Source organism: Moschus berezovskii, chromosome 25, assembly GCF_049115385.1.
Source record: "Moschus berezovskii isolate FMDL1 chromosome 25, NW_MosBer_1.0, whole genome shotgun sequence".
NCBI classification, from domain to species: Eukaryota; Metazoa; Chordata; class Mammalia; order Artiodactyla; family Moschidae; genus Moschus; species Moschus berezovskii.
The window spans coordinates 11,286,182-11,357,612 of record NC_142484.1 but is presented as its reverse complement, the minus strand read 5'-3'; the positions used below and the strand labels follow the sequence as shown (position 1 = coordinate 11,357,612).

General features: G+C 44.9%; 2 protein-coding genes and 1 pseudogene across 2 annotated transcripts; all 3 read right to left on the bottom strand.

Annotated features, from left to right (window-relative positions):
• Positions 1–1,148: 1,148 nt before the first annotated feature.
• Positions 1,149–10,037, bottom strand: LOC129548903 (pregnancy-associated glycoprotein 1-like). Its single transcript, XM_088832095.1, has 9 exons — positions 9,938–10,037; positions 8,711–8,861; positions 7,478–7,595; positions 7,261–7,379; positions 5,873–6,066; positions 4,831–4,947; positions 3,171–3,312; positions 2,985–3,083; positions 1,149–1,298 (listed from the first exon to the last, which is right to left on the bottom strand). Exons 1-9 carry the CDS (start codon positions 9,988–9,990, stop codon positions 1,149–1,151), a joined length of 1,143 nt encoding a protein of 380 aa, XP_088688221.1. The 5' UTR covers positions 9,991–10,037.
• An 18,481-nt stretch (positions 10,038–28,518) lies between these two features.
• On the bottom strand, positions 28,519–45,960 carry LOC148773860 (pregnancy-associated glycoprotein 1-like; annotated as a pseudogene).
• Positions 45,961–46,155: 195 nt separating this feature from the next.
• On the bottom strand, positions 46,156–56,056 carry LOC129548905 (pregnancy-associated glycoprotein 2-like). The gene is made up of 9 exons (XM_055415823.2): positions 55,962–56,056; positions 54,693–54,843; positions 53,639–53,756; positions 53,438–53,556; positions 52,007–52,200; positions 50,995–51,111; positions 48,792–48,933; positions 48,607–48,705; positions 46,156–46,293 (listed from the first exon to the last, which is right to left on the bottom strand). Exons 1-9 carry the CDS (start codon positions 56,012–56,014, stop codon positions 46,156–46,158), a joined length of 1,131 nt encoding a protein of 376 aa, XP_055271798.2. The 5' UTR covers positions 56,015–56,056.
• Positions 56,057–71,431: the final 15,375 nt, after the last annotated feature.

Genomic DNA, 71,431 nt, shown 5'->3' with positions numbered 1-71,431 from the left:
AGATACTCAACATTCATGGCATCCAGTCCCACCACTTCATGGCATATAGATGAGGGAAAAGCGGAAACAATGGCAGATTCTATTTTCTTGGGCTCCAAAATCACTATGGACCTTGACTGCAGCCAAAAAATTAAAAGATACTTGCTCCTTGGAAGGAATAAAAGCTATGAAAAACCTGGACAGTGTATTAAAAAGCAGAGACTCACTTTGCTACAGAGGGCTGTAGTGTCAAAGCTATGATTTTTTCAGTAATCATGTACAGATGTGCAATCTGGACCATAAGAAAGGGTGAATGGCAAAAAATTGAGCTTTTGAACTGTGGTGCTTGAGAATATTTTTGAGAGTCCCTTATACAACAAGGAGATCAAACCAGTCCATCTGAAAGGAAATCAACCTCTGACCCCTGCTGTCTCAGCTGAGGCATCTATTGAGGGCCTCCAGGTGAAAAGAATTGATGCTTCCACTGCAAAAGTGGAAATTGACAATCATGTGTGCTGCTGGGGCAGGGCCACAAGACCATGTAAAGCCAATCATAGCACCCCATGGCCCTGCAGGATGACTGATCTGGGGCTGTACATGTGATGTGAGGTGGGTCATTCAGAGTACACCCTTGAACTCTGATGTCTGCAATCTTTCCTTTCCTTATTGGAGATGACCTCAGGATATAAAACCCTAGGGCAAGCAGCTTGGATTCCCTCTCTCGGTGTAGAAGCCTTAAGGAAGAAAGTTGTCAGGCTAAGACCATCAAAGAAGAGCAAAGGGAATGAGCGAGGGTGAGAGAGAATTAATGACTTCTGATTTCTTGGGTCGTCACTGAGATCTTTGTATTTGCTCTGAGTCTTGTGTCATGGATTCCCACAATCATTTCAATGAGTTTCCCTATTCCTTGAAGCAAGTTGGAGTTGCCTCCTCTCAACTCAGATTCAGACTTTGTTCTAGATCCTTGCTGATCTTGTATACCTCCCAGACACAAACAGAGGCACCCATTTGTTTCAGCACCATTACAAGTGAAACGTTTTATTCTTTACTGAGAATAGGGTGTGCAGACCACCAAATACAGTTCACCAGCATCCTGGGCAGGAGTGCCCTCAGTGTGAGGTAGTGTTTGCTCAGAGCGGCCTTACTGATTCCTGAGCCACTTCAAGCATTTACACTGCCCGTGCCAGGCCAATCCTGTCATTTCCTTGATCAAAGACTGAGAAATACAGCCTCAGGAAGACGTCACCCAGGATCCAGGTCTCTGTAAGTGTCCTCAGTCTGTTCTCTTTAAAGGTGGTACAGCAGTGGCCTCTAGAATCCTGTGGGAGTCAGAGACACACACCAGTCAGCATGAGCCCTTACCTGCAACTCCCACTGATATCCAGATCCAGCACAATTCTTGGTTTTATTTCCCTCTTTTGGTAAGTATCAAGGGATTTTCTCATTAGCAGGGGATGTGAGAGTTCATCCACAACCAAAAAGGGCTGGCCATGAGGAAGGGTGTGGGGGAGGGGAGGACTGGGAGCTGGGGAAGCAGAGGAATGAAAAACAACAAAGCCCTACTGTAGAGCGTAAGGAACTATATTCAACATCCAGAGATCAACCGCATGGAAAAGAATAAGAAAAAGAATATACATTTCTGTATGTGTATGACTGAGTCACGTTGCTCTGCAGCTAAACTTTATGCAACACTGAACATTAGCCACACGTCAATAAAACTTTTAGAAAAGAACAAGAGTGTCCAAGTTCTCCTCAGTCCCTGTTTCTTTCCTTCTGACTCCAGCTCCTTGTTTTCTCTGCAGAGAATGCCGGTTCTCCTCCTGTGTCCCCACAATCCGTACTTTATTAAAAAAACTTTATTTTGTATTGGAGTATAGCTGATTAACAATATTCTGAATTTCAGGTGGACAGTAAACGGGGTCAACCATATGTATCTATGTATCCTGGCCCCAAAGGTACCCCTCTCCTCCTGGCTGTCATATAACTGAGCGGAGTTCCCTGTGCTACACAGTAACTCATTGTGGGTTATCCATCTTAAATAGAGCAGTGCCCACAACACGTTCTTGAAGACTTAACTCAGGAACTCTGGGAAGCCTCCTTCAGCCCACACTCACCCTCTTTGGCCACTCCAGGCTTGTTCGGTAACATACTCTGGTTCCCCATCCCCGCCGGTCAGTCCGTAGGCCTCATCACCCCTAGTAAGTCCCCAGTGCCCAGTGCAGAGCACCTTGGGATGCCATTTGCATGGAATCCAGGGCAGTTTTGCCTAGAACCAAGCAACCCTGCATATGACTTCATGAGTTTGTGGTTTAGAATTCCTGAAATTCCCTCTCTTCCTCAAAGTCTTCTTTGAGCCCATCAGCCTGTTCTGAACTCCTTCAGGGAGCTGACATGACGCCTCTACCCTGTGCCGGGGCTGAGCAGTCACTGCACACACTGTAGTCACCTTAGCATCCAACCTCCCCACAGAGGGATCAGGTGCCTCAACTCACAAAGGGGGCACCTGGCCAGAGCAAGGGGAAGATGCAGCCGAGAACGAGGGTGACCTTGTAATTTATCATCCAAACCAGGAAAACTGCTTGAAGGGAAGGGAGACTGTTAATCCCTATGGTGAGACAGCACACTGGGACTCTCCCCAGCCATTCTCCTTGTAACATGGCCTATTTCAGGGACTGCTAGAGCCGACTATCCGTGTTCATCCATCTGAGAGTTCGGGCTGAATTGAAGCTCTTTGAACACTGAGGACCTCAGTGTTCCCCTCTCCTGTGACTCCCTCCATGCCAGTATGGTGTGGCGTCTCCACTTTTATTTCAGGACGATCAGTGTCCCAGACGGCCCTTTACTCTCAAGTGGTTGGTTTGTGTGAGGCTCTGGCCCAGCCACAGGGATCAGCAGCATCTGCAATAGTGCGAGATGGCCTGCAGAGGGCGCGCTCCTCCAAGCAGCAGCCCAAGGGTTACTGCAAGTTCCTATTTGAGAACCACCCCGCAGGGTTCTCCCCTCACCTTGCGGATGTAGGCTTGACCTGGCACTGGATGGTTGATGCCGTTGATGATGAAGATAATAGAGGGCAGGGTACTGACCGCAAAACATGAAACGTAGTGCTGTTAGAGAGAGAGGGAGAGAAGTTGGCCCTGGAGATGCTTCTTGTGTGTGGAGACTGGGAGTGACCCTGGGGCATGACCCTTCACCTTGGAACCCCGTGGCGTGGCGCCAATGAGCTTCTGGATGTTATTGACCAGTCTTGTTGGGCCAAGGATCAGTGATGTCCCGGTGTCCACAATGGCCTCGCAGCCGCCAGAACAAGCAATAACCTTTCTTTTCATGGAGATGCTTATGGACAGTGGAAAAAGTAGGCATCAAGGTCACTCTGAGTCTCCCCAGAGCTTCCCCCTTCCTGACTGTCCCCTAAACAGCCCTTTGTCTCTTGCCCTCTTTCCTTTGCTCTTGACACGGCACCTTCCATAACATCCTTGAATGCAGTACTTGAATACACCAGGCTCTTTTGCACCTTGACACAAGCTGGTCTTCCTTCCCAGAGGAGCCCCCTCCCCTTTGACTAGCTAATTTCTTCTCATCTTCCAGATTCCAGCTTAATTGTCACGGATTCAGGGGAATCTTTTCCCCGGTGTTTGTCGGTCTCCTATCTTGACACACTCTGTAGACCCTTCCTAATATCTAGCATGTACCACAGTCACAATTCACTATGTGTGTGTATCATTTCTTATGTATCTGCCTTCTTAGATGTGAGGGCGAGTTTTATTCTTGTTGCCTCCCTAAAGTGCCTGGCACACAGTGGATGCACAGTGCTTGTCTGTTTAGTGAGTGAATGAAGACTGTGAAAATAATGAGAAACATCAGAGAGCTGTATCTGGGGGAACAAATAACGGGTCACACACAGAGCGAAGATGGAGACTCACAGGGGCAGCAGATCCTCATAGTGGTGGGAGAGAGGGGCTCCTCTGGAGAGGGTGTCTCCCAGCACTGCTCCTACAACCAGCTCAGACCCTCAGTCCCTGGCCAGGAAATACATGACTAGCCCACGGAAACTCCAAAGCACAGGTCAGCTTTTGTCTGAGCGTATCACACAGAATCCTATCAATTATGCCTCTGGTCCTCAGGTCCCTCCTGGATCCCACCTTCCGGATTCTCTGTTATAGCCCCTGCCCCACTGTGTGCCCAGGTACATGGGGTGTCTTTTTCATTAGTTGCTTTCACGTCTTAAGACTGCAGCCAACCTCTCTCCACTGCTGGGTAACTTCTCCCTGAGGAGAACAGTTTTCCCCATTTTCTCAAGACTGTCCCTCTTTGTAAACAGACATTTATCTGTACTGAGAACTTCCTTGGTCCCAGGGAGCCCTGGAGAGCTAGTCATCTTATCACAACTCTGTTAGGCTGGAGAAATCCTCCCTGAGCCTCTGTTCACCACGCTGAAGAGACCTCTAACCATGCTCCCGCCTCACAGGGCAGTGGGTGCAGCCCTCTCCCAGGGGCACAGACCTCCCTGGACCCTTTCAGGACCCTGGTCAGAGCCCTGGTCAGGAGGCCTGGGGATTAGGAACCCATGGGTTATTTGCATATCTATGTGCTTGTGTGTTTCTGTATGTGTGTTTTTTTGTGTCTCTGTGTGTGTGCTTGTGTGTCTGTGACTAGCTGTGCATGTTTATATGTGTCTCTGTTTATATGTCTGCTTGTGTGCTTTCTTGTGTCTATGTGTCCATCTGTGTCGTTGTGGGTGGTGTATATGTCTGTGTGACTATATTTCTGAGAATGCATTTGTGTGTGTCTGCCTGTGTCCATGTACAGTAGCGGGAGCATCACCTGGGCTGACGCTCAGAGGGAGAAGCTTACCAGTCCATGTGTACACTCCAGTCACCCGCTTGGATCAATGGCACCCAGTTGAGCGCTCCCTGGTAGTAGGATTTATCCACCCCACCAAACATCACCACACTGCCCTCCCACTTGTTTCTGTAGAGAGAGGAGAGGGGGACCCTTGAGGACAGTAACAGTAGCACTGTCAGAGAGCCGTGCTCTTCCACCCCTTAGGCCCTAATAAGGTCCCCATGTACAGATGCAGAAATCGAGGCTAGGAGCGACTGACATCCAGACTGAGGTCGGTTACTGGCTAATGAGTGGCACAGAGGAGGTTAGAAGCTGAGTCACCTGGCTGGGCTCCACCCACTATGTCTTCTGAAAGCGCCCTGGACCTCCTACGACCTGAGTGCTCAGACACCCTCAGAGGACAGGGTGTAGAAGTATTTTGCCTTTCTCCTTGTCCAACTTCTCATTTTTCAGGAAAATCAAGGCCTGGGAGTTCCTAGGGTGTGGGTTCAGTTCACCCAGAGCTGGCTCCACTGGCCTGTGATATCTACTGTCCAATGGGCCCCATACTCAAAAGGGACTGCACCTCTGCTCTCCCTGTCTTGAAATGACTAATATTTCTTGAACAAGGGGTCCCACACATTTGTTTTGTGTCCCACACTTTCATTTTTCACTGGCTCCTGCAAATTTGGTAGCTGGTCCTGGGCTCCCAGTGGAATGCTAATGAGGAAGGAAAGCTATCCACCATCCTTCTCCTTCCTTCCTTATCAAATTTATAAGCAAACCCTTTTGCCTTTTCCTCCAACTTGTTTCCTGGTGCCTTCCATTTGTCTTCCTCCTCACTCATCCCCCGAGACCAAGTTACTGACTTGAGCCCAGGAGCAGGGTTGTGTTCCAATAAAATGTTATTTAGAAAAGCTGGTAGTGAAACCAGGTAGGGCCCTGGGGCTGTATTTATCCTGGGTTAGATTATCTCTCAGGATTCTTCTTTACTAAGTGTTCTATAATTTTCGTGCAGCTGAAAGCATCTTACAGCTAATTTGGAGAAAGGGATTGTCAATCTCAGACTTACTTGCTCAAGTAGAAGGCAAAAACAGGCTCAGAAATAGCACTTTGATTCTTCAGGTTGTCAAAGACGGGGATACCTCCAAAGACGGATATGTTGGGGTAGTTCAAGCCCAAGATGCCTTCAAAAGGTGCACCCTCACACCCATATTCTGCAATGCTTAGACCGAACAGCTGGTCAGTACTTACAAGGTCCCCAATCTGTGGGAGAGAATAGTGTTGCCACTTACAGATACGTGAAGTGGGGCTAGGACTGGGCTGGGGTGCATTGCCATTAGATCCTCAGAGAAGAATTGAGGCTGGGCTGTGTCCTTGGTGGACCTCAGACGGTTAGACCAAGCTGGGAGGGGAATTTGGGTTCTATTTGTGAGAGGCTGTGAATTTTAAAACATCTGCCCCTTTGAAAAACACCACCTGAGGGAGTCAAATTGGCCTCCTGGCTTCTGTACAGGTGGGGCAAGCCAGAGTCAGGCCAGGTCCCATTGGTGCCCCCTTGTGGACAAAAGGATCTAGAGCAAGATAGCCTTCCCTGGCATCTCTATCACCTAATGATAGGAATGGGCTGCATTCTCTGTAAGGTACTCTGCATTCTGCATCTGTCCAGGAAGACAGAGGCTGAAAACACAATCTTGCTTGCAGGTATCTATGAATTTGCTGCCTGGGAAATTCACTTTTGGGGATATGTGTGTATTTGTGTGAGTGTGTATGAGAGAGAAAGAGAGAGAGAGGGAACTACTCAAGTGCTTTGGGGAGGCAGGCCATAGGTTTATTAGACTCTCAAGGGTCCTCTAGGGTGAGAACTCATTTATCAGGCCCCCTGACATCTCTGGCTTCCAGTTTTCCACTCTGGACACCTGAAGCTATTGACGGCCCCCAGGGTCCCCAGATCAGTTTTATCCTGTCCCAAAGCACCCCACAGCAACTTCAGTCCTGAAAATCCAGTCTAACTCCACCGCTTACCACATGTGAGACCTCAGCAAGGCCCTTGCGGTCTGCACCTCAGTTTCCTCATATGGCTCATGAGCTAATCAGAGTAACTGCTGTGTGAGGTTGTTGCAGAATTAAACCAGTTATCACCTGAAAGTGCCTGGAACAGTCTGAGAATATAAAGTGGGTGCTTTTTACCCCTCTTCTACTCCCAGCAAATGAACCTTGAACTGCTCATGGGAAGAGGAGCTGCAAGTCCACACCTCAAGCCTCTCTCTGGGTTAGCTAATCTGTTTGCTTGTGTGTCACCATGGGCACCTCCTTCCCAGGGTCAGGATCCTGTGGATAAGATGGCTGATATCTATGGGAGTCAGGCTAGGAAGGGTCCTGCCAGGTGGTCCTGCATCTGTTTTGCAAGCAGTGGTCACTCCTTAGCCAGTCTTGACTCAGTTTCTGTTTACACGTTACCCGAATGGTGTCATAAGCAAGAAATCCCTTCATGCTCCCAGATCCATAGGCGATGCTGAAGGTCTTTTGGGTAGGCCGGAAGGTGGAAGACTCGAGATGTCTGAACCTAACTTGTGTAGCTGCAGATACAAGAGATGAGTGTCATCAGGTGCCAAGGGTGGAAACAGAGCAGCAGGGCAAGTGAAAGATGGTCCAGAAACTGGGTGTCTATACTCACAACAGGCTGGGCTGTTGCAAAAGAGGGAGGGCACCCACAAGTCAGATGAGCCTGTGTCAAAGACAACCTGGAATTCCTGAGGGGGTGTTCCAATGGTGATGTTACCCACATAGAGCATCTACAGGGGAAGAGGGAGTGGGTTAGTGCAGAACTGGCTATCCTCTATTCCCACACTGCTGCCTCCCTCTGGCGTCACATATCTGTTGAGAATACGTTCCAACCACTGTGTAGCTCACAGCCTTTGATCACAGAGGTGCTTGCATTTGATTTTTTTTTCCTGTGCTACATGGTATAGAAGGATATTGACTCTATGACCAGGCATTGAAGTGTTACCTCTTGCATTGGAAGGGCAGAAGCATAGCCACTGGACCTCCAGGACCGCTGGACACCCAGGGAAGTCCTGGTGCCTTCATTTGAGAAGCTCTGTAGTCTCTTCAAACCCAGCTTCAGCACCCCCTACTCCAGGAGGTCCATCTTGATCAACTCCAGCCACTCCTTCTAAACTCAGACCACATCCAATCAACACCACACAGGTGATCCTTTCATTTGACATGCATTTACTCTTTGCCTATCTCTCAGGCTGGCATGGTCATTCTTGAAGACAAAATAAGCCCTTTTTCTAATCTAAAAACAGTAACCACTGTGTTAGATTCTTATGGCCTTACACAGAATACAGGTTCAGTAACTTTTTATTGCTGTGGATCTTGCATCTGTGGAAACTGAATTCCTCTGCCTGGTGATTCACAATTGCTTTGCAGTTGATTCTACGTTCTGATCAGAGATGGTTCACTCATCATCTGTAGCTGAGTGACTCCTTTATTTCGGAAGGAAGTGCTGCTGCTGCTAAGTCGCTTCAGTCGTGTCCGATTCTGTGCAACCCCGTAGACAGCAGCCCACCAGGCTCCTTCGTCCCTGAGATTCTCCAGGTAAGAACACTGGAGTGGGCTCCCATTTCCTTCTCCTCAGCAGAAACAATCACCCTCAAACTAATGACACATCTTTGACACAGAAATGGATGTTTACCTGCCGCCTGGTAATTTCTGGGCCCAGTCAGCAAGACAAGAGTTGAGGATGATATGCCTTCTCCTCTGGGTAGGGCCCCTTTTGCCCAGGGTTTCTGCCTTCTGCAGGAGCCCCAACCCCAACATCCCACCTGGCACCTCCAGATGAGCCCCAGTGCTAGGCTAGAGCACCAGGGGGCGCTGTGGAGCACCATGCTCCAAAAACACTCACATCCATGATGTTCCTCAGGGGATGAATAGTTAGATTTGAGGCACGAGAAGAAATCCAGGACAGTCTGTAAGCATGTTCCTTCAGGAAATTGTTCAGTGTGTTCTTTTCACTGAGGGCATTTCTCATGGTCTTCACTTTCGTTAGAGGTATTCTTTCACCGAGCATTTGACAAAGAAAACAAAGAAGCTACAATTAGCTGTTAGTGTTAAGGTATAGCTGTCATTGTAATGGCACTGTGTATTTCCCAATCATTTTTATGAGTCACCTTGTTATCAGAATTTTAAGCATATTCCATAAAGACATAGGTTTGAATAAAGATTCTGTTCTGTAATATTGGGTAAGCCATATGACCATGTGAGGTCTCAGACTCCCCTCGGTAAAATGGTGGAATGTAATAATTCCCACCCTCCAAATAGAATATTTTGGGGATAGGTGAAGTGATGGATATAAGGTACCTGATAAACAGGAAGACTCAACAATGACAACCATTAGCACTGCTGTTGCCATCCCACTGTATTCTTCTAATAGAAGGTCAGGGAAGGAGGTAGAAGGGGGATTCCTATCCTCTTTTACAAGGGAGGAATTTGAAATGCAAGAGGTTTGTGAAATGGCTGTGGTCACACTGCTTGTCAGATATAAAACAGTGTATAAGTAGCTCTCCCAATCTTTCTCCAAATTGAAAGACAGCAGAGAGTTGAAAGAAGAATACAGGAGATAGGGAACAAGTTAAGGAAATGTAGAGGCTCGAGAAGGAAGGATGAGTCAAATAAAAAATAAGAAAACAGCACAGAGAGAAATACACTCACAGAGACTTCCAAAAAGATGGAGAGACAAATGACAGCGATACTGAGATGCAGACATAGACATATACACACGGAAGCAGAGCGGGAACAGAGAGGACCTGGTGAATAAAAGGTAGGAAAGCGCTATTCCACAGGACCACACCTGAATCTGCACAGACTGTGCACTGAACAGTTGCAAGGAGTTCCAATTTCAATTGGTCATGACATGACAGGACCCCAAAACGTGTGCAATTATGCAAATCTACACCAAGACTTTGGGATCCGCAATTCCTATAGCAAGGTACTTATCAATAAGTAAGGGCTGAACTTTAAGATGGTCAGGGAAATATTCCATTCCCTTCTAAACCTGATGAGTAGAAGAATAATCAGATGAAAAGAAAAATCACAGAAGGAAGATGATGCGGCTTACAGTCTCCATACTTACTTGACTATGCAATCTGAGAAGGCCACCAGGCCAAGGATCACAAGCCACTTCATGCTTCTTTTTGGCTCCAAGTACTCAGGGAAGTTCAGGTTCTGAGCATGTAGTAGTAATCAGGAGCCCCTAGGTATACATGCTCTGACATGCCCTAGTATAACCCTTTAGGCCACTAATAGGTCTAAAAAAAAACGCAAAGTCCTCAATAAAATCTTTACCGTCATCAGTGTCCTTGGCGAGTGGACTTTGAAGCTTCTCAGAATACAGAGAATTGAACTGTAATCGCTTCCTTGAAGCTTGGTTGGAAAATCAAACTGATCTGCATGGACATCTAAGAAGATGGAGAACCTTGCCTATTTGGAGAAAAAAACTGCTAAGAACATCATGAAAATGGATACTAAGGGTCATGCACAATATTCGTGGTTTCTTGTCATCTTCCTAGCCACTTCATGAGATATGCATTGCTATCTTCGTTGGAGAGGAGATTTCTAGGAGAATAAGTTGTCAAATGGCGAAGTGAAGACTTCAGGGACAGCCCAGGGACATACAACTGGCTTTAGGTAGTGGACTAATGGCAGACATCAGGGGCACCTATGATGCCAGTCTGCATCAAAGATTTAGGGCAGAGCAGTACTCCATTGCATGGTTTCAGTACTGGAAGAAATGTCATATGCATCCACAAGATATTTTATATCTTCCAACAAACGTACAAGGAAGAACTATGTGCTGGGTTCTGGGTTAAAGGCTTCAAAGTCAAAGTTGATCAAGACAAAAGTAGTCTTTATCTTAGGAGAGCTAGCAGTCTAGTTCTCACAAACTCATGGCCCCAGGAGGCAAGAGAAATGATACCAGGACTAGGTGGCCATGTTGAACCCTGGGCAGCACAGGCCTTACCATTGGGAGCAGCCTGTCCTCCACTTCAACCATGCTGGAAAGCAGTCCAGTTGGCCATGTTTTCAAGAGAATCAGAAGTTTGGATATCTATGTACATTCTACTCTTTTTAATGTTAGCAACTAATTTTTTTCCGGAGAAAACAGTGGGAACGAAATCTCCACAGCAATGTGCTGGAAGCAGCCTTCACTCTGCAGGTTTTTATTTCTGGCCTAGAGTTGGGAGTGAAGTGCAGACAGAGAGGAATTTAATTCATGTTGGTTGATTTAAAAAGAGACTGAATGCATACTGAACATGTATGTTTCCTTTCTATTTATAAAGAAAGTTCATCACATACATACAAACCAACAAAATTTAACTGCTGAAGATAAATGGATATATTTCCAATATAATTTCCCCATAGGTTCTATGTCATGAAAAATTTTCTCTGCCAAACCAAACATACAAAAAAATAATTTTGAAATGTCTTCCCAATCAAAGAAGATGAAGCAGCTATGGCAGCCAATGTAAAGACCATAGTGTTTAATGACTCGTCCAGGACTCCCAGGGCCTATTCCTGCATAAGATCTATCCATGCCTGTCCCTTGAATAGAACAGGAGCCTCTCCTGTTACCAGGTGTGTTTAGATGGGGCACTGTGACTTAATCCTCATTTTTGCTTGTTGTTTAAATTCAGTTCTAGTGGTTAAATCCCAATAGGGGGAATGTGACATCACTGAAAAATGACACACATTTATGCCCTTTGAAATATGGTGTTTGAGAAGACTCTTGAGAGTCCCTTGGACTGCAATGAGATCAAACCAGTCCATCCTAAAAAAATATCAGTCCTGAATATTCACTGGAAGGACTGATGCTGAAGTTGAAGCTCCAATTATTTGCTCACCTGATGGGAAGAACTGACTCATTGGAAAAGACCCTGATGTTAGGAAAGACTGAAGGCAGGAAGAGAAGGGGAAGACAGGATGAGATGTTTGGATGGCATCACCAAGTTGATGGACATGAGCATGAACAAACTCTGGGAGTTGGTGATGGATAGGGAAGCCTGGCATGCTGCAGTCCACGGCATTGCAAAGAGACGGACACGACTGAAGGACTGAACAGCACTGAACAAATTGAGAACAAAGACTGATAAATCTAATTGCATCAAGTTGGTGACTAGCTGCCCATAACAACACATTACTTAAATGGCTTTAAAATTCAGAAGTATGACTACATTCAGTGTGGAATACTTTCTAAGAAAAAACAAAAATACTGCCCATCTGAAAAAAAAAAAAAACAAAGAAAATCAAAGGAAAAACAGGAAAGAAATCTGAAACTATATTCAACAACTTATTGTCCGTCATATTGTTTTGTTATTGTGACAGAATCATTTTTTTGTTAACAGGTAAGATCAAGACAATAATTAAAACTAATGTTCTGAAGTAAGCCATTCAGTGGCTAGAAAAAGAGGTTCACTCATAACATAAAGAAGTTTAATTAAAACCCTGCTGTCTAAAATCTTGAACTGAAAGCATAAGTTTGTACCAACTAATTATATTCCTTTTTATTTTATTTTTTAAGAAAAATGTGTACTTCCTACTCTGACCAATGTAAAGCCTACAAGCTATGACAACTTGATAACAGTGACTATTCTGAGATCTAACATGTAGTTTCTAAATACATTTCCCATCAGACCATCCAGGGACTCTTAAAGAGATGGTTGATTTCAGGACTGGATAAAGAAATGCACAAAATAATCTTGGGAATCGTGAAGGACCAGAAAGCTAAGGGACTTCAAAGACCAATAGGGACTGGACAGAAAGTTTAGGAATCCAAATGAAAAGGCCAAACATCTACCAGTTTGTTGGGCAGAATGATGTTTCTGCTTCTCAACACACTGTTTATGTTTGTCGTAGCTTTCCTGCCAAGAAGCAAACGCCTTCTGATTTCATGGCACCATCCACAGTGGTTTTAGAGGCTAAGATGAAGAAATCTGTCAATGCTTCCACCTTTTCTCCTTCTGTTTGCCATGAAAGATGGGGCTGGATCCCATGATCTTAGTTTTTTCATATATAATTTCAAGCTGGCCGAAAGTGTCCAAATATTAATAGGCAACATCTAATTTGTCACTGTGATAGATTGCTAGGGCACCAACTCACCATTCCAAGCACTGAGAAAGGAAAATAAGCATCAACATTTATGCTATTTTTGATTATATTAAGCATGTGTTAAGTAACTACAAACAGTTCCAGGAAAACAAGCTAGACTGTCCCCTCTGGAGGTGATGAGAGAGTGATGCGGAACAGCTATAATACAGATGAAGCCTCATTCACTGGTCTGCAGCTCACCTCCTGCTGTGGAGGTCGGGTTCCTAATAGACCAAGGACTGGTACTGGTCCTGGCCCACTGTGCTGGTATTGTGGACTCCTGCTCTAAACCCAATAGTGGGACATTCTGTAAGACAAACCACCCTGCTTCCTCCCAGTTTATAAATGGCTTTAAAATTGGGAGAGGAACAGTTATTTCATCTTCAAGGAGAACAACCAAGTGCAACATGTGAGAACATTCTCTCCATAAACTGTGGAAAGACAGCTGCTTCTTGAGAATCAGAGAAATTTGCACATGGACTGGATATGAGATTGGTAACAAAATCTATTCTATTGGACTTTCTATTCTATTGGAACAAAATCTATTTTATTGGGATCAAAAGGGCATCTTTTTCATATCCTATCATTTTACCCCTAATACTCATTATGTACATTTTGTGAAATGCTCATCTTGTCCCTAAAACACTTCAGGAAAAATGAATAAGGAGTAAAAGAGAACATGAAATGAGGGTCTGTCTTGATTTTAAAACAGATCTGATAGCTGCTATGGATTGAATTGTGTCCACCCTTGACTCCCAAAGTGATGGTAGTAGGAAGTAGGGCCTTTGGGAAGTACGCAAGTTGACATGGGGTTTAGATGGTGGTCCCTCTTGATGGGATTAGCCTCTCCCTCTTTTTCTCTTATTCTCCCTCTTCCTCCTTCCCTTCCCCCACCACATGTGAGAACATAGCAAGAGAAAGACCTGACGCAAGTCAAGAATGTCTTCACCGGGAACTCATTGTCCACCACCTTGACGTTGCAGAGGCTCCAGTCTATGACACCCTGTGGGACTAAGAGGTTAGTTTTGTAGCTATTGATGCTGAATGATGAAATATAGGGTTCATGACACTCTTCCTGCTTATATTTCTTATGTTTGAAATCGTTTTGTAGTAAGAAGATTATAGAATGAAGTTCTGTCTTAGTGATACCCTGAGGGGCCCACGATAGCAGCTTCAGGCAGGTCCCTGATGAGTGAGTGGTTGGAGGACCACATGCTCCTTACTCCAACTCTTCGTTTGTCATCTGAAAAGCATCCACCCCCGCATACCAGGCATCCTTACCTCCAACCCTATTTGTGTCTCCACTCCCTTGCTAAGCTACTGAGTCATCGAGCTGGAGATCTTGATGATTCAGGACAGGGTCTGGAAGGAGAAGGAATGCAGACATTTTTAGAAAGAATGAACTGGGCAAACCCTCCTTCGTTTTCCCTACTTCAGTGCCATCTGCAGGTGAGGGAGGGTCTGCAGAGGGAGGGAGCCACAAGTGGAACTGCGTAGATATCTGCAAGAGAAGGGAGGAGGAATTCAGAACCCAGGAACCAGGAGGTGGGGAGCTTGCACAGGACCCAGGGGGGAAGGAAGGAGCACTGGGAAAAGAATAGTGCCTACTTGAGGGCCAGACCTACCTGAGTCTTCCAGTTAAAATTGGAGGTCACGTCCTTCCTGCTGGAATTTCTGATCCAGACATGGTAGGGACAGAGCTGTACTCACTGATAATGAGTCACGGGGAGAGGGACAGTCTCCCTCAGAGGCCCTTTGATTCCACTCTAACTTTGGGTATCATCCCAGGCCAGAGAGCAAATGGCAGGTCATCCAAAAGATGACCTACTTTAAATAATATTTAAAATACTACAAAATGTGTCTAAAAGTCCTGGCATTATCTTATTCCCAGAGTATTTTAGGAGATATAATTCGTTAGCCTTATTTGGGTTCTGCTGAGGAATCAACAAGCTTCCCCACTGATAACTTCTGACTTACAACTACCTGATCTCATCCCACAGAACCCAAATGATGGTAAGTCCCAGTGGGCGAGGCTTCTAAGGTCTTGGTGTCACAGCAGCTGTGTGCCAACTTGTCTACCACTCCCAGTCCTGAGCCCAGGACCCATGAACATCACCAGACAGTTACAGCCGCCTGCCCACCAGAGGCAGCCTCAGTAGCCTCAGTAACACGCACCTCTGATCCACTTGTCCACTGATTGGCCCTGAGCTTCAGGCTGGAACAAGTGTTCTGGAACAAGTCCAGTCTCCCTCATCCAAGAGATGGGAAACTGAACCCTGGGGTCTATGACTCACCTTAAGTCTGCAGGTCAGCTAGTGAAGACTTGGGACCCAGGAACTCTGGTTCTCAGGCTAGGAGACTTCCAGGAAGGGAAAGATGAGAGAAAGCTCAATTACATCAGAAAGCTCTGAGATGTCTGCAAGCAGCAGAGTGGTAGTTCCTTTCCCTTTGCCCCTCAAGTCTGGTTCCGATTTTATCAGCAGACCTGCCTCCATGTAGCAGCAGGAAATCAATATTCAGGGCTGCTTATTCTGGCTTCCAGGCACAGTGGGGTAGCCCCAGCTGTAGTGACCCCAGCAGGCAGTCATGCAGGTGGTGACTAACTCACTCCCAACTCAGAATCCAAAGAACTCCCGCTCCTCATTCACACAACACAGACCCTTGGCTGACTGGGTAACATGTCCCCACATTCAAGCGAGAAGCATTCTCTTCTCAGCCTTCTGGCAACTTAGATAAGTGTCTTATATTTCCTGAGGGAACCCCTGGCTGAGCGAGGATGAGGTCTGAGACCAGCCTGGATGAAGGGGATATGTTCCCTCTTTGATACTCAAAATAGACCTTGGAGCTTCAGAATAAACAATCTCACTTATATTTTCTAGGGCCTTTGCTTTATGAATCTGGTTGGAGAAAAAGGACAGAAACACAGGACAAAGCTGGACATCTCTGGGTCCCAACTGATTGTGAGTTGAGTTCCAGCCACCTGGCTTCACTTTCAGGTGCTGATGTTATTCACAAGCCACCTTTGAAGAAGGAATAGAGGAAAGAGTTTTTGGGCAGAGAGCATTGTGGTCAGAGGGCCATGGGATCACACAGGGCAACATGAAACAAGAGTCATTACTGGTTTCTTTGCTCTGGCAGTTCTTTGGAGTTTCTACTCCTAAAAACAAGTACATGGAGATAGTCAGAGGCACTGGAGGTCCCCTGGCACCTGATGCTCCTGGTGATAACCAGATTGTGTACACATCCCTGAGTCCAGAGCATATTCAGCCCTGTGATAGCCCCAGGTTTTCCCTTCTTGGGAAGGCTGAGATGCCTCATTGCCTGTAACCTACAACCAAAGCATGGGATGAGGTCATGGTGGTTGACCTGTAAGCCAGGTTAAAAGCATGGAAGGAAGATTGGCAGTGGAAGAGTAGCCATTTGTTAAGCTTGGATACCTTGGTCCTTAGCAGTGACTACTTCCCACATCTAGAATGTTTTTCTCCCAGCTTTTTGCATGGCCGGGTCCTTCTCAACATTTAGCATCATCTCAAATGAGTCTCTCTCAGGGTTACTTTCCCTGGACACTCCACTCTCACAAGCACAAATGCTGATCCAAAAAGTGCCTAGACACTTCCCTCCATCAAAACTACAATTATAGTTACCAAAGTGGAAAGGTGGGAGAGGGATAAATTGAGAGTTTGAGATTAGTATCTGTATACTACCTTATTTAGTAGAAAATCAACAAAGACCTAATGTACAGCACAGGAATTCTGCTCAATAGTCTGTAATAACCTGTATAGGAAAAGAACCTAAGAAATAATGGACACATGTGCATGTATAAGGCAATTAATTTCCCATACAAGTAATATTAATACAATACTGTAAATTAACTTTACTCCTATATATATTAAAAGCTGAATTTTGAAAAATGCTTATGTCTACAGACCCATGGAGTTCTTTAGATTGCAGGATTCCAGATATGATGCTGGAGATGGCAGAGTGGGTGCAGAAATCTAGACATTACCTGAGGTCGCATTTTCCTGAGGTTTGGTGTCCTTTTGCTTCTAGTGTCACCTTTGATTTGTCTTTGGAGGATCTAATACAAAGGCTTGGAGACACCAGTTTGGTGTTAGTTGAAGGATCAGAAGGAAGTTCTTGTGGGAGAGTGAAATCCCAGCTCCCTAGCCTTGGGTTGGAGCACATTTGAGGCACAACTTATGTCCCAATTCCTTATGAAAATAGTCTGTAGCTTCCCTCTCCACGACTTGCATCAAATCAGACCCAGACTGGCTTCATCCTTTTTCAGGTACTGCTTCCCCTGAGGCCTCACTGATTTCTCTGGGAGAATTTTTTTAATATAAATTTATTTATTTTAATTGAAGGCTAATTACTTTACAATATAGTAGTGGTTTGCCATACATTGACATGAGTCTGCCACAGGTGTATTGTGTTTCCCATCCTTAACCCCCGTCCCACCTCCCTCCCCATCCCATCTGTCTGGGTCATCCCAGAACACCATCCCCAAGCACCCTGTCTCATTCATCAAACCTGGACTGGCGATCCGTTTCACATACGGTAATATACATGTTTCAATACCATTCTCCCAAATCATCCCACCCTCGCCCTCTCCCACAGAGTCCAAAAGACTGTTCTATACATTTGTGTCTCTTTTGCTGTCTCGCATATAGGGTTATTGTTACCATCTTTCTAAATTCCATATATATGTGTTAGTATACTGTATTGGTGTTTTTCTTTCTGGCTTACTTCACTCTGTATAATAGGCTCCAGTTTCATCCACCTCATTAGAACTAATTCAAGTGTATTCTTTTTAACAGCTGAGTAATACTCCATTGTGTATATGTACCACAGCTTTCTTATCCATTCGTCTGCAGATGGACATCTAGGTTGCTTCCATGTCCTGGCTATTATAAACAGTGCTGAGATGAACATTGGAGTACATGTGTCTCTTTCTATTCTGGTTTCCTCTGTGTATGCCCAGAATTGGGATTGCTGGGCCATATGGCAGTTTTCTTTTACAGTTTTTTAAGGAATCTCCACACTGCTCTCCATAATGGCTGTACTAGTTTGCATTCCCACCAATGTGTAAGAGGGTTCCCTTTTCTCCACACCTTCTCCAGCATTTATTGTTTTTAGACTTTTTGACAGCAGCCATTCTGACTGGTGTGAAATGGTACCTATTATGGTTTTGATTTGCATTTCTCTGATAATGAATGATGCTGAGCATCTTTTCATGTGCTTGTTAGCCTTCTGTATGTCTTCTTTGGAGAAATGTCTGTTAAGTTGTTTGGCCCATTTTTTGATTGGGTCGTTTATTTTTCTGGAATTGAGCTGCAGGAGTTGCTTGTATATTTTTGAGATTAATTCTTTGTCAGTTGCTTCATTTGCTATTATTTTCTCCCAATCTGAAGGCTGTCTTTTCACCTTTCTTATAGTTTCCTTTGTTGTGAAAAAGCTTTTAAGCTTAATTAGGTCCCACTTGTTTATTTTTGCTTTTATTTCCAATACTCTGGGAGTTGGGTCATAGAGGATCCTGCTGTGATTTATGTCTGTAAGTGTTTTGCCTATGTTCTCCTCTAGGAGTTTTATAGTTTCTGGTCTTACATTTATATCTTTAATCCATTTTGAGTTTAGTTTTGTATATGGTGTTAGGGAGTGTTCTAGTTTCATTCTTTTACAAGTGGTTGACCAGTTTTCCCAGCACCACTTGTTAAAGAGATTGTCTTTTCTCCATTGTATATTCTTGGCTCCTTTGTCAAAGATAAGGTGTCCATAGGTGCCTGGATTTATATCTGGGCTTTCTATTTTGTTTCACTGATCTATATTTCTGCCTTTGTGCCAGTACCATACTGTCTTGATGACTGTGACTTTGTAGTAGAGCCTGAAGTTTGGCAGGTTGATTCCTCCAGTTCCATTCTTCTTTCTCAAGATTGCTTTGGCTATTCAAGGTTTTCTGTATTTCCATACAAATTGCCAAATTATTTGTTCTAATTCTGTGAAAAATCCCGTTGGTAGCTTGATAGGGATTGCATTGAATCTATAGATTGCTTTGGGTAGTATACTCATTTTAACTATTTTGATTCTTCTGATCCATGAACACAGTATATTTCTCCACCTATTGGTGTCCTCTTTGAAAGAGATGGGAATACCAGACCACCTGACCTTCCTCTTGAGAAACCTGTATGCAGGTCAGGAAGCAACAGTCAGAACTGGACATGGAACAACAGACTGGTTCCAAATAGGAAAAGGAGTACGTCAAGGTTGTATAATGTCACCCTGCTTATTTAACTTATATGCAGAGTACATCAGGAGGAACGCTGGGCTGGAAGAAGCACAAGCTGGAATCAAGATTGCCAGGAGAAATATCGGTAACCTCAGATATGCAGATGACACCACCCTTATGGCAGAAAGTGAAGAGGAACTCAAAAGCCTCTTGATGAAAGTGAAAGAGGAGAGGGAAAAGGTTGGCTTGAAGCTCAACATTCAGAAAACAAAGATCATGGCATCTGGTCCCATCACTTCATGGGAAATAGATGGGGAAAAGGTGGAAACAGAGTCAGACTTCATTTTTTGGGTCTCCAAAATCACTGCAGATGCTGATTGCAGCCATGAAATTAAAAGATGCTTACTCCTTGGAAGGAAAGTTATGACCAACCTAGACAACATATTAAAAAGCAGAGACATTACTTTGCCAACAAAGGTCCGTCTAGTCAAGGCTATGGTTTTTCCCATGGTCATGTATGGATGTGAGAGTTGGACTGTGAAGAAAGCTGATCGCCGAAGAACTGATGCTTTTGAACTGTGGTGTTGGAGAAGACTCTTGCGAGTCCCTTGGACTTCAAGGAGATCCAACCACTCCATTCTAGGGGAGATCAATCCTGGGTGTTCATTGGAAGGACTGATGCTAAAGCTGGAACTCCAATACTTTGGCCACCTCATGCGATGAGTTGACTCACTGGAAAAGACTCTGATCCTGGGAGGGATTGGGGGTGGGAGGAGAATGGGACGACAGAGAATGAGATGGCTGGATGGCATCACTGACTCAATGGACATGAGTTTAGGTTAACTCTGGGAGTTGGTGATGGACAGGGAGGCCTGGTGTGCTGTGATTCATGGGGTCTCAAAGAGTCGGACATGACTGAGCAACTGAACTGAACTGAACTGACTTTACAATATACTGATGGAACTAGGACAAATACTCTCACAATTTATATGGAAATTTTAAATTGGATGTTGGATGTGGTCATTTTTGCCCTTTGGATGCTGCATATTTTTTAACATTTAGAAATTATTCCTGGTACTGTTTGCAAACACTGTTAATTTATTGGAAACAATTGTATTGTTTGAAGGCTTGCTGTTCAATTTTTTTAACTGAGATGAGACCAGCCTTTAGACCAGGTTTATTATTCCCCACTAGCAAGGCAATATTGTCTTCAGGGTCCAACTGATGTCATGGGAATTATGAGTAATTTCCACGCTGGTGGGTGGGGATACAATTAGACTTGGCTCTACTTGAGGCTCAAAGATTGTTCCCTATAATTCTGACCAGTACTATCAGCTCTCCACTGAAAACTGGAGGGGTATCACCTGTGCACACTCATGAATCTCTCTGTGCAGCTTTCTCCTGTGAACCCTAACTAGCTAAAGTCTCAAATCTCTCTTCTTGGGGACACTGTTTGTCTCTGCATAGATACCCCTTCCATGCATGTGTTGGAAACTATTTCTAGAGTTGGGGCTATTGTAGAACTCACCTTGCATGCTCCCGGCCTGACCCCTGGAATCCATTCTCTGCTGCCAGATGTTTGATGTAAAAAAAACTGCTTTTTCATTTATCTTGTCTACTTTGGAGTTGTTTGAGACAGGAGGATAAATGTGTCCTTTGATCCTCTATGTCTACCAAAATGGGGGTCCCCCTGCAATCAGAACTCACTGAATGCCTTGTGGATGCTGGGCACTGACTTCTGTGCATGGGTGCAGACTTGACTAGGGATATGTGTTGGGGCCTTGGGGAGCCCCAATCTTTCTGGAGAAACATGGCAATTACAAATAGTATTTGCTCTGGGGTATGTTCAGTTGAGTTCAGCCGCTCAGTCATGTCCGACTCTTTGTAACCCCACGGACTGCAGCACGCCAGGCCTCCCTGTCCTTCACCAACTCCTGAAGCTTGCTCAAACTCATGTCCATCAAGTCAGTGATGTCATCCAACCATCTCAACCTCTGTCGTCCTTTTCTCTGGCTGCCTCCGATCTTTCCCAGGAAGAGGTTCTTTCCTAATGAGTCTGTTCTTTACATAAGTTGGCCAAAGTATTGGAGCTTCAGGTTCACATTCAGTCCGTCCAATGAATATTCATGATTGATTTCCTTTAGGATTGACTGGTTGGATCTCCTTGCAGTCCAAGGGACTCTCAAGAGTCTTGCCCAACACCACAGTTTAAAACCATCAATTCTTCATCGCTCACCACTCTTTATGGTCCAACTGTCACATCCATACATGACAACTGGAAAAATAGCTTTGATTATACTGAACTTTTTCAGCAAAGCAATGTCTCTGCTTTTAAAAATGCTGTCTAGGTTTGTCATAGCTTTTCTTCAAACAAGCAAGAATCTTTTAATTTCATAGCTGAAGTCATCATCTTCAGTGATTTTGGAGTCCCCAAAGATAAAGTCTCTCACTGTTTCCATTGTTTCCCCATCTATTTGCCATGAAGTGATGGGACCAAATGCCATGATCTTCATTTTCTGAATGGGGAGTTTGAGCCAAATGTTTCACTCTCCTCTTTCACTTTCATCAAGAGGCTCTTTAGTTCCTCTTCAATTTCTGCCATGATGGTGGTGGTGGTGTCATCTGCATATCTGAGGTTATTGATATTTCTCCCAGCAATCTTGATTCCAGTTTGTGCATCATCCAGTTGGGCATTTCTCATGATGTACTCTGCATATAAGTAATCAGGGTGACAGTATGCAGCCTTGACGTACTCCTTTCCTGATTTGGAACCAGCCCGTTGTTCCATGTTCAGTTCCAACTGTTGCTTCTCAACCTGCATACAGATTTCTCAGAAGGCAAGTAAGATGGTCTGGTATTCCAATCTCTGTAAGTTTTACACAGTTTGTTGTGATCCACACAAAGGCTTTTGCATAGTCAATGAAGCAGAGGTAGGTGTTTTTCTGGAATTCTCTTGCTTTTTCTATGATCCAACTGATGTTGGCAGTTTGACTCTGGTTCTTCTGCCTTTTCTAAATCCAGTTTGAACATTTGGAATTTCACTGTTCATGTACTGTTGAAGACTTGCTTGGAGAAATTACTTTGGTAGCATGTGAGATGAGTGCATCTGCGTGGGAGATGAACATTCTTTGAAATCACCTTTCTTTGGGATTGGAATGAAAATGACCTTTCCAGTTCTGTGACCACTGCTGAGTTTTCCAATTTTGCTGGCATAATGAGTGCAGCAGTTTAAGAGCATCATCTTTTAGGATTTGAAATAGCTCAACTGCAATTCCATCACATCCACTAGCTTTGCTCCTAGTGATACTTCTGAAGGCCCACTTGATTTGCATTTCAGGATGTCTAGCTCTAGGTGAATGATCATGCCATAGTGGTTATCTGGGTCATTAACATCTTTTTTTGTACAGTTCTATGTATTCTTTCAATCTCTTCTTAATATCTTCTGATTCTGTTAGGTCCATATCATTTCTGTCCTTTACTGTGCCCATGTTTGCATGAAATGTTCCCTCCCTATCTTTAATTTTCTTGACGAGATCTCTGGTCTTTCCCATTCTGTTGTTTTCCTCTATTTCTTTGCACTGATAACTTAGGAAGGCTTTTTAAAAATCACTTCTTGCTATTCATTGGAATTCTGCATTCAGATGAGTATGTCTTTCTTTTCTCCTTTGCCTACTGCTTCTCTTCTTTTCTAAGTTATTTGTAAGGCCTTCTCAGACAACCTTTTTGCATTTCTTTTTCTTAGGGATGGTCTTGATATAGTATGTACAGATCAAAAAACGAAGATCATGGCATCCAATTCCATTACTTCATGGGAAATACATAGAGAAACAATGAAAACAGTGACAAGCTTTATTGGCCTGGGCTCCAAAATCACTGCAGATAGTGACTGCAGCTGTGAAAAAAGAGACGCTGACCCTTGGAAGATAAACCTATGAAAAACCTAGACAGCATACTAAAAAGCAGAGACATTATTTACCAGCAAATGTCTGTATAGTCAAAGCTATGGTTTTGCCAGAAGTCATGATTGGATGTGAGAGTTGGACCATAAAGAAAGCTGAGCACCAAAGATTTGATGCTTTTAAACTGTGGTGTTGGACAAGACTCTTGAGAGTCCCTTGGACTGCAAGGAGATCCAACCAGTCCACCCTAAAGGAAATGAGTTCTGAATATTCATTGGAAGGACCGATGCTGAAGCTGAACCTCCAATACTTTGGCCACCTGATGGGAAGAATTGACTTACTAGAAAAGCCCCCGATGCTGGGAAAGATTAAAGGCAGGAAGCAAACAGGAAGACAGAAGATGAAATTGTTGGGTGGCATCACTGATTGATGAACATGCGTTTGAGCAAGCTCTGGAAGTTAGTGATGGACAGGGAATCCAGGTGTGCTGCACCCCATAATATAGCAAGAAGTTAGCATGATATAGCAAGTCCTCTGAACTGATGTACAGAGGACAATCAGGGAGCAGGCAGAAGTCTTTGGGGAAAGAGGAAGGAACAGTTCCTGGATAGCTGACAATGATGGGTTGGCAGGCCTTTTCAAGCAAGAGAAGCTGTAGGGAAGCAATTCTATGCCAGGTGCACAGAATGGTAAGTGAAAGGCAGGGCAGCAGTGCTGGGTTTTCCCAGGGGACAATATCCCTGTACTATTAAACTTTATCAGTGCTCAATATTGTTAGGTGATTGGAAACATGAGTTTTGTTTTGGAAGTGGTAGAGCAATATCAATGGAAGAACTGATGCTGAAGATGAAGCTCCAACACTTAGGCCATCTGATGTGAAGACACAGCTCATTGGAAGAGACCCTGATGCTGGGAAAGATTGTGGGCAGAAAAAGAGGGAATAAAAGGATGAGATGGTGAAATGGTATCACCAACTCAAAGGACATGAGTTTGAGGAAACTCCGCCATATAGTGAAAGACAGGGAAGCCTGTTTTGCTGCCGTACATGTAATCACAAAGAGTCAGACATGACTTAGCACCTGAACAATACCAATGAGGACACAGGGTCCAGTGGAGCCTGTGGTCCTGGTGGGAGTGGAGAAAGATTTAGGTGGAAGGGGAAGCTTTTCATCCTCTGGTACAAGTTCTTGAATCCAAAGCAAGGAGCACAAGATTGAATGTGTTACCAAACATTGTTTTCTAAAAAAACAAAAGTTGTTTTCTGAAGGAGTGAGAGCTTTGACTAAGTTTAGTTTAAAATCGAGTCTTTCACTAGATTTTACTGAGGAATGTCGAAGGAATCTGGAGTGTGCTAAGTCTGCAAAAACCAGGTGACCAGTTGCTGGAGGGCCAGGCTCGTGGTAGACATTCTGCACTAGGTGGAAAACGAATCCAGAGAAAAAGTGTCCCATCTGGAGTGTACATGCCAATGTATCAGATTGTTGCGGCAGATCACTTCAATATTGTTTGGAGGTAAGTGACAAATGCACGATGGGTGGTTTGCTTTTGTCAATTCCTGTGGGTAGTTAGATGACTAAATGTCTGGTTCCTTTAATGTATGGTTGGAATCATGCTTGGGAAAGCAAACTAGATCTGGTCCACACATATTTCCTCATTAAAAAGCAGGCATAGGAAGGTTTCTAGGGCCACTCAGGTATTTTAAACATGAGGGGCCAAATGGGGACAGTTTCATTTAACAGGCTGAAATTGGACTGTGCAGGTTGCCATAGTTGTTGCTATGATAAGTAGCCATAACAGCTACGTGTTGTTACTCTGGAGAGATGGAAAACCTGCAAGAGACCAAAGGCCTTACAACTCTCCTTGCAGTGTGATTTCAGGGGAGAAGTAGTTGACAAGGAAAGGCTGATTGGTAAGGCTGAGGAAGGGAGTAACCTGAGCCAGTAACCATTAGCTCTTGTGGGAGCCCAGAATACAGAAGCATCAGCTCAGTCAGAGTTCTGTGTCATGGTTCAGAAATAGATTTCATTTGGCTTGAATCAATATTTAGCCTTGGCAATGACAGCCATAACCTCCAAACAGAGGATTTCCTTCTCCGCAGGTGGCAGAATAATTCATATTTGTTCCAGACTCAGGAACTCAGAAAGCCCTCTCAGAGCCACCTGCTCTTTGCAGGCACGCATGCAATATAAAAGGTTGAAATATCATCATGGTGCCCATTTTCCAGATGAGAAAACTGAGGTTAAGGGACTTGATCAAAGTCACACAGCTAAGCATGTGAAATGCCACAAAAAACATAGGGTAACAGTCCTCAAATTGTGTGTTTTTGCTCCACACCCACTGGGAGTGTTGGGTGGTAATCTGGCACTATTGCTTAGGCAGAAGCAAGCAATATTCAGGCTTCAATCGAAGAAAGTAAGAACCAGTAGAACATTCAGCTAGGACCTAAACCAAATCCCTTATGATTATACAGTGGAGATGAAAAATAGATTCAAGGGATTAGGTCTGGTAGCCTGAAGAACTATGGATGGAGGTTTGTAACATTGTAAGGGAAGTGATGACCAAAACCATCCCCAAAAAAACAAATATGAGAAGGCAAAGTGGTTGCCTGAGGAGGCCTTCAAAACAGCTGAGAAAATAAGAGGAGTGAAAGGCAAAGGAGAAAGGAAAAGATATACCCAGTGGAATGCAGACTTCCAGAGAACAGCAAAGAGAGATAAGAAAGTCTTTGTAAGTGAAAAGTGTAAGAATAGAGGAAAAAAATAAAGTGTAAAGAATATAGGTCTCTGCAGAAAAATTGGAGATACCAGAGGAACACTTCATGCAATGATGGGCACAATAAAGGACAGAAAAGTCAAAGACCTAACAGAAGCAGATGAGATTTAGAAGAGGTGGCAGGCATGCACAGAAAAACTATACAAAAAAGGTCATAATGACCTGGATAGAGATGATGTTGGGGTCACTCATGTAAAGCCAGATATACTGGAGCATGAAGTCAAGTGGGCCTTAGGAAGCATCACTACAGCAAAGCTTGTGGAGGTGATAGAATGCCAGCTGAGCTGTTTAAAACATCCTAAAGAATGAGGCTGTAAAAATGCTGCACTCAATATGTCAGCAAATTTGGAAAACTCAGCAGTGGCCACAGGACTGGAAAAGGTCAGTTTTCATTCCAATCCAAAAGAAAGGCAATTCGAAAAAATGTTCAACCTATCATGCAATTGCACTCATCTCACTTGCTAGCATGGTATTGCTCAAAATCCTTCAAGCTAAGCTTCAACACTACATGAACTGAGAACTTCCAGATGTACAAACTGGTTTGAGGAACCAGAGATCAAATTGCCAACATCCATTGGATCACAGAGAAAGCAAGGGAATTCCAGAAAACATTTCCATCTGCTTCACTGACTATGCTAAAGCCTTTCACTGTGTGTACTACAACAAACTGTGGAAAACTCTTAAGGAAATGGGAGTAGCAGATCACCTTACCTGTCTCCTGAAAAGTCTGTATATAGGTCAAAAAGTGGCAGTTAGAATCAGACACGGAACAAGTGAGATTTAAATTGGGAAAGAAGCATGACAAGGTATACATTGTCACTCTGGTTATTGAACTAGTATGTAGGATACATCATTCAATATGCTGGACTGCATAAATCCCAAGATAGAATCAAGATTGCTGGGAGAAATATCAACATCCACAGATATGAAGATGACACCACCCTAATAGAACTAAAGACCACTTGATAAGGAGAGGAGATGAAAAAAACTGTCTTAAAACTCATTATTCAAAAAACTATTCACAAAAAAATACTCAACATTCATGGCATCCAGTCCCACCACTTCATGGCATATAGATGAGGAAAAAGTGGAAACAGTGGGAGATTTTATTTTCTTGGGCTCCAAAATCAGTACGGACCTTGACTGCAGCCAAATAATTAAAACACACTTGCTCCTTAGAAGGAAGAAAGGCTATGAAAAATCTGCACAGTGTATTAAAAAGCAGAGACTCACTTTGCTACAGAGGCCTGTAGTGTCAAAGCTATGGTTTTTCCAGTAATCATGTACAGATGTGAGATCTGGAACATAAGAAAGGGTGAATGCTAAAGAACTGAGCTTTTGAACTGCGGTGCTTGAGAAGATTTTTCAGAGTCCCTTATAGAACAAGGAGATCAAACCAGTCCATCTGAAAGGAAATCAACCTCTGACCCCTGCTGTCTCAGCTGAGGCATCTACTCAGGGCCTCCAGGTGGAAAGAACGGATGCTTCTACTGCAAAAGTGCCTAACCATGGCAGCTCCAAGCAAATAGTTTGTAGCCCCACCCATGGAGGAAGCTCAGGAAGGTTGAAGGCTCTGTGTACCCTGGGTCCCCGATACATGCGTTGTATTCTCCCCAGCAGCATTGGAGGCCAAGGAAGGTGCAATCTGGGCCCTGGAGGAGGGGGATGGCTCAGGGATGCACTGGGACCACCACTTACCAAGTAGGACTGGAAAGGTCAGAGCAGACATATGTGGCAGAGAGTGGGTGACTGGGGTGTGGGAACAAGAGGGAACCAACTCTGTGTGAAGTACCTCACCCAAAATCCCCTGGAGGAGAAACCCAGTGATAAGGTCATCTGAGATGAGACAAAGAGAGTCCATTTTATTATCCCTATAATTCCTCTGAATGAGGAGGTGGTAAAGTTGACAGGTCATCACAAACTCTTCCATGGCCTAGACCATCCCCCAGTCGCTTTCCTTGGGGCTGCCTTTCCCCAGCTTCAGTCATGCAGTTCTGGAAGAAATTGACAATCATGTGTGCTACTGGGTCAGGGCCAATGACCATGTAAAGCCAATCATAGGACCCCATGGCCCTGCCAGCATGGCTGATCTAAGGCTGTACATGTAAACTGAGGTTGGTCATTCGGAGAACACCCTTGAACTCTGATAGCTCCGAGTTTCTTTCCTTACTAGGAGATGCCTTCAGGATATAAAACCCGAGGGCAGGTAGCTTGGACTCCCTCACTAGGTGTAGAAGCCTTAAGGAAGAAAGTTGCCAGGCTAAGACCATCAAAGAAGAGCGAAGGGAAAGAGCTAGGGTGAGAGAGAACTGATGACTGCTCATTTCTTGGGTCCTGTCCCTGAGATCTTTGTATTTGCTCTGAGTCTTGTGCTCTGGATTCCCACAATCATTTCAATGAGTCTCCCCTTTCCCTGAAGCCAGTTGGAGGTGGGCTCCTCTCAACTGTGGTCTAGACTTTGTTCTAGACCCCTCCCAATCGTTGTAAAACTCCCCGACACAAACAGAGGCACCCATTTGTTTTAGCACCATTACGAGTGAAACCTTTATTCTTTACTGAGAATAGGGTGTGCAGACCACCAAATACAGTTCACCAGCATCCTGGGCAGGAATGCCCTCAGTGTGAGGTAGTGTTTGCTCAGAGCGGCCTTACTGATTCCTGAGCCACTTCAAGCATTTACACTGTCTGTGACAGGCCAATCCTGTCATTTCCTTGATCAAAGACTGAGAAATACAGCCTCAGGAAGACGTCACCCAGGATCCAGTTCTCTGTAAATGTCCTCAGTCTGTTCTCTTTAAAGGTGGTACAGCAGTGGCCTCTAGACTCCTGCGGGAGTCAGAGACACACACCAGTCAACATGAGCCCTTACCTGCAACTCCCACTGATGTCCAGACCCAGCACAATTCTTGGTTTTATTTCCCTCTTTTGGTGAGTATCAAGGGATTTTCTCATTAGCAGGGGATGTGAGAGTTCATCCACAACCAAAAAGGGCTGGCCATGAGGAAGGGTGTGGGGGAGGGGAGGACTGGGAGCTGGGGAAGCAGAGGAATGAAAAACAACAAAGCCCTACTGTAGAGCGTAAGGAACTATATTCAACATCCAGAGATCAACCGCATGGAAAAGAATAAGAAAAAGAATATACATTTCCGTATGTGTATGACTGAGTCACGTTGCTCTGCAGCTAAACTTTATGCAACACTGAACATTAGCCACATGTCAATAAAACTTTTAGAAAAGAACAAGAGTGTCCAAGTTCTCCTCAGTCCCTGTTTCTTTCCTTCTGACTCCAGCTCCTTGTTTTCTCTGCAGAGAATGCCGGTTCTCCTCCTGTGTCCCCACAATCCGTACTTTATTAAAAAACTTTATTTTGTATTGGAGTATAGTTGATTAACAATATTCTCAGTTTCAGGTGGACAGTAAACGGAGTCAACCATATGTATCTATGTATCCTGGTCCCAAAGGTACCCCTCCCATCCTGTCTGTCATATAACTGAGCGGAGTTCCCTGGGCTACACAGTAACTCATTGTGGGTTATCCATCTTAAATAGAGCAGTGCCCACAACACGTTCTTGTAGACTTAACTCAGGAACTCTGGGAAGCCTCCTTCAGCCCACACTCACCCTCTTTGGCCACTCCAGGCTTGTTCGGTAACATACTCTGGTTCCCCATCCCCGCCGGTCAGTCCGTAGGCCTCATCACCCCTAGTAAGTCCCCAGTGCCCAGTGCAGAGCACCTTGGGATGCCATTTGCATGGAATCCAGGGCAGTTTTGCCTAGAACCAAGCAACCCTGCATATGACTTCATGAGTTTGTGGTTTAGAATTCCTGAAATTCCCTCTCTTCCTCAAACCCATCAACCAGCTCTAAAATCCTGCAGGGAGCTGACATGACGCCTCTACCCTGTGCCGGGGCTGAGCAGTCACTGCACAGACTTTAGTCACCTTAGCACCCAGCCTCCCCACAGAGGGATCAGGTGCCCCAACTCACAAAGGGGGCACCTGGCCAGAGTAAGGGGAAGATGCACCCGAGAACGAGGGTGACCTTGTAATTTATCATCCAAACCAGGAAAACTGCTTGAAGGGAAGGGAGACTGTTAATCCCTATGGTGGGACAGCACACTGGAACTCTCCCCAGCCATTCTCCTTGTCACATGACTTATTTCAAGGGCTGCTAGAGCTGACTATCAGTGTTTATCCATCTGAGGGTTCAGATTGAACTGAAGTTCTTTGAACACTGAGGACCTCAGTGTTCCCCTCTCCTTGCGACTCCCTTCATGCCAGCATGGTGTGGCGTCTCCACATTTTTTTCAAGACGATCAGTGTCAGAGATGGCCCTTTACTCTCAAGTGGTTGGTTTGTGTGAGGCTCTGGCCCAGCCACAGGGATCAGCAGCATCTGCAATAGTGCTAGATGGCCTGCAGAGGGAGCGCTTCTCCAAGCAGCAGCCGAAGGGTTATTTCAAGTTCCTATTTGAGAACCACCCCGCAGGGTTCTCCTCTCACGTTGCGGATGTAGGCTCGACCTGGCACTGGATGGTTGATGCCGTTGATGATGAAGATAATAGAGGGCAGGGTACTGACCGCAAAACATGAAACGTAGTGCTGTTAGAGAGAGAGGGAGAGAAGTTGGCCCTGAAGATCCTTGTTTGTGTGGAAACTGGAAGTGACCCTGGGGCATGACCCTTCACCTCGGAACCCCGTGGCGTGGCGTCGATGAGCCTATGGATGTTATTGACCAGTCTTGTTAGGCCAAGGATCAGTGATGTCCCGGCGTCCGCAACGGCCTCGCAGCCGCCAGAGCAAGCAATAACCCTTTCTTTTCATGGCGATGCTGAGAGACAGTGTTACAAAGCGGGCATCAAGGTCACTCTGAGTCTCCCCAGAGCTGCCCCCTTCCCGATTGTCTCCTGAACAGTCCTTCATCTCTGGCCCTCTTTCCTTTGCTCTCGACACGGCACCTTCCATAACATCCTTGAATGCAGTACTTGAATACACCAGGCTCTTTTGCACCTTGACACAAGCTGGCCTTCCTTCCTAGAAAAGACCCCTCCCCTTTGACTAGCTAATTTCCTCTCCTCTCCCAGATTCCAGCTTGATTGTCACGGATTCAGGGGAGTCTTTCCCCTGGTGTTTGTCTGTCCCCTGTCTTGGTTACTCTCTGTAGGCCCTTCCTCATGTCCAGCATGCACCAAACTCACAATTCACCGTGTGTGTGAGGATCATTGCTTGTGCATCTGCCTTCTTAGATGTGAGGGCGAGTTTTATTCTTGTTGCCTCCCTAAAGTGCCTGGCACACAGTGGATGCACAGTGCTTGTCTGTTTAGTGAGTGAATGAAGACTGTGAAAATAATGAGAAACATCAGAGAGCTGTATCTGGGGGAACAAATAACGGGTCACACACAGAGCGAAGATGGAGACTCACAGGGGCAGCAGATCCTCGTAGTGGTGGGAGAGAGGGGCTCCTCTGGAGAGGGTGTCTCCCAGCACTGCTCCTACAACCAGCTCAGACCCTCAGTCCCTGGCCAGGAAATACATGACTAGCCCACGGAAACTCCAAAGCACAGGTCAGCTTTTGTCTGAGCGTATCACACAGAATCCTATCAATTATGCCTCTGGTCTTCAGGTCACTCCTGGATCCCACCTTCCTGATTCTCTGTTATAGCCCCTGCCCCACTGTGTGCCCAGGTACATGGGGTGTCTTTTTTATTAGTTGTTTTCACATCTTAAGACTGCAGCCAACCTCTCTCCACTGCTGGGTAGCTTCTCCCTGAGGAGAACAGTTTTCCCCGTTTTCTCAGGGCTGTCCCTGTTTGTAAACAGACATTTATCTGTACTGAGAACTTCCTTGGGACTAGGGAGCCCTGGAGAGCTGGTCGTCTTATCACAACTCTGTTCAGGCTGGAGAAATCCTCCCTGGTCCTCTGTTCACCACATTGCAGAGACCTCTAACTATGCTCCCCGCCTCACAGGGCAGTGGGTGCAGCCCTCTCCCAGGGGCACAAACCTCCCTGGACCCTTTCAGGACCCTGGTCAGAGCCCTGGTCAGGAGGCCTGGGGATAAGGAACCCATGGGTTGTTTGCATGTCATGTTCTTGTGTGTCTGCTTGTATGTGTGTTTGTGTGTGTGTGTGTGTGCTTGTGTGTCTCTTAGTAGCTGTGCATGTTTTTATGTGACTCTGTGTATGTTTATATGTGTCTGCTTGTGTGTTTCCACGTGTCTGTGTGTCTATCTCTGTCATTGTGGGTGGTGTATATGTCTGTGTGACTATGTGTCCGAGAATGCATTTGTGTGTGTCTGCCTGTGTCGGTGTACAGTCGTGGGAGCATCACCTGGGCTGACCCTCAGAGGGAGAGGCTTACTGGTCCATGTGAACACTCCAGTCACCCGCTTGGATCAATGGCACCCAGTTGAGTGCTCCCACGTAGTAGGCTTCGTCCAACCCACCAAACATCACCACACTGCCCCTCGCCCTGTGTGTGTAGGGAGAGGAGAGGGGGGACCCTTGAGAACAGTAACAGCAGCACTGTCTGAGAGCTGTGCTCGTCCACCCATCAGGCCCTAATAAGGTCCCCATGTACAGATGCGGAAATCTAGTCTAGGAGTGACTGAGATCCATACTGAGGTCAGATGCTGGCTAATGAGTGGCACAGAGGAGGTAAGAAGCTGAGTCACCTGGCTGGGCTCCACCCACTATATCTTCTGAAGACACCCTGGACCTCCTGCTACATGAATACTCAGATATCTTCAGAGGACAGGGTGCTGAAGCGTTTTGGTTTTCCCCATGTCCAGCTTGTCGTTTTTCAGGAAAATCAAGGCCTTGGAGTTCTAAGGGTGTGTTCAGGTCACCCAGAGTTGGCTCCGCGGCCTGTGACCTCTACTGTCCAAAGGGCCCCATACTCAGAAGGGACCCCACCTCTGCTCTTCCTGTCTTGAAATGCCTAATATTTCTTGAACAAGGGGTCCCACACTTTTGTATCCCACACATTCGTTTTTCACTGGCTCCTACACATTGGGTAGCTTGTCCTGGGCTCGCAGTGAAATGCTAATGAGGAAGGAAAGCTATCCACCATCCTTCTCCTTCCTTCCTTATCAAATTCCTGAGCAAATCCTAATGCCTTTTCCTGCAGCTTGTTCCCTGTTGCCTTCCATTATTCTTCCTCCTCACTCAAACCCCTAGACAAAGTTACTGGTCTTGAGCCCAGGAGAAGGGTTGTGTTCCATTAAAACGTTATTTATAAAAAACAGGGGTAAAGCAAGGTAGGGCCCTGGGGCCATAGTTATCCTGGGTTAGATTATCTCTCAGGATACCTTATCAAGTGTTCTATAATTTTTGTGCAACTGAAAGCATCTTACAGCTAATTTGGAGAAAGGGATTGTCCATCTCAGACTTACTTGTTCAAGTAAAAGGCAAAAACAGGCTCAGAAATGGCACCTTGATTCTTCAGGTTGTCAAAGATGGGGATGTCTCCAGAGAAGGATGTATGGGGTAGTTCAAGCCCAAGGCGCCATCAAAAGGTGTACCCTCACACCCGTATTCTGTAACACTTATACCGAACGGCTGGTCAGTACTTACAAGGTCCCCAGTCTGTGGGAGAGAAGAGTGTTCGCACTTACAGATACGTGAAGTGGGGCTAGGACTGGGCTGGGGTGCATTGCCATTAGATCCTCAGAGAATTGAGGCTGGGCTGTGTCTTTGGTGTACTCCAGATGGTTAGACCAAGCTGGGAGGGGAATTTCGTTCCATTTGAGAGAGGCTGTGAATTTTAAAACATCTGCCACTCTGAAAAACACCACCTGAGGGAGTCAAATCATCCTTGTGACTTCTCTACAGGTGGGGCAAGCCCGAGACAGGCCAGGTCCCATTGGTGCCCCCTTGTGGACAAAGCAATCTAGAGCAAGATAGCCTTCCCTGTCATCTCTATGACCTAATGACAGGAATGGACTGCATTCTCTGTAATGGACTGTGGATTCTGCGTCTGTCCAGAAAGACAGAAGCCGAAAACACAATCTTGCTTACAGGGTTCTATGAAATTACTGCCTGGGAAATTCACTTTTGGGGATATGTGTGTATCTGTGTGAGTGTGTATGTGAGAGAAAGAGAAAGAGGGAACTACTCAAGTGCTTTGGGGAGGCAGGCCATAGGTTTACTAGACTCTCAAGGGCCCTCTAGAGTGAGAACTCATTTCTCAGGCCATCTGACTTCTCAGGACTCCAGTTTCCCACTCTGGATACCTGAAGCCCTTGACTGCCCCCCAGGGTCCCCAGATCAGTTTTATCCTGTCCCTAAACACCCCACAGCAACCTCATTCCTGAAAAGCCAGCCTAGTTCCACTGCTTTCCATGTGTGTGACCTCAGCAAGGCCCTTGCTGTCTGCACCTCAGTTTCCTTATATGGGTCATGAGCTAATCAGACCACCTGCTGTCGGGGGTTGTTGCAGGATTAAACCAGTTATCACCTGAAAGTGCCTGGAACAGTCTGTGAATATAAAAGTGGGTGCTTTTTTCCCCTCTTCTCGCTCCCAGCAAAATGGACCTTGAGCTGCTCCTGGGCAGATGAGCTGCAAGTCCACACCTCAAGCCTCTCTCTGGGTTAGCTAATCTGTTTGCTCGTGTGTCACCATGGGCACTGCCTCCCCAGGGACAGGATCCTGTGGGCAAGATGGCCGATATCTATGGAGTGAGGCTAGGAAGGGTCCTGCCAGGTGGTCCTGCATCTGTTTTGCAAGTAGTGGTCACTCCTTAGCCAGTCCTGACTCTGCGTCTGTTACACTGGTACCCGAGCTGTGTCATAAGCAAGAAATCCTGTCATCCTTCCAGAACCATAGGCGATATTGAAGGTCTTTTGGGTAGGACGGAAGGTGGAAGACTTGAGATGTCTGAACATAACATGTGTAGCTGCAGACACAAGAGATGAGTGTCATCAGGTGCCAAGGGTGGAAACAGGGCAGCAGGGCAAGTGAAGGATGGTCTGGGTTCAGGGTGTCTATACTCACGGCAGACTGTACTGGGGAAAAAGACGGAGGGCACCCACAAGTCAGATGAGCCTGTGTCAAAGACAACCTGGAATTCCTGAGGGGGTGTTCCAATGGTGATGTTACCCATGTAGAGCTTCTACAGGGGAAAGGAGGGAGTGGGTTAGTGCAGAACTGGCTACCCTCTATTCCCACACTGCTGCTTCCCTCTGGGCATCACATATCTCTTGAGATCACTTTCTACCCACCATGAGCTCACAGACTTTGGTCACAGAGGTATCTGCATTTGATATATTTTTCCTGGGCTACATGGTATGCAGGATACTGACCCTATGACCAGGCATTGAAGTGGTACCTCTTTCTTGGAAGAGCAGAGGCATAACCACTGGAAATCCAGGACCACTGGACACCCAGGGAAGTCCTGGTGCCTTCATTTGAGAAGCTCTGTAGTCTCTTCAAACCCAGCCTCAGCACCCCCGACTCCAGGAGTCCTTCTTGATCAACCCCAGCCACTCCCTCTAAACTCAGACCACATCCAATCAACACCACACAGGTCACCCTTTCATTTGACATGTATTTACTCTTTGCCTATCTCTCAGGCTGGCATGGTCATTCTTGAAGACAAAATAAGCCCTTTTTCTAATCTAAAAACAGTAACCACTGTGTTAGCAGTAAAAAGTTACTGAACCCCTATTCCACATAAAGCCATAAGAATCTAACACAGACATTGAAAATTCTCGGAATACAGAGAATTCTACTGTAATCTCTTCCTTAAGGCTCAGCTAGAAAACCAAAGTGAAAGGCATGGACATCTAAGAGCATGGGAAACTTGCCAAATTGGAAAAAAAAACTGCTAAGAACATCATAAAAATGAATATTAGGGACCATGCTAGACTTTCGTGATATCATGTGTTCTTCTAGTCACTTCATGAGATGCACATTGCTGACCTCATTGGAGAGCTGAATGTTAGGAGGAAAAGCAGTCAAATGGCAAAGTGAAGGCTTCAAGGGCAGTCCAGGGACATACAGCTGGCTTTAGGTAGTGGGTCAGATGGCAGATATTAGGTGTACCTATGATGCCAGACTGCATCAAAGGTTTAGGGCAGAGCAGTATTTCAATTGCATGGTTTCAGAATTGCAAGAAATGTCAGATGCATCCACAAGATATTTCATATCATCCAACAAACTTACAAGGAAGACCTGTGTGCTGGGATCTGGATTAGATGCTTCAAAGTCAAAGTTGATCAAGACACAAGTCGTCTTTATCTTAGGCAAGCTAGCAGTCTAGTTCTCACAAACTCATGGCCGCAGAGGCAAGACAGATGATTCAAGAATTAGGTGGCTATACTGGACCATGGGCAGTACCAGCTTTACCACTGGGAGCAGCCTCCCCTCCACTTCAACCATGCTGGAAAGTAGGCCAGTTGGCCATGTTTTCAAGAGAAGTCAGAAGTCTGGATGTTTATGTACAATCTACTGATTTTAATGTTAGCAACTAATTTTTTTCCCCAAAAAAACAGTGGGATCGAAATCTCCACAGTGATGTGCTGGAATCAGCCTTCAGTCTATGCCTGTTTTTATTTCTGGCCTAGAGTTGGGAGTGAAGTGGGGGTGAAGAGGGATTTAATTCAAGTTGGTTGATGTAAAGTGACTGAATGCATACTAAACATGTTAGTTTTCTTTCTATTTATAAAGAAAGATCACCAGGGACATACAAACCAACTAATTTAATGATGTCTATTTGCTGAAGATAAATTTATATATTTCTTATGTAATTCCTCAGTAGGGTCCATGCCTTAAAAAATTTTGTCTGCCAAACCAAACATGCAAAAAAAATTATTTTGAAGTATCTTTTCAATCAAAGAAGACAAAACCACTCAAATCTCCTGCTCAGCCTGAGATGAACAGGGCTACCTGCAAACTGTTACTGCAGCCAAAGTAAAGATGATAGTGTTTTATAACTCCTTCCGGGACTCCCAGGGTCCATTCCTGCATGAGATCTATCCAGGCCTGTCCCTTGGGTCCAACAACAGGAGCCTGGCCTTATCACCAGGTGTATATAGATGGGGCACTGTGTCTTAATCCTCATTTTTACATATTGTCTAATTTCAGTTTTGGTGTTAAATTACAACAGGGGGAATATGACAGCATCTAATAAATGACACACACTTATGCCCTTTAATTCAGCAGTTTTACTTCTATGGATCTATCAAAATGATACACTGATGAAAATATAAAAAGCCATCTGCACAAGCTATCTACTGCATGTTGGTTTTAAAAGCAGGATATCTTTAGGCCAATTTATTCCTAAGTATTTTACTCTTTTCATTGCAATGGTGAATGGATTTGTTTCTTTAATTTCTGTTTCTGATTTTTCATTTTTGGTGTATAGGAATGCAAGGGATTTCTGTTTATTCATTTTACATCCTGTGACTTTACCATATTCTTTGATTAGCTCTAGTAATTTTCTGGTGGTGTCTTTAGGGTTTTCTATGGAGAGGATCATGTCATCTGCAAACAGTCAGAGTTTTACTTCTTTTCTAATCTGGATTCCTTTTCTTTCTTTTTATTCTCTGATTGCTGTGGCTAGGACTCCCAAAACTATGCTGAATAGTATAGTATAGAATAGTGGTGATGTGGGCACCCAAATATTTAGCAATAAATTTACCTAAAGAAACAAAAGACATATATAGAAAACCATGAAACACTGATGAAAAAAATCAAAGATGACACAAATAAATGGAGAAACATACCATGTTCATGGACTGGAAGAATCAGTATAGTGAAAATGAATATATTACCCAAAGCAATCTATAGATTCAACACAATCCCTATCAAACTACCAGTGGTATTTCCCACAGAACTAGAAAAAATAACTTCACAACTTGTATGGAAATGCAAAAATACCCCAAGTAGCCAAAGCAATCTTGAGAAAGAAGAATGTAACTGGAGGAATCAACCTGCCTGACTTCAGGCTATACTACAAAGCTACAGTCGTCAAGACAGTATGGTATTGCCACAAAGACAGAAATTTAGATCAATGGAACTAGAAAGCAGAGAGATAAATCCACACACCTATGGACACCTTATCTTTGACAAAGGAGGCAAGAATATACAATGGAGAAAAGGCAATCTCTTCAACAAGTGGTGCTAGAAAACTGGTCAACCACTCGTAAAAGAATGAAACTAGAACACTTTCTAACACCATACACAAAAATAAACTCAAAATGTGTTAAAGATCTAAATGTAAGACCAGAACTATAAAACTCTTAGGGGAAAATATAGGCAAAACATTCTCTGACATAAATCACAGCAAGATCCTCTATAATCCACCTCCCAGAGTAATGGAAATAAAAACAAAGATAAACAAACGGGACCTAATTAAACTTAAAAGTTTTTGCACAATGAAGGAAACTATAAGCAAAATGAAAAGACAGCCTTCAGAATGGGAGAAAATAATAGCAACTTAAACAACAAACAAAAAATTAATCTCCAAAATACACAAGCAGCTCACACAGCTCAATATCAGAAAAATGAACAACCCAATAAAAAGTGGGCAAAAGAACTAAACAGACACTTCTACAAAGAACTCATACAGATAGCTAATAAACACATGAAAAGATGCTCAACATCACTCATTATTCGAGAAATGCAAATCAAAACCACAACGAGGTATCATCTCACTCCATTCAGAATGGCTGTCATCAAAAAGTCTACAAACAATAAATGCTGGAGAGGGTGTGGAGAAAGGGGAACACTTGTATGCTGTTGGTGGGAATGCAAGCTGGTAGAGCCACTGTGGAGAACAGGGTGGAGATTCCTTTAAAAAGTGGAAATAGAACTGCCATGCAACCCAGCAATCCCATTGCAGGGAAGAAACTCCAAGGAAACCATAATTTAAAGAGACACGTGTACCCTAGTGTTCATCGCAGCACTATTTATAATAGCCAGGATTGGGAAGCAACCTAGATGCCCATCTGCAGACGAATGGCTAAGAAAGCTGTTGTACATATACACAATGGAGTATTACTCAGCAATTAAAAAGAATACATTTGAATCAGTTCTAATGTAGTGGATGAAACTGGAGCCTATTATACAGAGTGAAGAAAGCCAGAAAGAAAAACACCAATACAGTATACTAACGCATATATATGGAATTTAGAAAGATGATAACGATAACCCTGTATATGAGACAGCAAAAGAGACACAGATGTATAGAACAGTTTTTTGGACTCTGGGAGAGAGGGCGAGGGTGGGATGATCTGGAAGAATGGCATTGAAACATGTGTATTATCATATGTGAAATGAATCGCCAGTCCAGGTTCAGTGCATGATACAGGATGCTCGGGGCTGGTGTATTGGGATGAGCCTATCAGTTTTAAAACAAATAAATGGCATTAAAATTTCAAGAGAAAAATTATTTCATCTTAAAAGATAATAACCAAGTGCAACATATGAGTACATTCAATAAACTGTAAAAAGACATCTGTCTTTAGAGAATCAGGGGAATTTGAACATGGACTGGATATAAGATGCTTATTTTCCTTGGAACAAAATAGTATTTTTTCCACATAATATCATTTTCTCCCAAATATTCACTATATGATCATCTTTTCCCTAAAATACTTCAGAAAAATGAATAAAGAGTAAAAAGAGAAATTAAATGAGGGTCTGTCTTGATTTTAAAACAGATCTGCATAGCTGCTATGGATTGAATTATTTGTGTCCACCCCCCAATTCTGATGTTGAATCCTTGACTCCCGATGTGATGGTGGTAGGTGGTAGGGCCTTTGCGCAATAATTAAGTTAATATGGGGTTTCAATGGTAGGGCCCGTATGACGGGGTTAGCCTCTCCCTCTTTTTCTCTTTTATTCTCCCTCTTCCTCCGTTTCCATCCCTACCATATGAGAGAACACAGCAAGAAGAGAACTGAAGGAGGAGCAAAAGAGTGTCATCTCCAGGGATCCAGTTGTTCACCACCCTGATCTTGGCTTCCAGTCTCCAGTCTATGGCAACCTGTGAGACTAAGAGAGTAGTTTTGTAGTTATTGATGCCGAGTGGTGAAATACAGCATTCATGATACTATTCCTTCTTATTTTTGTTATGTTTGAAATCACTTCATTATAAGAAGTTTACAAAATGTCCATTTTGAAGTTTTTGTTTTTAGTGATAACCTGCAGGGCCCAAGAAAGCAGATTCAGGAAGGCCCCCAGGGAATGAGTGGCTGGAAACCCACCTGCTCTCTATCCCCCTCTTCTGTCATCTGATCACCATTCTCGACACCCAACAACCCCACCCCCAAACCTATCTGCATCTCCACTCCCTTGCTAATCTGCTTGTTCATCCAGCTGGAGACTTTGATGAGCCAGATCAGGGCATGGAAGTAGAAGGAATGTGGACATTATTAGAAAGAATGATTTGGACCACCCCCTCCCTGGTTTTCTCCTCTTTAGTGCCATCTGCAGGTGAGAGGCAGACCTGGGTAGGGAGGGAGCCACAAATGGGGCTGCGGGGATATTTCCAAGGCAGGCGAAGTTCACATCCCAGTAACCAAGAGGTGGGCAGCTCAGTCAGGACCCAGGAGGGAAGGAAGAAGCACTAGGAAAAGAATGATGTCTACCAGAGGGCCAGACGCAGCAGGGGTTTCCAGTTAACCTTGCTGGAGATCCTCCTCCGGACATGGAACATCTAGAGTCGAACTCACTGCTAATGATCCACAGGGAGAGGGACAGTCTCATCCAGGGGCCTTTTGAGTCCACTATAACTGTTGGCATCATCCCAAGCTAGACAACAATATGGCAGGCCATCCAAGAGATGACTTCAAAATATGCAAAATTTAACCTAGAGTCTTGGCATGTCTTGTGCCCAGAGTTCTTTTAGTAGAGCTGATTCATCAGCCCAACTTGGGTTTCTGCTGAGAAACCTACAACCTCCCAGTTAGTAACTTCTGACTTATTAACAGCTGATCTCATTCCTCGGAAAACAAGTGATGGAAAATTCCAGTGGGCAAGGCATCTAAGGTCCTCCATCTCACAGCAGCTGTTTGCCAACTCGTCTTCCCTCTCCACCCCAATGTGAGCCCAGGATCCATGGACATCACTAGGCAGTCACGGCTCCCTGCCTTTCAGATGCAGTCTCAGCATTCTCAGCAACATGTGCCTCTGAGCCACTTGTCCATTGATTGACATTGAGCTTCAGTCTGGAGCAAGTGCTCTGGAGCAAATCCAGTCTCTTTCATCCAAGAGATGGGAAACTGAATCCTGGGGTGTATGACTCACTCTAAGGCTGCAGGTGGGATGGGGAAGTGCTGAGTCCCAGGACTCCTGGTTCTCAGGTTGGGAGAGCTCCAGGAAGGGAAATATCATAGAAAGCTCAATTGCATCCACTACTGAGCAGCTCTCAGAGGTCTGCTGGTGACAGAGTTGAAGTACTTTTCCCTTGTTCCTTAATCTGGCTCTGATTCTATCAGCAGACCTGCCTTCTTGTAGCAGCAGGAAAACAATACTGGGAGCTGGGTCTTCTGGGTTCCAGGCACAGTGAGGGCAGCCCCCACCTGGAGTAACCCCAGGTGCAAATGGCGCCTGACTCACTCCCTGCTCAGCAGCCCCAGAGCTCCCTCTCCTCATCCACACAACACAGACCATTGGGAGGCTGGGTCACATGGACCTGCATTCACAGCAAGGAATGTTTTCTGCTCAGCCTTCTGACAACTTCGATGCAATGTCTTACTGTTTCATCAGGGAACACCTGGCTGAGAGAGGTAACGGGTGCTGAGACTAGCCTGGATTCAAGGGCTGTGTTCCCTCTTTGATGTTCAAAAAGACCTTGGAACTTTGAAGGCCTTGAGAGGGGGTGAAATAGTCATGTTCTTTCAGGACTTTGCTTTATGGACCTGGTTGGAGAAAAAGGACAGACAACAGGACAAGGCTGGGTATCTCTGAGTCCCAGATGATTGCGACTTGAGTTCCAGCCACCAGCTTCAGAGTCAGGTGCTGATGTTAGTTACAAATCACCTTTGGAGAAATAATAGAGAGGAAAGAGTTTTTGCCCAGAGAGCAGTGTGGTCAGGAGACCACAGGATCACACAGGGAAAGATGAGACAAGAGCGATTGCTTGTTTCTTTGCTCTACCAGTTCCTTGGAAGTTCCACCCCTAAGGACAAGCACACAGAGATTGTCAGAGTCACTGGTGGTGCCCCTGGCACCTGATGCCTTTGGTGATAACCTTTTGTGTACACAATCCTGAGTCTAGAGCTGACTCAGCCCTGTGACAGCCCCAGTCTCACTTCTGAGGGAGATGAGATGGCTTATTTGTAACATTGTACAGGAGGCAGACACCTAAAACATCCTTAAGAAACAGAAATGTGAAAAGGCAAAGTGGTTGTGTGAGGAGGCCTTACAAAGTGCTGAGAAAAGAAGAGAAGCCAAAGGCAAATGAGAAAGGGAAAGATATACCCAGTGGAATGCAGACTTCCAGAGAATAACAAGGAGAGATAAGAAAGTCTTCTTAAGTGACCAGTGCAAGAAATAAAGGGAAACAATAGGATTGCAAAGACTGGATATCTCTTCAAGAAAATTGGGGATACCATAGGAACATTTCATACAAAGATAGGCACAATAAAGGGCAGAAAATGCCAGGCCTAACAGAAGTAGAAGAGATTGAGAGGAGGTGATAAGAATACACAAAAGTCTGAATGACCCAGATAGGCATGATGGTGGGGTCACTCATGTAAAGCCAAATTGTGGAGTATGAAGTCAAGTGGGCCTTAGGAAGCAGCACTCCAAACAAAACTAGTGGAGGTGATAGAATTCCGGCTGAGCTGTTAAAAATCCTAAGAGAAGATGCTGTGAATGTGCTGCTTTCAATTAGTCAGCAAATTTGGAAAACTCAGCAGTGGTCACAGGACTGGAAAAGGTCAGTTTTCATTCCAATCCAAAAGAAAGGCAGTTCCAAAGAATGTTCAAACTACCATTCAATTGTGTTCATCTCACATGTTAGCAAGGTAATGCTCAAAATCCTTCAAGCTAAGCTTCAACAGTACATGAACTGAGAAATTCCAAATGTACAAACTGGATTTATAAAAGGCAGAAGAACCAGAGATCAAATTGCCAAAGTTCATTGGATGCCAGGGTCCAGCCTCGGCAGATCCTCATACCCTTTGGATGAGCGGCGTCGGCAAGAAAAGAAAGAAAACAAAGCGAGTCGAATCTTGGTTGAGTGCAGAATCAAGACTACTTTATTTTTACATCAGTGCTATATACCCTAAAACCACTAACTTCAAAGAGGGGGGGATGTCAAGATAAGGTCATACTAGGAACGCAGTCATAAACCATCTACCGAAACAGTCAGTACCATCATGCATAATTCTTAAGCAGTTCAAATCGGTTGTTAAAACAGCAAGGCCACAAGGCGTGAAAAATTGCTTTATTTGTGTAGCAGTTAGTTAAACTGCATGAGCTATAGCAAGTCTTATCTTGGGAGCCTCAGTCCTGGGCAGGCTTTGTGGCTCCATAGATAGCATGGTGTCTGGTTTTGGGCTCTTCCCCCAAACATCTGCAGAGACGAATTATAATATTATAATATAATATTATGGTAAACATAATATTATATGTTTATTTATATCGTTATCTACTCTTAACTCTATCTGTACTTCTAGTGTACTCCCAAGCACACCGTAGACAGGGGACAGGGAGACATCGCAGCAAGCACTGGTATGTGACCCTTAGGGCTAAGGGTCTCATGAGCTCTTTCCCGATCTCACCCTAAGGGGCCCTTCTAAACTCCTGAAGGGCTCCATATTTACTTTTGTTTGTGAAGTGTTTAGGATTATTGTTAGCAGACTAGTTTTATGCCAGGGCACTTTGTGCAGTCGTGAGCATACCAAATTCTAAATTGACATTTATAACCCCAACAGGGCCAGAAGGGGTAGGATGTTCTGTGTAAAGATATTTTCCTCATTCTTGGCCTGTTTATAGGGACCCATGCACCCCCAGGGACTGTATTGTTGCCATGCAAAAGTTTCAAGGGGGATTTTTGAGCAGGAGTCAGAAGAATTCTTAGAAAGCATGGAGGACTACCAAGCATCAGAAAAAGAAAAGACAGAGACCTGGGAGTAGATGATGGGGTGGCCCCAAGAAATCCCCAGAGGTCTGGATAGCCTTGCGTGCCAGCTCCTCGAGCCAAGACCTTGTCATGGGTGGGGTCTCTCTTGCTGGCTCCCGACAATTGGATCATACAGAGAGCAAGGGATTTCCAGAAAAACATCTACATCTGCTTCACTGACTATGCTAAAGCCTTTCACTGTGTGGACCACAACAAACTATAGGATACTCTTAAATAAATGCGAGTACCAGATAACTGTACCTGTCTCCTGAGAAATCTGTATGCAGGCCAAAAAGTGACAGTTAGAACCAGATATGGGACAGTTGAATGATTCAAATTGGGAAAGGAGCATGACAGGCACTCTAGCTATTCACCGTATGTGTAGGATACATCATTCGAAACGCTGCGCTGGATAAATCTCAAGCTGGAATCAAGACTGCTGGGAGAAATATCAACAACTACAGATATGAAGGTGATAACACCCTTATGGCAGAAAAGGAAAAGGAACAAAAGAGCCTCTTGATGAGGGTGAAAGAGGAGGGTGAAACAGCTGGCTTAAAACAGAACATTCAAAAAACTAAGATCATGACATCCAGTCCCATCACTTCATGGCAGATAGATGGGGGGCAAGTGGAAACAGTGGCAGATTTTATTTTCTTGGGCTCCAAAACCACTATGAACCTTGACTACAGCCACAAAATTAAAAGACACTTGTTCCCTGGATGGAAGAAAAACTATGACATACATGGACAGTGTATGAAAAGGCAGGGAATCACTCTGCTGACAGAGGTCTGTAGTGTCAAAACTATGGTTTTTCCAGCAGTCATGTACAGATGTGAGATTTGGACCATAAAGAAAGGTGAGTGCCAAAGAATTGATGCTTTCAAATTGCAGTGCTTGAGAAGATTCTTGAGAGTCCCTTATACAGCAAGGAGATCAAACCAGTCAGTCTGAAAGGAAATCAACCTCTGACCCCTGTTGTGCCAGCTTTGGCCTCTACCAAGGATATCCAGGTGGAAAGAACTGATGCTTCCACTCCAAAAGTACCTAACCATGGCAGCTCCAACCAAATGTTTTGCAGTTCTTCCCCTGGAGGAAGCTCAGAAATGCTGAAGGCTCTATGTATCCTGGGTCCCCCGTTACATGAATGTCAACCTCCCCAGCAGCACTGGAGGCCAAGAAAGGGGTGTGCTGGAGCCTGGAGGATGGGGATGGATCTGGCATCCACAGGGGCTGTCACTTGCCAAGTAGGACTGGAAAGGACCCAGCAAGCATGTTGGCAAAGAGCTGGTGACTGGATGGGGGTGGGAGATGGACATAAGGGAACCAGCCCAGTATAAAGGACCTCACCCAGAATCCCCTGGAGCAGAAATCCACTGACAAAGTTCATCTGAGATGGGACAAATAGAGTCTATTTTCATTACCCCTTATAATCCCTCTGAATGAGGAAGTGGTGAAGTCAGTGGTGCCATCATAAACTCTTTCGTGGACTAAACCATCCACCAGTCACTATCTTTGGGGCTCCCTCTCTCCAGCTCCAGTCATGTGGTTTTCTGAAGAAACTGACAATCATGTTTGCTATAGGAACAGGGCCATGTGACCTTGTAAAGCCAGTCATAGGACCCCATGGCTCTGCCAGGATAGGTGGTCCAGAGTTGGACTTATGATCTGAGATGGGCCAAGAGATGAGCACTCTCTTGAGCCTTGATATCTCTAAGCTTCTTCCTTCCTGGTTAGATGCCTTCAGGATATAAAACCCTAGGGCAGGTAGCTTTGGATTCTCTCACTAGGTGTAGAAGTCTTAAGAAAGAAAGCTATCAGGCTAAGACAATCGAAGAGAGAGGGGAAAGAGCAAGGATGAGAAAGAGAGAACTGATGACTTCTGATTTCTTGGGTCCAATCACTGAGATCTTTGAATCTGCTCTAGTTTCTGTGTCCTGGATCCCCAGAATTCTTCCAATAAGTCCCCCCTTTCCTGGAAGCCATTTGGAATTGGGCTTCTCTCACCTGTGATTCAGAATTGGTCCTAGATTCTCCCCGATCATTATGCACCTCCCAGACACAAACAGAGGCATCCATTTGTTTTAGAACCATTAAAAGTGAAACCTTTTATTTTTTAGTGAGAATATGACTTGCAGAGCACCAAACACAGTTTACCAGCATCCTGGGCAGGAGTGCCCTAAGTGTGAGCAAGTGTGTGTTAGGAGTGGCCTAACTGATTCCTGAACAAGTCCAAGCATTTACACAGCAGGAGCCAGGCCAATCCTGTCATTTCCTCGGTCATAAACTGAGAAATACAGCCTCAGGAAGACGTCACCCAGGATCCATCTGTTTGTGTTGTCCCCATGAAAGCTGCTAAGGCATAAGGTCTTGGAGATCTGGGGGAGACAGAAACACACACCAGTTAACCTGAGCCCTTGCCTGCAGCCCTCCTCAATATCCAGACCGGGCATTCTTCTTGGTTTAATTTCCTTCTTTTGATAAGTATCAGGTGGTTTCCTCAGAAGCTGGGGATGTGAGAGTTCATGCAAAAAGTTAAAGAGCCAAGACATGTGATTGTCATGAGGAAGGGTGTGGGGGAGGCAAGGACTGGGAGTCTGGGATTATCAAGTGAAACTAATATATACAGGAAGAATAAATAGCATAGTCCTACTACATAGCACAGGGAACTGTATTCAATATCCAGCAATATGCTGTAAGGGAAAAGAGTAAGAAAAAGAATATAAATACTTGTTTTTGTGTAACTGAGTCACCGTGCGGTAGAGGGGAACTTAATGCAGCACTGAAGATCAGCTACACTAAAACAAATCTTTAAAAAAATGAGCAAGAGTGGTCATAGCTCCCCCTCAGTCTCTGTTTCTTTCAGTCCACTGTTTACTGCTTTCTCTGCAGAGAAGGCCTTTTCTTTTTCCCACTTTTCCAAGATCTGATTTTTGTGTTTTTTTTTAAAAAAAAAAAAAACAACCTGTTAATTTTGTATTGGAGTATAGCTGATTAACAATATTGTGAGTGTCATGTGGACAGTCAAGGGACTCAGTCATATATACACACATATCCATTCTCCCCCAAACTCTCTTCCCATCTAGACTGCCACATAGCATTGAGCAGAGTTCCCTGTGCTACACAGTAGGTCCTTGTTAGTTATCCATTTTAAATAGCTTAATAGCAGTGCCCACAATGCATTCTTTAAGACTGCTCTCAGGCCCTCTAGGCAGTCTTCCTGGACCCACAGTCACCGTCCCTGAAGACTTCAGACTGGGTCAATGACTTGCCCTGGTTCTGCCATAGTCTGTGGCCCTCATCACTCCTAATCTGTTCCCAGGAGCCCTTTGCACAGCTCCCGGGGTACCATTTGCATGGAATCCAGTATAGATTTGCTTCAACCCAAGCAGGTCTCCTCATTCCTCCATGAGGCTGCGGGGTTGGCATTACTGAAATTCCCTCTCTTCCTCAAAGCCTTCTTTGAGCCCATCAGCCTGCTCCGGACTCCCACAGGGAGCGGACAGGAAGCCTCCACCCTATACCGGGGCCGTGCAGTCACTGTGCACCCTTTATTCACCTTAGCATCCAACCTCCCCACAGAGGGGAATGGTACCCCAACTCAGAGAGAGAGCACTGGGGCTTAGCAAGGGGAAGTTGCAGCCAAGTATTAAGGTAATCATGTAATTTATCACCCCCATCTGGACATTCCTGAGATGGGATGGGAGACTGCTAATCACTATGGTGGGACAGCACAATGTCAACCCCGCTTGTCACACCATCTATTTCAGGGACTGCTAGAGCTGCTGGAGAAGACTCTTGAGAGTCCCTTGGACTGCAAGGAGATCCAACCAGTCCATTCTAGAGGAGATCAATTCTGGGTGTTCATTGGAAGGACTGATGCTAAAGCTGAAACTCCAATACTTTGGCCACCTCATGCGACAAGTTGACTCACTGGAAAAGACTCTGATGCTGGGAGGGATTGGGGGCAGGAGGAGAAGGGGACGACAGAGAATGAGATGGCTGGATGGCATCACCGACTCGATGGACATGAGTTTGAGTGAACTCCGGGAGTTGGTGATGGACAGGGAGGCCTGGCGTGCTGTGATTCATGGGGTCGCGAAGAGTCGGACACGACTGAGAGACTGAACTGAACTGAACTGAGAGCTGACTTTCCATGTTTCTGCATCTGAGGTCTTTGGTTGAGCTGAAGCTCTGTGAGGACTGAGGCCCTTAGTGTTCCCCTGTCCTTGTGACTCCCACCATGCCAGCACGGGGTGGTGTCTCCACTTTGATTTCTGGATGACGGATGTCCCAGACTGCCCTTCACTCTCAAGTGGTTGGTTTTGTGGGAGGTACTGGCCCAGCCACAGGGGCTCAGCAGTATCTGCAACGAGGTGACCTGGCCTTCAGAGGGACCCCTCCTCCCAGCAGCAACCCAAGGGTTCTTGCCTGTGTGCATGCTAAGTCACTTCAGTCGTGTCTGACTCTGTGCAGCCCTATAGATTGCAACCTGCCAGGCTCCTCTGTCCATTGGAATCTCCAGGCACGACTACTGGAGTTGATTGCCATGCCCTTCTCCAGGGGCTCTCCCAACCCGGGGATCAAACCCGTGTCTCTTACATCTCCTGCATTGGCAGGCAGGTTCTTTACCACTAGCGCCATCTGGGAGTCCCAGAATTGAGAAGCAGCTCTCAGGACTGGCCCCTCACCTTTTGGATGTAAGCTTCAGCAGGCACTGAGTAATCGATGCCATTGATGGTGAAGATAACAGGAGGCAGGACACTGATGACAGGACACGAAATCACGTGCTGTTGGGGAAAGAGGGAGAGAGGTTGGCCCTGGAGATTCTTGTTGTGCGGGGGAACCGGGAGAGACCTATGTCATGACCCTTCACCTCGGAACCGTAGGGCATGGCGTGGATGAGCTTCTGGATGTTGGTGACCACTCTTGCTGGGCCATGGATCAGTGACGTCCCAGTGTCCACAAGAGCCTCGCAGCCATGTTCACAACCAATCACCCTCCCATTCATGGAGATGCTGAGAAACAGTGGGACAAAGTGGGCATCAAGATTACTCAGAAGTCTCCCTCACCGCTGCCCGCTCCGCAACTGACTCCCAAACAGTCCTTCAGCTCTTGCCCTGACTCTGCTTTTCTTTGCTTTCATCATGTCACCTTCTGTGACATCCTTAAATGCAGTACTTGAATAGGCTCTTTCCTACCTGAGGACCATGACACAAGCTGGCCTTCCTTCCTAGAAGACCCCACTCTCCTTTGACTAGCTAATTTCTCCTCGTCTTTCAAATTCCAGCCTAACTGTCGTGGTTTCAGTGAAGTCTTCCCCCAGTGTGTATCAAACTCCTGTCTTGGTCATTCTCTGTAGACCCTTCCTCATGTCTAGCATGGACCAAAGTGACAATTCACTGTGTGTGTGAGTCATTTCATATACACCTGCCTTCTTAGAGGTGAGGGCAAGTTTTATTCTCATTGCCTCGCTTAAGTGCCTGGCACACAGTGGATGCACAATGAGTGAATGAATGAATTAATGTGAAAATAATAAATGAGGAACATCCAGAGAGCTATATCCAGTGTCTCAATGATAACAGGTCAAACACACAGTGAAGATGGAGGTTCCCTGGGGCAGCAGATTCTCATCAGGGGAGACAAGCTGCCCTGGGAGAGGGTGTCTCCCATCACTGCTCATTCACCCAGCTCAGACACTGAGGCCCTGGCCAGATGACACCTGAGAGCCCACGGAATCTCCAAAGGACAGGGCAATTTTTGTCTGAGGGTATCACAGAGATTCCTATCAATTACTACACTAGTTATCAGGCCACTCCTGGATCCCACCTTCCTTATTCTGTCAATCACAGCGCCTACTCCACTGTGTGCTCAGGATGGGGGTGGGGGGTAGGTAGCTATGGTTACATGGAGTGTCTCTTTTGATGAGTTGCTTTCAGGTCTCAAGACCACAGCTAACCTCTCTACATAGCTTGGTAGCTTCTCCCTAAGGAGACCAGATTTTCCCAATTGTTCAGGACTTTCTCTATTTTAAAACTGACATTTATATGTACTGAGAACTTCCTCAGTCCCAGGTTCAGTTCAGTTCAGTCACTCAGTCGTGTCCGACTCTTTGCGACCCCATGAACTGCAGCACACCAGGCTTCCCTGTCCATCACCAACTCCCAGAGCCTACCCAAACTCATGTCCATTGAGTCGGTGATGCCATCCAACTATCTCATCCTCTATCGTCCCCTTCTCCTCCTGCCCCCAATCCCTCCCAGCATCAGGGTCTTTTCAAGTGAGTCAGCTTTACGCATCGGGTGGCCAAGGTATTGGAGTTTCAGCTTCAACATTAGTCCTTCCAATGAACACCCAGGACTGATCTCCTATAGGATGGACTGGTTGGATCTCCTTTGTAGTCCAAGGGACTCTCAAGAGGTTTCTCTAACACCACAGTTCAAAAGCATCAATTCTTTGGCCTTCAGCTTTATAGTCCAACTCTCACATCCATACATGACTACTGGAAAAACCATAGCCTTGACTAGACGGACCTTTGTTGGCAAAGTAATGTCTTTGCTTTTTAATATGCTGTCTAGGTTGGTCACAACTCTCCTTAACCTGGACAATTGGTCATCTTATCACAACTCTGTTCAGGCTGAGGAAATTCTTCCTGAGCCTCTGTTCACCACACTGTAGGGTCCTCTAACCGTGCTCCCTGCCTCACAGGGCAGTGGGTACAGCCCTCCCCCAGGGGCACAGACCTCTCTGGACCCTGTGAAGGACCGTGGTCAGAGCCCTGGTCAGAAGGCCTGGGGTGATTATGAACCCATGGGTGATTTGTGTTTCTATGTGTTTGTGTGTTTGTTTGTGAGTGTTTTTATGTGGCTCTGTGTGTCTGTCTGTCTGTGTGCTTGTGTGTATCTGTCTGCCTAAGTGTGTTTATATGTGTGCCTGTATGTGTGTTTATGTGTGGCTTTATGGGTGGAGCATATCTCTGTGTGTGACCACGTGTCTGTGCATGCGTTTGTGGGCCTGCATGTGTCTATGTATAGATGTGGGAGCATCACTTGGGGTGGCATTCAGAGGAAGAGGCTTACCGGTCCACAGTTATCAGCCAGCTTTCGGTTCGGGACACTGGTATCCAGTTGAGCTTTCCCGTGTAGTAGGAGTGGTCCACCCCACCAAACATCAGCACACTGCCATTCTCCTTGTGGCTGTCGAGAGAATAAAAGAGGGGGACTCCTTGGAGGACTGTTATGCTTGGCAGTCTGAGGGCTGTGCTTATCCATCCCTCAAGGCCCTAATAGGGTCCCCATTTTACAGATGCAGAAATTGAAGGATTGAGAACCCGACCAAGATTGATCACTGGCTAGAGTGGCACAGAGCAGGTTAGAAGCTGAGTCACTTGGCCAGGTTCCACCCACCCAGGCTTCTGAAGAAGCCCTGTACCTCCTGCAACCTGAGTGCTCAGAGATAGCCTCAGAGGATAGTGTGCTGAAGGGTTTGGGCTTCCCCCTTGTCCAGCCTGTAATTTTTTCAGAAAAATCAAGGCCTGAGAGTGCTAGGGGTGTGGCTTCAGGTCACCCAGGGTTGCTTTCACCTGCCTGTGACCTGTGCTGTCCATGGGGCCCCACATTCAGCACGGCCCCCCACTCTGTTATCTCTGTCTGGAAATTCCTAAGACTCGTTGGCTAAGGTGTCCCACACTTCCATTTTGCACTGTCTCCTGAAAATTGTGCAGTTGGTCCCGGTGAAATGTTAGTGAGGAAGGAAAGATTTCCACCATCCCTCTCTTTCCTTCCATTTCAAATTCATCAGCAAACTGTTACTTTTTCCTCCAACCTTTATCCTGACACCTTCCATTGCTCTCCCACTCCCTTCACTCCCGAGGCCAAGCCACTGCTCCTGAGCCCACGAGTTAGGTTGTGTTCCAATAAAACTTCATTTTACAAAAGCCAGTGGTGAAGACAGGTGAAGCCCTGGGGCCATAGTTATCCTGAGCTACACAGTCTTTCAGGATACTTCTGTAACAAGTGTTCTGTAATATTCATCCAACTGAAAGCATCTCACAGCTAATGTGGAGAGAGGGCTTGTCCAGCTCAGACTTACGTGCTCAAGTAGAAGGCAAAGACAGGCTCAGAAATGGCACCTTGTTCCATCAGCTTGTCAAAGATGGGGATGGTTCCTGGGACGGCAATTCTGGGGTAGGACAAGCCCAGGACGCCATCAAAGGGTGCATTATCAAACCCGAATTGATGCAGGCTTAGGCCAAACGGCTGGTCATTGCTCACAAGGTTCCCGATCTGTAGGAGAGAAGAGTGTTCCCACATAAAGGATTGGAAGTGGGACTGGGCTAGGGGGTGCAGATGCCATTAGAACCTCAGAGAAGACCTGAGTCCTGGCTGTGCCCTGGGTGGACTTCAGATGGTTAAAACAAGCTGGGACAGAAATCTGGGTTCCATTGTTGTGGAGATGTGAATTTTAACCAACTCCAGCTAATTCTGCAAACACCATCTGAGTCAAACTGGCCTCATGGCTTCTGTACAGGTGGGGAAACCAAGAGTCAGGACTGGACCTAATGGTGCCCCCTTGAGGACAAAATGAGTAGAGAGCAGGGTAGTCCTCTTTGGCATCACTATGATCTGATGGCAGAAATGGACTGAATTTACTGCAATGTATTATGGATTCTGCACTTGCCAAGGAAGGCAGGACCCCATTTTACAATGTCACTGGCAGGGTTCTTATGAATATGCTACCTGGGAAATACACATTTAGGTGTGTGTGTGTGAGAGAGAGAGAGAAATAGAGAGACAGGGGAAATCCTCAGGCACTTTGGAGAGGGAGGCCACAGATTTTACTAGACTTTCAGTGGTCCCCTAGAGTGAGAACCCATTTATCAAGTCCCTCCCATATGTGTGGGCCCCTGCTTTCGCTGCTGTGTATCTGAAGCCCTGGGTTGCCCCCAGGGTCCCCCAATCAGTTTTATTCTCTCTCAAACAACCCCACACCTGCTTGAGTCCTGACAAGCCAGCCCAGCTACCACTTCCCAGATGTGTGACTTTGGCAAGGCCCTTGCGCTCTACGCCTCAGTTCCCTCATGTGTGTCATGGAACTAATCATAGTAAATTCTGTGTGGGGTTGTTGCAGGATTAAACAAGTTATTGTCATGAAAGTACCCAGCACAGTCTGAGAATATAAAAGTGGGTGCTTTTTTCCCTGTCCCTGTTCCCAGCAAAATGAACCTTGAGCTGCTCTTGGGCAAAGGAGCTGCAAGTCCACACCCCAAGCCACTCTCAGGCTTAGCCACTCTGGGAGTTTGTATGTCAGCAGGGGCCCTATCTCCCCAGGGACAGGATTCTGCAGGTAAGGTGGCTAGTCACAAAGGGAGTTAGGGAAGGACAGGCCCTGCCAGCTGGTCCTGCATCTGTTGTGTAAGCAGTGGTCACACCATAGCCAGTCCTGACCCAACATAAGTCATCTATGGGGACCAGGAGAGGGTTGGTTAGTGCAGATCTGATTCAGCTTCTGTTTTCTTGTTACCCGAACAGTGTCGTAGACAAGAACTCCGTTCATCATTCCAGATCCATAGAGGATGCGGAAGGGCCTGCGCGTGATCCGGACAGTGGAAGATTTCTGATGGTCGAAGGTAATGTGTGTATCTGCAGACACAAGAGATGAGTGTCAGTCAGGTCAGGTCAGAGGGTGGAGGGGATGAGTCAAGATGGGGGAGGCGGTACTCACAACAGGCAGGACTGGTGCACTTGATGGAGGGCACCCACAAGTCAGATGAGCCTGTGTCAAAGACGACCCGGAACTCTTTAGGGGGTGTTCCAATGGTGATATTACCCACGTAGGCCATCTAGAGGAACCAGGAAGAAGTGGATTAGTGCAGATCTGGCTCCCCTCAATTCCCAGACTGCTGCCTCCCTCTGGGTGTCACATGTCTCTTGAAATCACTTTCCAACCACCATTCAGCTCACAACCTTTGCTCACAGAGTGCATGCATTTGATATTTTTTCCTGTGCTGTGTGGTATGCAGGATTTTAATGCTATGACGAGGCACTGAGGCAGTACCTCCTGCATTTGTAGCCCAGAGTCATAATCACTGAACCCCCAGGGAAGTCCGGTGACCTCATCTGAGAAGCTCTCTAGTCTCTTCAAACCCAGCCTGAGCACCTCCTTTCCCAGGAAGTCCTCCTTAATCAACCCCAGCCACTCCTAAACTCAGACCATGTTTGATCAACACCATACAATTGGCCCTTTCACTAAACATGTATTTACTCTTTGCATATCTCTCAGGCTAGCTTGGCCTTCTTGAATAAGAGATGAGACCTTTTTCAAATCAGAATAATAATAACTATAGTGTTAGAGTCTTAGGGCATCAAGTGCCATAGGGTCTCAGTAAATTTTTGCTGTTGTGATTCTTGGATCTCTGGAAGCTGAATTCCTCTACCTGGGGGTTCACACTTGATTTCCAGTTGGCCTTATTTTTTATTAGAAATGGCTTACCACTTCACCTGTAACTGAGTGGCTCACTTAGTTCAGAAAGAACAATCTCCCTCAAACTAATGCCACATCTTTGGCACAGAAATAGATGTTTACCTGCCACCTGGTCACTGCTGGGCCCAGTCACCACAGACCAAGAGTTAAGGATGAGAATGTCTTCTCCTCTGGGAATGGGGCCCCTGTTCCCCACTGTTTCTGCCTCCTGCAGGAACCCCAGCTCCAACATCCCATCCCACCTCTAGGTGAGCCCCAATGCTAGGCCAGAGCACCAGCCTCCCAACACACTCACATCCAGGGCATTCCTCAGAGGGTGAGTAGTTAATCCGGGGTCACTAGCAGAATCATCGGACATTCTATTTGCTTGTTCCTCCAGGAAACTGTTCAGCAAGTTTTTTTCCCTCAGGATTTCTCGCATTGTCTTCGTTTTAGTTAGAGGCATTCTTTCACCAAGCATGAGGAAAAGGAAACAAAGGAGCAGCAGTCAACTGTCTGTGTTATAATACAACAGTCATATCTGGCATTGTAATGGCACTGTGTATTTTCCAAGTTTTTTTTTTTTTTTGAGTGCCATCTATTATCAGAATGCTGTGCAACATAGGGCAAAGACATAGGTTTGAACACAGATTCTGTTGTGTTATCTTGGGTCAGCCATATGAACATTTGGAGTCTCAGTTTCCCTATCGGTAAAAAGGTGGAAGGGATAATCCCCACCCACCCCCCATATAGAATGCCTTGCCTGTTAAGTAACATTATGGATATAATGTACTGATATATAGGGAGTCTCAGCAAAGACAGCCATTACCGTTGCTCTTGCCACCCCACTGTATCTGTCTCATAGAAGCTGAGGGAGGGAGGAAGAAGGGGGATTCCCATCCTCTCTTTACAGGGGAAAAATTTGAAATGCAGGAAGTTTGTTAAGTGACTGTGATCACATTGTTTGTTTGAGGTAAAAACAGTCTAGATGTAGCCCTCTTAATCGTTCTCCAGAGTTGAAGCAAAAGAGAGGGGTGAGAGAAGAATCCAGAAGAAGGGGAACAAATCAGAGAAACTGAGAGGCTAGAGAAACAAGAAAGAGTCAAAGTTGAAAAGAGAAAAGAAAAGAAAAAAAAAAAAAGCACGGAGAAATCTACATGAACAGAGACATCAAAGAGATGGAGAAATAAATAGATGAAGACTTAAATGAGAGAGATGCAGACCTGGACACATACACACAGAAGTAGAGAGAGAACAGAGGACACCTAGAATAAAATATAGAAAATGCTACTCAACAGGACCACACGTACGTTTGCCTAGGATGTGCACTGAACAATTGCAAGGTGTTCCATTTTCACATAGGTCACGACCGCACCCCCAGAGTTGTACAACCTTGCAGGTCTACCTCGAGACCCTCGGAACCCACATTTCCCGTGGCAAAGTACTTGCCAATAAGTGAGAGTTGAACTTTAAGACCGTCATGGAATAATGATTATATTCCCTTCTAACCCCAACAGGTGGAAGAATATGAGGAAGATAAAAAAACAGAAAGGAAATTGATGCCGCTTATAGTCCCCGTACTTACATGACTATGCACTCTGAGAGGGCCACCAGCCCGAGCAGCACAAGCCACTTCATGCTTCTTTCCTGGCTCCAAGTGCTCGCAGATCGGGTTCTAGTCTGCAGTGGTGATCAGGCCCTTCTAGTTATATATGTTCTGAACTACCTTAATTGTTCCCTTTAGGCCATTATTAGATTTGATAAAAATAGAAACCTCTCGATAAAATCTTTACCTCAATCAATGCCCTTGGGGAGTGCACTTTGAAAATTCTCAGAATACAAAGAGTCTACTATAATCTCTTCCTTGAGGCTTGGCTAGAAAACCAAACTGAACTGCATGAATTATCTGAGAGTGTGGAGAAATTTGCCAACCTAGAGACAAAACACTGCTATTAACATAATAAAATTGAACACTAGGGGCCATATTAGACATCCATGATCTCATGTGGTCTTCCTAGCCACTTCATGAGATGTGCATTGATGTCCTCAGTTGGAGAGGAGATTGCAAGAAGGAAAAGCCGTCAAGAAGACTTTAGGGGCATCCCAGGGACATACAAGTCACTTTAGGTAGTGGGAGAGATGGCACAGATCAGGGGCACCTGTGATGCCAGTCTGCATCAAAGAGCTAGACTAGAGCAGTATTTCAATCGCACGGTTTCAATATTGGAATAAACGTCAAGCATCCACAAGATACTTTATATAATCAAACAAGCTTATACAGAAAATCCTGTGTGCTGGTGTCTGGGTTAGATCCTGGAAAGAGTCAAAGAGGATCAAGACACAAGTGGTCCTTATCTTCAGCAAGCTAGCAGTCTAAGGCAGTTCTCACAAATTCATGGCCCAGGAGGCAAGAAAAATGAATACAAGGACTAGGTGGCTATGCTAAACACTGGGCAGCACAAACCTTACCACCGGGGGCAGCCTCTCTTCTGCTCCAACCATGCTGGAAAGTGGGCCAGTAGGCCAAGTTTTCAAGAGAAGTCAGAAGTCTAGATACTTGTGTACAATCTCCTGATTTTAATGTTAGCAACATTTTTTTTTTCTTTTTTCAGAAAAAAATTAGTAAGAGCAAAATCTCCACAATGGAGTGCTGGATTCAGCCTTCAGTCTATGTAGGTTTTTATTTCTGGTCTAGAGGCGAGAGTGCAGTGGGGACAGAAAGGGATTTAATTCAAGTTGGTTGATGTAAAGTGACTGAATACATATTAAACATATTAGTTTTCTTTCTATTTATAAAGAAAGTCACCAGGGACATATAAACCAACGAATTTAATACTATCCATTTGCTGAAGATAAATGGATATATCTCTGATATAATTTCCCAGTAGGGTCCATGCCATGAAAAATTTTGTCTGCCAAACCAAACATATAAAGAAATAATTTTTGAATGTCTTATCAGTCAAAGAAGAGAAAGAAAGCCACTCAGAGCTCCTGCCCAGCCTGAGATGAATAGCGAAAGTCGCTCAGTCGTGTCCAACTCTTTGCGACCCCATGGACTATACAGTCCATGGAATTCTCCAGGCCAGAATACTGGAGTGGGTAGCCTTCCCCTTCTCCAGGGGATCTTCCCAACCCAGGCATCAAACCCAGGTCTCCCACACTGCAGGTGGATTCTTTACCAGCTGAGCCACAAGGGAAGCCCAAGAATACTGGAGTGGGTAGCCTATCCCTTTTCCAGAGGATCTTCCCGACCCAGGAATTGAACAGGGGTCTCCTGAATTCCAGGCAGATTCTTTACACTCAGGGAAGCCTGAGATGAACAGGGCTACCTGTTAAATTCGTACTTCAGCCAAAGTAAAAACAATAGTGTTTTATGGTTGCTTGCAGGACTCCCAGGGCCTATTTCCGCATGAGATCTATCCCGGTCTGTCCCTTGGATACAACAATGGGAGCCCGGCATGCTCACCAGGTGTGGATAGATGGGACGCTGTGTCTTAACCCTCAGTTTTACACATTGTTTAAATTCAATTTTGGTGGTTCAATACCAAGAGAGGGAATATCTAACAAATGACCAACACATACACCATTTAACTCAGCAATTCTACTTCTAGGGATCAATCCCAACTATACACACTGCCAAGAATATTAAAAAAACCATCTGCACAAGCTGTTTTTAAAAGATACCAGAAGTGACCATCCACAGGGGTGTGTGGAATAAGGCACAGAACATCCCAACACCTGGGTGAAATGTGGATGGAATAAGGAGTGGAGTGGGTGAGACGTTCAAGGTGTACTGTTTATTTATTTTTTAAAAGAAGGTCCAAAAAAGTTCATATAGTTAGTTTCTTCTATATACACATATATGTCTATTTTCATTTAGAAATAGTAGAATTAGCCAAAAACAACTAAAATATAATTTATGGGTGAGGGACAGGAAAGTGAGATTTTTCTTGTTTTATACTTTGATATGCAATTCAAATGTGTTACAGAATCAAAACGTAGATAATCACATCTGTCAAATTGAGAACAAAGACTAATATGCCTAACTGTATCAAGTTGATGACTAGCTGCACATAACAAAGCATTACTTAAGTGGCTTTAAATTTCAGCTTTATGACTCAACATTCAGACTAGAGTGTCCTCTAAAGACAAAGACAAATATACCCCCTTCATTCAAAACAAAAGCAAATAATCTGAAACTATATTCAAGAACTTATTGTTGCTGATATAGCTTCTGTTATTGTGACAGTATCATATGCATGTTACAGGTTAGAGCAAGTCAGTAATAAATGCTAACATTGTTCTAAAGTAACAGTGGTTAGAGAAAAGATGTTCACACATAAAATAAAAAAGCTTAAGTAAAACCCTACTTATCTTATAACTTCTACTGAAAGGATAAGTCTGTACCAATCAAATTTTCGTTTTTTTATTTTTTAAAGAATATCTGACTTCCTAGCTCTGACCACTGAAAAGCCTAGAAGCAAAGATAACTTGATAACAATAGCTGTCCTGGGGTCTAACTTGTGATTCCTAAATGCATTTCCCACCAGAGGATCCATGGATTCTTAAAGAGATGACTGATCTCAGAATTGGGTAAAGAAATGCACAAAATAATCTTGGGAATCTTGGAGAACCAGAAAGTTGAGGGACGTCAAAGACCAGAGGGGACTGAACAGAAAGTTTAGAAATCCACATAAAGAGGCCAAAAGTGGGGCTATTTTAGCATAATATCCAATCAATTGGAACAAATTAAATGCATAAAAAGTCAGATATTCTAAATGCTAATAGACAACATCTAATTTGTCACTGTGACAATTGTTAGAGCACCAACTCACCATTCTGAGCCCTGAGAAAGGAAAATAATGATGAATATATATGCTCTTTCTTCCTATGAGGCATATTTCGTGTAACAAACAGTTAAAGGAATTTTCTTTTTAATTGAAAATTTTCAGGGGATTTAAATCCAGAAAGAGTGGTGGAAACAGGAAATCACTGTTTTGTGATATCCTTATGAAACGATGGATCTAGGCAAAGGTCATCAGTGGATGCTGAAACCGTAAGTGAAAGGTGGAAGCGTAGTAAATAATGACTGCACGAGATTGGCAACATCAGGACCCAGTGCGTATTAGCATCTATCAGGGAGGCGACTAGAAATTATGAGCTTCCTGAGGTGGTGCCATTAGAAATACGCATCTGCATATGAGATTTTCCAATAAAAAATTTTGAACTCAAGTGTAGACCTAACTACCCGTTTTCAGGGAAATAACACATAGAAAGGAACAGAGAAGCAATCCTCTAAACCAGCGGTCTCTAGCCTTTTTAGCGCCAGGGGCTGCTTTCCTTGAAGACAGTTTTCCATAGACCAGGGTTGGGGAATGGTTTTGGGATGATTCAAGGGCATTACATTTATTGTGCACTTTATTTCTCTTATTATTACATTGTGATGTACAATGAAATAATTATACAACTGTCCATCATGCAGAATCAGTGGGAGTCCTGAGCTTGTTTTCCTGAAACTAGACTGTTCCATCTGGGGGTGATGGCAGAGCAATGGGGAACAGCTGTAAATACAGATGAAGCCTCACTCACTGGCCTGCTGCTCACCTCCTGCTGTGCTGCCTGGTTCCTAAAAGACCAAGGACTGGTACTGGTCTTGGTACCAGTGTTGTGGAACCCTGCTCTAACCCAGTATTTGGGACATTCCAAAAGACAAACCACTCTACTTCCTCTCACTTTTTGAACAAATAAATGGCATAAAAACTGGAGGAGAGACAGTTATTTAGTCTTAAAAGAGGATAATCAAGTGCAACATATGAACACATTCACTAAATAAATTGTGAAAAGACATCTGTTTTTTTGAGAATCAGAGAAATTTGAACATGGGCTGGATATTAGATGTTAATTATTTTGAAACAAAATACATTGTGGTTATATACATTGTGTGAAATGGGAATCTATTCCTTAATATACTTCAGGAAATTTAATAAATAGTAAAAAATAACTAAGTGAGGATCTGTCTTGATTTAAAAACAGATCTGCATAGCTGCTATGGATTGAATTGTGTCCATCCCCCAATTCTGATACTGAATCCTTAAATCCTGATGTGATGGTATTAGGGGGTAGGGACTTTGCGAGGTAATTAGGTTGACATGGGGTTTTGATAGTAGGGTCTTCATGATGGCATTAGCCTCTCCCTCTTTTTCTCTCTTATTCTCCCTCTTCCTCTGTCCCCTCTCCTACCACAAATGAGAACACAGCCAGAAGAGAACTGATGCAAGTCAAGAAGAGTGTCTTCACCAGGAACCCACTTGCCCACCGCCTTGATCTTGCACTTCTAGTCTCTGGTCTAAGACAACCTGTGGGACTAAGAGAGTAGTTTTGCAGTTATTAATGCCGAATGCTGAAATACAGGGTTTGTGACACTATTCTTTATTATTTTTGTTATGTTTGAAATCATTTGGTAGTAAGAAGTTTACAAAATGTCCATTTTGAAGGCTCTGTCTTAGTGGTACCCTGCAGGGCCCAAGAAAAGCAGATTCAGGCAGGCCCTCCAAAGACTGAGTGGTTGGAGACCCACCTGCTCTCTATCCAGCTCTTCTGTCATCTGATCACCATCCCCCACACCTGACAACCCCACCCTCACCCTCATCTGCACCCCCCTGCTAACCTGCTTGTTCATCCAGCTGGAGACTTTCATGAGCCAGGTCAGGGCCTAGAGGTGGTAGGAATGGGGACATTTTTTTAAAGAATGAACTGGGCAGCCCCCTTCCTGATTTTCTCTTCTTTAGTGCCATCTGAAAGTGAGGGAGAGGGCCTGGGTAGGGAGGGAACCACTAATGAGGCTGTGGGGACATTTGGAAGAGAAGAGAGAAGTTCATAACCCAGTTACCAAAAGGTGGGCAGATTGCACAGGATCCAGGAAGGAAGAAGCACTAGGAAAAGAATGGTGCCTACCAGAGGACCAGGCCTACTCTCTTTTGGTTAACCTTACTGGAGGTCACTTCCTTCCCACTGGAATTCCTGCTCTTGACATGAAGGGATAGAGCCGTACTCACTGCTAATGAGCCATAGGGAGAGGGACAGCCTCCCCCAGGGTCCCTTTGATTCCACTTTAACTGTGGGCATCATCCCAAGCTGGACAGCAAAATGGCAGGTCATCTAAACCATTTAAAATACTTCCTAATTTATCTAAGAGTCCTGGCATGTCCTGTTCCCAGAGTTCCTTTAGGAGAGCTAATTCATCAGCCCAACTCAGGTTTCTGAAGAAGAATCTACAGCCTTCCAGTTGGTAACTTCTGATTTATAACTACCTGATTTCAACGCATAGAACCCAAGTGATGGAAAGTGTCAGTGGGCAAGGCCTCACACAGCTGTGTGCCAAGTGGTCTACCACTCCCAGTCCTGAGCTCAGGATCCATGGACATCACCAGGCAACCACGGTCCCCTGCCCACCAGATGCAGCCTCAGCATCCATGGCAAGATGCACCTCTGAGCCCCTTGTCCACTGACTGGCACTGAGCTTCAGTCTGGAACAAGTGTCCTGGAGCAGGTCCAGTCTCCCTCATACAAGAGGTGGGAAACTGAACCCTGGGATGTATGACTCACTCTAAGGCTGCAGGTAAGTTAGTGAAGACTTGGGACCCAGGACCTCTGGTTCTTGGGCCGGGAGACCTCTGGGAAGGGAAAGATCTGAGGAAACTCAATTGCATCCAATGCTGGGCAGCTCTCAGAGGTATACAAGCTCCAGGGCTAAAGTCCTTTCCCCTTGTCCCTCAAGTCTGGCTGCAATTCTATCAGCTAACTTGCCTTCCAGTAACAGCAGAAAAGCAATACTGGGAGCTGGTTCTGCTGGGTTCCAGACACAGTAGGGGCAGCCCCAGCTGGAGTGGCCCCAGGAAGCAGTCATGCAGGTGGTGACTGACTCACTCCCAGCTCAGCAGGCCCAGAGCTCCCACTCCTCATTCACACAACACAGACCTTTGGGAGACTGGGTCACATGGACCTGTGTTCACAGCGAGGAGCATTTTCTGTTCAACCCTCTGGCAAATTCGATGCAGTATCTTACTGTTTCCTCAGGAAACTCTTGGCAGAGTGAGGTTAGAGGCTGAGACTAGCCTAAATTCAAGGGATATGTTCCCTTTTCGATGCTCAAAATAGACCTTGGAACTGTGAAGGCCTTGAGAGGGGGTGAACCAGTCATGTTCTTTGAGGATTTGGTTTATGAATCTGGTTGGAGAAAAAGGACAGATGCACAGGACAAGGCTAGGCATCCCTGAGCCCCAGCTGACTATGAGTTAAGTTCCAGACACCAGTCTTCAGGGTCAGGTGCTGATGTTATTCACAGGCCACCTTTGGAGAAGGAATAGAGGAAATAAATTTTGTCCAGAGAGCAGTATGATCAGGGGGCCACAGGATCACACAGGGGAAGATGAGTCAGGAGCTATTACTTGTCTCTTAGCTCAATCAGTTCCCTGGGGACTTAGGGGAGGGGTCAAGCACATGAAGAAGCTAAGAGTCACTTGTGGTGCCCCTGGCAATAACCACCTTGTCTACTGGACCCCGGGCTCAGAGCTGACTCAGCCCTGTGACAGCCCCAGGGTTTCCCTTCTGGAAGGTTGAAATGGTTCCCCTACTGGTATCTCATGAGTGAAGTATTTGATGAAGTCTTGGTGGGTGACCTGTAGCCAAGTTCCAAGAGTGGAAGGAAGATTGGAGGTGAAAAAGCAGCGATTTATTAAGCTTGGTTACCTCGGGCCTTTGCAATGGCTATTTCCCACATGTAGAATGCTGTTCTTCCAGGTTTTTGCACGGCTGGTTCCTTCGCCACATGCAGCGTCATCTCAAATGTGTTTTCCTCAGGCAGACGACCACTCCACTCTCACAAGCACAGAGCCTGATCCTTTTGAAAAGCCCATAGACACTGACTGCATTTACCTGTGTGCTTTTCATGGTCACCTTGAAAGCTTGAAATTGTCATTAATTTACAGATGGGGAAACTGAGGTTGAGAGACCTTAAGCATCTTCCTGGAGGATATAGGGCCTTAAGTAGTAGAGCCAAGATTTGAATTCAGATCTGTCTGATGGTTAATCCAGCTGCTCCTTAGTCCTGGGCTTAGGGAACCTGGAAGTAATGCAGAGAAGACAAAGAGGGTAGGGTATGGAGGGAGACTCTGAGAAAGGACCTCACAAACTGGGACTCTGACCTGGGACTTTGTCTTCCCAGGATGCAGACTGATGAATGCTTCACCATCTGCAGTGTCACCAGTTGCCACCGCAGGGGGAAGGAAAGTGAAAGCAAAGTCACTCAATCGTGTCCGACTCTTAGCGACCCCATGGACTGCAGCCTACCAGGCTTCTCCGTCCATGGGATTTTCCAGGCAAGAGTACTGGATTGGGTTGCCATTGCCTTCTCCAGGGAGCCCTCCTTGGGTTACTCATTTTTAACTGCTACCAGAAAATTTGTATTCCATTTCGCATCTCCTTGCTTCTGTCGTCGTTCCTCCTGTTGAATACTTTTAAGAACAACATCTGCTAACTGAGAAGGATTCATTTCAAACACACTATCTAATTTCTGTAATTTTTTCATCTCTGGAGCACTTTGCCTGATGAAGGCCATATTTATCATGCTTACATTCTCAGGGGCCTCGGAGTCTGTATCTGTGTAGCATCTATAAACTTGATAAATCCTTCTAGAAACTGTGATGGCTCCTCAGTTGGCTTTTGTTTTATCTTTCAAATTTTGTTTAAGCTCTTTTGTCTAGGCACCCCGTTGGGTTTTCTCTCAGACCTCTGCACAATAAGGTGGTAGTCCTCTGACTCCTTTTCCCCCTGATGTAATAGCATAAATGCTTCTACGTATGGAATCTCATCTCTTTCCCCTGCTCTTTTGCAAAACACTTCTAACTGTGAGATCGCCTAATAGTTGAGTGAGCCATTCAGGGTCAGTTGCTCTTCTGATCCTAACATATATTGGGTCCACACCCTATTATAGTAGCATAGTCATAGGCTTACAATTATATTTTGCCCGTTTGTCCAAAAGGGCTCTCCTTCAAGATAGATGGAGTAATTCCCATTTATAGATGGAATACTTCCCATTTTTAAAAGTATGACCATACCACAACACAAAAGATGAATAGAAATTCCAATATAAAAAATTCCAGCAAAAAATCGCAGCATTGATACACCAACAAATTGGCCCCCAACTCCCAAACTTACCCTACAAATCAAAGAATTCAAATTCAGGTAGACTTACCCCACAAGAACTTACCCCCAATAAACTGGTTCCAACTGAGCAGCTTCCCAACTCAGGTAAATAAACTTATCCTACAAAACGAATGAACTAATTCCAACTAGGATAGGCTTACCCCCACGAGAACTAGTTCCCCAGTGAACCAGTTCTGTCTCAGGTACAGTCCAACAAAAATTCCCCTCCCCAACAGGGTACCCCAACCAAATTGGTTTGTCCCCTAAAGGAAAAGCCCAAATTGAGGTGGGGTATGTTTCCAGTGTGCACACTGGAGAGACTTACCCTACAAAATTTAGTCCCATCAACGTCAGTTTCTTGCCTCAACTGCCATGCACTGGGGAAGCTGATGCCACGTCAGGGAATCTTGAAGGGAAGATCCTCAGGACAAATGGTCCCAGCAGCTGCTAAGTCCAGGGCCAAGAGCAGGTGCTAATTCATGGACTGACCAGTGTGAATGAAAAGTGTTGCCTGCCATCTGTTGTTGTTGTTCTTTAGTTGCTCAGTCGTATCTGAATCTTTTGTGACCCCCATGGAGTATAGCCCTCCAGGCTCCTCTGTTCATGGAATTTTCCAGGCAAGAATACTGGAGTTGAATGCCACTTCCTCCTCCTGGGGATCTGCACAGCACAAAACATTACTTAAGTAGCTTTAAAATTCAGAATTTTGACTCTACACTCAGACTGGCATGCTACCTTGCTGTTGGGGAAGCTGGATATAAGTTCTCTCCACCTGGAATGGAGACAGTATTGAGGACAGGATCCCAGTGCTATTAATGTTTCCCGAAGCTGACTATTTGTCACATGATTGAAAGCATGTGTTTTGTTTTGGGAAGTAAAGTCATGCTCAAAATTCTCCAAGCCAGGCTTCAGCCATATGTGAACCGTAGATGTTCAAGCAGGTTTTAGAAAAGGCAGAGGCACCAGAGATAAAATTGCCAACATCCACTGGATCATGGAGAAAGCAAGAGAGTTCCAGAAAAACATCTATTTCTGTTTCATTGACTATGCCAAAGCCTTTGACTGTGTGGATCACAATAAACTGTGGAACATTCTGAAAGAGATGGGAATACCAGACTACCTGACCTGCCTCTTGAGAAACCTGTATGCAGGTCAGGAAACAACAGTCAGAACTGGACATGGAACAACAGACTGGTTCCAAATAGGAAAAGGAGTACGTCAAGGCTGTATATTGTCACCTTGCTTATTTAACTTCTATGCAGAGTACATCATGAGGAACGCTGGGCTGGAAGAAGCACAAGCTGGAATCAAAATTGCTGGGAGAAATATCAGTTCAGTTCAGTTCAGTTCAGTCGCTCAGTCGTGTCTGACTCTCCGCGACCCCATGAATCACAGCACGCCAGGCCTCCCTGTCTATCACCAACTCCCGGAGTACACTCAAACTCATGTCCACAGAGTCGGTGATGCCATCCAGCCATCTCATTCTCCGTCGTCCCCTTCTCCTCCCGCCCCCAACCTTTCCCAGCATCAGAGTCTTTTCCAGTGAGTCAACTCGCCGCATGAGGTGGCCAAAGTATTGGAGTTTCAGCTTTAGCATCAGTCCTTCCAATGAACACCCAGGATTGATCTCCTTTAGAATGGACTGGTTGGATCTCCTTGCAGTATAAGGGACTCTCAAGAGTCTTCTCCAACACCACAGTTCAAAAGCATCAATTCTTTGGCGATCAGCTTTCTTCACAGTCCAACTCTCACATCCATACATGACAACGGGAAAAACCCATAGCCTTGACTAGATGGACCTTGGTTGGCCAAGTAATGTCTCTGGTCTTTAATATACTATCAAGGTTGGTCATAACTTTCCTTTCAAGGAGCAAGCGTCTTTTAATTTCATGGCTGCAATCAGCATCTGCAGTGATTTTGGAGCCCCAAAAAATAAAGTCTGACACTGTTTCCACTGGTTTTCCATCTATTTCCCATGAAGTGATGGGACCAGATGCCATGATCTTTGTTTTCTGAATGTTGAGCTTCAAGCCAACCTTTTCACTCTCCTCTTTCACTTTCATCAAGAGGCTTTTGAGTTCCTCTTCACTCTCTGCCATAAGGGTAGTGTCATCTGCATATCTGAGGTTATTGATATTTCTCCCAGCAATCTTGATTCCAGCTTGTGCTTCTTCCAGCCCAGCGTTCCTCATGATGTACTCTGCATATCAGTTAAATAAGCAAGGTGACAATATACAACCTTGACGTACACCTTTTCCTATTTGGAACCAGTCTGTTGTTCCATGTCCAGTTCTAACTGTTGCTTCCTGACCTGCATACAGGTTTCTCAAGAGGCAGGTCAGGTGGTCTGGGATTCCCATCTCTTTCAGAATGTTCCACAGTTTATTGTGATCCACACAGTCAAAGGCTTTGGCATATTCAATGAAGCAGAAATAGATGTTTTTCTGAGACTCTCTTGCTTTCTCCATGATCCAGTGGATGTTGGCAATTTGATCTCTGGTGCCTCTGCCTTTTCTAAAACCTGCTTGAACATCTGGGAGTTCACGGTTTACATACTGCTGAAGCCTGGCTTGGAGAATTTTGAGCATGACTTCACTAGCGTGTGAGATGAGTGCAATTGTGTGGTAGTTTGAGCATTCTTTGGCATTGCCTTTCTTTGGGATTGGAATGAAGACTGACCTCTTCCAGTCCTGTGGCCACTGCTGAGTTTTCCAAATTTGCTGGCATATTGAGTGCAGCACTTTCACAGCATCATCTTTCAAGACTTGAAATAGCTCAACTGGAATTCCATCACCTCCACTAGCTTTGTTAGTAGTGATGCTTTCTAAGGCCCACTTGACTTCACATTCCAAGATGTCTGGCTCTAGGTCAGTAATCACGTTATCGTGACTATCTTGGTCGTGAAGATCTTTTTTGTACAGTTCTTCTGTGTATTCCTGCCACCTCTTCTTAATATCTTCTGCTTCTGTTAGGTCCATACCATTTCTGTCCTTTATTGAGCCCATCTTTGCATGAGATGTTCCCTTGGAATCTCTAATTTTCTTGAAGAGGTCTCTTGTTTTTCCTATTCTTCCAAGGGAGAAATATCAATAACCTCAGATATACAGATGACACCACCCTTATGCAGAAAGTGAAGAGGAACTAAAAAGCCTCTTGATGAAAGTGAAAGAGGAGAGTGAAAAGGTTGGCTTGAAGCTCAACATTCAGAAAACAAAGATCATGGCATCTGGTCCCATCACGTCATGGGAAATAGATGGAAAACCAGTGGAAACAGTGTCAGACTTTATTTTTTGGGGCTCCAAAATCACTGCAGATGCTGATTGCAGCCATGAAATTAAAAGACACTTACTCCTTGGATGGAAAGTTATGACTAACCTAGATAACATATTAAAAAGCAGAGACATTGCTTTGCCAACCAAGGTCCGTCTAGTCAAGGTTATGGTTTTTCCTGTGGTCATGTATGGATGTGAGAGTTGGACTGTGAAGAAAGCTGATCGCCAAAGAATTGATGCTTTTGAACTGTGGTGTTGGAGAAGACTCTTGAGAGTCCCTTGGACTGCAAGGAGATCCAACCAGTCCATTCTAAAGGAGATCAATCCTGGGTGTTCATTGGAAGGACTGATGCTAAAGCTGAAACTCCAATACTTTGGCCACCTCATGCGACGAGTTGACTCACTGGAAAAGACTCAGATGCTGGGAAAGGTTGGGGGCGGGAGGAGAAGGGGACGACAGAGAATGAGATGGCTGGATGGCATCACCGACTCGATGGACATGAGTTTGAGTGAACTCCGGGTGTTGGTGATAGACAGAGAGGCCTGGCATGCTGTGATTCATGGGGTCACAGAGAGTCAGACACGACTGAGCGACTGAAGTGAACTGAACTGAACTGAAAACAATATTCATTTGATGCTGAAGCTGAAGATCGAATACAGAGTGCCTGAAGAACTATGGATGGTGGTTGGTAACATTGTACAGGGACGGTGACCAAAACCATCCCAGATTGAAAAAAAATGCAAGAAGCAAAGTAGTTGTCTGAGGAGGTTTACAAATAGCTGAAAAAGAAGAGAAGAGAAAGGCAAATGAGAAAGAGCAAGATATACTCAACTGAATGCAGAGTTCCAGAGAATAGCAAGGAGAAATAAGAAAGCCTCCTTAAGTGAACAGTGAAGTAAATAGAGGAAAAAATAGCATGAGAAAGACTGGAGTTATCTTCAAGAAAACTGAAGATACCAAAGTAATATTTCATTCAAAGTTGGGCACAATAAAGGACAGAAAAGTCAAGGACCTTACAGAAGCAGAAGAGATTAAGAGGCGATGGCAAGAATACATAGAAGAACTAGACAAAAAAGGTCTTAATGACCTGGATAAGCTTGATGCTGGGGACACTCACATAGTCAGACATCCTGAAGTATAAAGTCAAATGGCACTTAGGAAGCATTACTAGGAACAAAGCTAGTGGAGGTGAGTTATTAAAAATCCTAAAAGCTGATACTGTTAAAGTGCTGCTAACATCCAGTAGATCTTAAAGAAAGCAAGTGAATGTTTTTCTGAAGTTCCCTCTCATCAATAAGTACAAAACTACTCTCTTAGTCCCACAGGTTGTCATAGACCAGAAACTAGAAGTGCAAGATCAAAGTGGTGGACGATTGGGTTCCTGGTGAGGATCCTTCTTGACTTGCATCAGTTCTCTTCTTGCTATGTTCTCACATGTCACAGCGAGGGGGAGGAAGGAGGAGGGAGAATAAGAGACGGAAAGAGGGAGAGGCTAGTCCCATCATGAGCGACAATCATCAAGACCCGATATCAGCTTAATTACCTCCCAATGGCTACCCCCTAACCATCCCATCAGAATTTAAGGATTCAACATCCGAATTGGGGGGTGGACACAATTCAATCCACAGCGCCCATGCAGACCTGTTTTCAAATTAAGACACTGTCATTTCTTTCTTTATTTTTTTACTATTTATTGATTTTTCCTGAAATATTTTAAGGAAGAGATTACATTTCACAAAATATACATAACCACAATGTATTTTCTTTCCAAAATATTCACATCTAATATCCAGTCCAAATTCAAATTTCCCTGATTCTCAAAAAACAGATATCTTTTCACAGTTTATTTAGAGAATGTGTTCATATGTTGCACTTGATTGTTCTCTTTTAAAACTAAATTAGCTGTCTCTCTCCCAATTTTTATGCCATTTATTTGTTCAAAAAGTGGAAGGAGGTGGGCTGGTTTGTCTTATAGAATGTCCCAAGTATTGAATTTAGAACAGGGGTCCACAACACTGGTACCAGGACCGGTACCAGTCCTTGGTCTTTTAGGAACCAGGCAGCACAGCAGGGCGTGAGCAGCAGGCCAGTGAGTGAGGCTTCATCTGTATTTACAGCTGCTCCCCATTGCTCTGCCATCACCCCCAGATGGAACAGTCTAGTTCCAAGAAAACAAGCTCAGGACTCCCACTGATTCTGCATTATTGACAGTTGTATAATTATTTCATTGTGCATCACAATGTAATAATAAGAGAAATAAAGTGCACAATACATGTAACGCCTTTGAATCATCCCGAAACCATCCCCCCACCCTGGTCTATGGAAAACTGTCTTCAAGGAAAGCAGCCCCTGGTGCTAAAAAGGCTAGAGACCGCTGGTTTAGAGGATTGCTTCTCTGTTCCTTTCTATGTGTTATTTCCCTGAAAACGGGTAGTTAGATCTACACTTGAGTTCGAAAATTTTTATTGGAAAATCTCATATGCAGATACGTATTTCTAATGGCACCACTTCAAGAGGCTCATAATTTCTAGTCGCCTCATTGATAGATGCTCGTATGCACTGGGTCCTGATGTTGCCAACCTCATGCGGCCATTACGTACTCCCTCTCTACCGGTCATTCATTGTTTTAGCATCCATTGATGACCTTTGCCCAGATCCCTTTTTTCATGAAGATGTTGCAAAACAGTGGTTTCCTGTTTCTACCACTCTTTCTGAATTTAATTACTGAAATTCTTCTATTAAAAAGAAGATTCTTTGGAGAGATTGGCCCATACACTCCAATATTCTTGCCTGGACATGGGGAGAGGGGAGGAGAGGGTGAGATGTATGGAAAGAGTAACATGGAAATTTACATTACCATATACAAAATAGATAACCAACGGGAATTTGCTGTATGGCTCAAGAAACTCAAAAAGGGGCTCTGTATCAACCTAGAGGGGTGAGATGGGGAGGGATATGGGAAGAAACTTCAAAAGGGAAGGGATATATGTATACCTATGGCTGACTCATGTTGAGGTTTGACAGAAAACAGGAAAATTCTGTAAAGCAATTATCCTTCAATAAAAAATAAATGAATTTTTTAAAAAAAGAAGATTCCTTTAACTTTAGTTACATGAAATATGCTTCATAGAAACAAAAGCAGCATAAATATTGATGATTATTTTCCTTTCTCAGTGCTTAGAATGGTGAGTTGATGCCCTAGCAATCTGTCACAGTAACAGATTAGATGTTGTCTCTTAGCTCTTAAAATATCTGATTTTTTAATCCATTTAATTTGTTCCAAAGTATTGAATATTATGGTAAATTTTTCTCACTTTTGGCCTCTTAATATGAATTTCTAAACTTTCTGTCCAGTCCCCTCTGGTCTTTGACGTCCCTCAACTTTCTGGTCCTTCAAGATTCCCAAGATTATTTGGTGCATTTCTTTACCCAATTCTGAGATCAGTCATCTCTTTAAGAATCCATGGTTCCTCTGGTGGGAAATGCATTTAGAAATCACAAGTTAGACCTCAGGATAGCTACAGTTATCAAGTTGTCATTGCTTCTAGATTTTTCAGTGGTGAGAGTCAGCTTTTCCTT

What these genes read in the sequence shown, in the direction of transcription:
- LOC129548903 (XM_088832095.1), bottom strand. Translation starts at nt 9,990, where the DNA reads ATGAAGTGGCTTGTGATCCTTGGCCTGGTGGCCTTCTCAGATTGCATA. An exon ending in TTGCTTATGACACCATTCGG is followed by an intron (nt 6,067 to 7,260) that starts GTAACGTGTAAA and finishes TCTCTCCCACAG; the next exon opens with ATTGGGGACCTTGTAAGTAC. An exon ending in CCACGCCACGGGGTTCCAAG is followed by an intron (nt 3,084 to 3,170) that starts GTGAAGGGTCAT and finishes TCTCTCTAACAG; the next exon opens with CACTACGTTTCATGTTTTGC.
- LOC129548905 (XM_055415823.2), bottom strand. Translation starts at nt 56,014, where the DNA reads ATGAAGTGGCTTGTGCTGCTCGGGCTGGTGGCCCTCTCAGAGTGCATA. An exon ending in CTCTCAGAGTGCATAGTCAT is followed by an intron (nt 54,844 to 55,961) that starts GTAAGTACGGGG and finishes GCTTGGTGAAAG; the next exon opens with AATGCCTCTAACTAAAACGA. An exon ending in GTGCACCAGTCCTGCCTGTT is followed by an intron (nt 53,557 to 53,638) that starts GTGAGTACCGCC and finishes TTGTGTCTGCAG; the next exon opens with ATACACACATTACCTTCGAC.